At 41.4% G+C, this 59,744-nt stretch overlaps 3 protein-coding genes across 5 annotated transcripts; 2 read left to right on the top strand and 1 right to left on the bottom strand.

Moving 5' to 3' along the window:
* Positions 1–20,159: 20,159 nt before the first annotated feature.
* kdr (kinase insert domain receptor (a type III receptor tyrosine kinase)) lies at positions 20,160–39,339 on the bottom strand. 2 transcript variants are annotated; one of them, XM_040129058.1, is made up of 30 exons: positions 39,004–39,339; positions 37,942–38,035; positions 37,626–37,828; positions 37,162–37,283; positions 36,299–36,467; positions 35,989–36,128; positions 35,423–35,606; positions 33,427–33,544; positions 33,056–33,222; positions 32,797–32,953; positions 31,644–31,764; positions 31,396–31,507; positions 30,941–31,285; positions 30,276–30,422; positions 30,059–30,190; positions 28,275–28,381; positions 27,716–27,851; positions 24,717–24,821; positions 24,525–24,638; positions 24,109–24,197; positions 23,714–23,876; positions 23,514–23,605; positions 23,290–23,412; positions 23,090–23,201; positions 22,896–22,995; positions 22,693–22,798; positions 22,039–22,181; positions 21,868–21,934; positions 21,086–21,171; positions 20,160–20,945 (listed from the first exon to the last, which is right to left on the bottom strand). In XM_040129058.1, the coding sequence occupies exons 1-30, from the start codon at positions 39,068–39,070 to the stop codon at positions 20,729–20,731; spliced, it is 4,038 nt and encodes a 1,345-aa protein (XP_039984992.1). In that variant the 5' UTR covers positions 39,071–39,339; the 3' UTR covers positions 20,160–20,728. The 2 variants fall into 2 exon arrangements, with proteins under 2 accessions (XP_039984992.1, XP_039984993.1); XM_040129059.1 differs by having other exon boundaries at positions 36,299–36,464.
* Positions 39,340–45,944: 6,605 nt separating this feature from the next.
* On the top strand, positions 45,945–49,464 carry srd5a3 (steroid 5 alpha-reductase 3). 2 transcript variants are annotated; one of them, XM_040127760.1, is made up of 6 exons: positions 45,945–46,094; positions 46,334–46,410; positions 46,570–46,721; positions 46,806–46,991; positions 47,072–47,197; positions 48,358–49,464. In XM_040127760.1, exons 1-6 carry the CDS (start codon positions 46,020–46,022, stop codon positions 48,615–48,617), a joined length of 876 nt encoding a protein of 291 aa, XP_039983694.1. In that variant the 5' UTR covers positions 45,945–46,019; the 3' UTR covers positions 48,618–49,464. The 2 variants fall into 2 exon arrangements, with proteins under 2 accessions (XP_039983694.1, XP_039983693.1); XM_040127759.1 differs by lacking the exon at positions 45,945–46,094 and having other exon boundaries at positions 46,106–46,410.
* A 333-nt stretch (positions 49,465–49,797) lies between these two features.
* tmem165 (transmembrane protein 165) lies at positions 49,798–54,935 on the top strand. The gene is made up of 6 exons (XM_040129733.1): positions 49,798–50,135; positions 50,552–50,777; positions 50,876–51,051; positions 51,885–52,067; positions 52,323–52,428; positions 53,167–54,935. The coding sequence occupies exons 1-6, from the start codon at positions 49,986–49,988 to the stop codon at positions 53,241–53,243; spliced, it is 918 nt and encodes a 305-aa protein (XP_039985667.1). The 5' UTR covers positions 49,798–49,985; the 3' UTR covers positions 53,244–54,935.
* Positions 54,936–59,744: the final 4,809 nt, after the last annotated feature.

The following is a 59,744-nucleotide window of genomic DNA, read 5'->3' as shown; positions in this document are numbered from 1 at the left end:
CAAATAACATATTTTACAAGTAAAAAACTTCACAAATGAGCTAACATAAATTCTTTTTTTTTTTCAGTGTACATTTTTAGCAGTTAAACGATGTGCTGGGGCAATAGAAGAAGGAAACATGGGTGCCACATATGGGTTACTTTTTGGGTCACCACCACTTTCCTTGTTTGCCCAAGCGTCTCAGGAAACATAGACCCCCTGTGTGCCCCCTGACAGGGGATGGTTACTGCTGTGGCCTGCCAGCCAGAAGCTCTGAGATACACAAATCGCAGAGGGAGCAGGCGGATGGGTAGTGTGTGTATGTGTGTGTGTGTGTGTGTGTGTGTGTGTGTGTGTGTGTGTGTGTGTGCGTGTGTTTGTGTGTATGTGTGTGTGTAGAAGGCTGGTAAGGGTGTGCATGTTTTGTGGGTGGGGGTGTTGAAGGGCAACATTTTATCTAAGGTACACTGCACACAGCACTTCCTCATGTGTTAAGAGTGATCCTTCTGTTCCCAGTGCTGTGTCAGGTCAGTAACGGGCTACATTCAGTCCAAGGCAGGGCTCAGGACTCCAGCAGATGGCTGCTTACACTCTATTGGAAAAATTAAAACACTGAGCAAACTCGATAGATAAACATCTATTTCATACTTTGTTTGATTTGTAACAGTTTGTAGAGTTTTCCCACAGCATGTAAAGACAACATGGACCTTGTCTTGTTTGGTTAAAATGGCTTAATGTATAAATGTTATGCAAATTCAAGGGAATAGTTAGACATTTTCAGAAATAGAATTACTTGCTTTCTGGTCAAGAGTTAGATAAGAAAATAAATATCATATGGATGTTTTTCACCCTTGGACAGAGCCAAACTAGCTGTTTTCAGTCTTTCTGATTAGCTAACCATCTTGGTTTGCCAGTTTCATATTTAGCATACAGACATGAAATGGATTTCATTTTTGTAATCCAATTCTCAGCAAGAAAATTCAGGTGTATTTTCCAAAATGTCAAAAGTATTCTTTACAGACTGCCAGGTTGAATTAAAACACTGCCAGGTTGAATTGCTTTCCAATATTCCATTAAATTGCAAGAAGGCAATAAAGCCAATAGCATTTTCCACATATAGTGAGCCTGAAAGAGCTGTAAGTAAAAACCACTGTTCACTTATAGTCTTGATCAAATAAAAGTGGAAAACATTTCCACCTGCTTGTGTTTTTGAACTGCTGACATGATGGGATCTGCCTTCACTAGAATCAAGGACATAAATCAGCAAGTTAGACAAAGTTGTTCACATGGCATCATTTAAACAAGACTAAAGGGTGGTTTAGATGTAGCGTCTTTTGTGTGCACAAATTCATTATGTTCAATGGAGACACGCATCAAGCACACCCACAACGACAACAATCCCGATGTGGCGCACATTTGTTGTTTCCGTGGCACACAGAGATGGAAAAAATCTCAACTTCTTCAAATGCAGCTAGCGCACTGCAGGTCATGTGACAAGAATTAACCAATCAGCTCCACAGGACTTACGTCACCCTTTCCATCCAAGGACCTCACAACATCCAGTTTTGGTTGCTTAATAACGGCAGGTGCAACAGTAGCACGACCTGCTGTGGATGAAATGAAAGCGGCACAGCTAGCGTTTTCCCCGCATTTTTAGAAGCTACATCTGAATGGCCACCACCATGTCCTGTGAGGTTGTACTTAGACAGTGGTGTTTTGAGATAAATACTAACATCTGGATACTAACATGTTCAAAGTTACAACCTGCCGATATTTAGCAGGTATAATGTTTGCCATGTTTACCCTATAACAATATTTCAAGTTCCTCAATACTGGAACACCTTGAAATTTTGACCTGATGATGGCACTAGGTGAAAAGTCAGGAAATAAATGTCTGTACCATGTTTCACGATAGTCCATCCAATATTTGTTGCAATGTTTCTCTCAAAACCAAAAACATCAATCTAACAGTGGGGATCACCAAAGTCAGTAGAATTCATCTTCGGGGCACCATGAATGTCTGTACAAGATTACATGGCAATCCATGAAACAATTGTTATTTTATTTTGGACCAGAGTGGTGTACCAACAGACATTGCTATCCACAGTCATGCCAGTAGCATAGCTGAATATATATATATATAGTATATAATGTATAACATGTATAAAAAATAACATAAAAGTTGTATTAATTTCGAAGGCTATTTTGAAACGTTTAACAAGTCTGAAGTTGCAAGAACCTTATGCTTTTAGAAAGGCCTGAGAAAGCCATGTCAGTGTGTCCACCTCTTTTAAAGGTGAATAGAAATGTAAACATCCTTGTTCAATGCAGGTAATCATTATTTTGGCCGTTTCACTGTTCACCTCAGGCTTGAAGTCAAATTATTTGTGTCAACACACATCTGGGCACCATGGCAATGTAGCTGCCTTTTCTTATTTCTTCATATTTCTGGATATTAGTCAGTCATTTCAGAAATGGATTAAAGGATAACTTCAAACCTGCAGTTAATGTCATGTTGACAGCAATAACTAAACTATATAATTATATTCTGAACTTTATTTCAGACAGTTCTCTTGCCCAACATGAGTCACAGAAAGATGATTTGTTCAGTTAGCCTCTGGAATGCCGTCATAATATCCTCCCACCTGAAAGAATTATGTGTTGTATTGTGTAGCTTTAACAATATTATTTCAATGTAAAACTCCTACATAGGTAATGGTTCTTTACTAAGTTTGGAATGACACAGAATAAACTATCTTCTGTGTATTTGGTACAATATCAACCCCACTATCTCCACAAAAGTCTTAGCTGTTCAATAGGGTAATTTTCTTCTGTCAAACATTTTTCCAAGCCTTTCTGTGTGCTGGAACATTCCATTGGGCAAAAGGATATCACCTGTCCACTCATCAAATATTTAAGTGGTGTTGCAAGGCTGACAAAAGCAAGGTATTGAGTTCATTTTAATCTCCAGTTTCTTTGGATCTGACGCATAGATCATGACGTTTACCCAGAGCTAACTGTGCAACTGAGACATTGTGTAGTCTCGTGCATTGTACATCAACACCATTTTATACACTTAATTGCTCATTTTATTGGAAAGTTAGATTGCCTTTCTTTATTACAGAGAGAATTTACATTTCATGATGCTTATTGATAAAGTTCAACTGTCACATCTTCCAAACCAGCTCATATTTCCTCTGACATTTCAATTTTACATTTATGATACACAAATCCAATGATTACTTAACCTTGACTTTCCCTTATTTACGTACCAATTCTTGCAGGGCTGGATTTCATACTTTGCCATTTTGGAATGCACTGAATTGCAAAAAGCTATGAAGATAAAATCTTTTCTTCTCTTCAGAGCTTTTGAGCTGTATTACCAAACATGCTTTTAACTATGAGTGTAGTGCATTTGTTTGTACTTGTTATTGCATGAATGTTGGCTGTCTGACTTTGTATTAGTTTAACTGTTGTCCTTTTTTCCTTTCTGCTCAGTATCTGGAAGTTATTTAAGGACTGTTTCTAAATGATTTTTTAAGTTCTAAGATCTCTCTTGAAAGACATCTTACTCTCAGTTAGACTACCTGATTAAATAAGGGATCTATTAATATACAATTTTAAAAATTGTTCTACGTTTGATTGAAGCACACATTATAACACGTGTATAATGTGTGCATAGTATATGATGCCATATGTCTCTGTAATTTAGGTGATGAGTGCACTGGACTGTGGAATTTCATGCAAGCTGTTTCTCATAATCCCTCAGCCCCTTCACATATGATGTTGATGACAGAGAAAATCTGGGAGAGCATGCATAACTAGAGTCAGACGCCAGGGTGTTAAGGCCTTCGCTTACATGACACTCCTGTGCAACTCCCGGCTTCAAACCCAACTCAATGATAAATTTAAGAAATTATTTATATTATTATAAATAATTATTTATAATATAATAATAAATTATTATAATATTATTATTATATTACTTTGTTGCGGTAGCCCTCTGATCTGTTTTGTTGTCTATTGTTTTCTCTTCTTTTGCAGGTACAAGTGATTGGTGGGTAGTGTTGTCCACTTGGTCTGACTGGAAGCAACTGGGCCAACTGCACTTTGAACAAGTAATGACACTGGTGAAATTCATTAATTTATTCATTTACTGTACATTAATCTGTACATTAAGTCTGAATGCCCGGTTAACAGCCATCCTAGCAGCTTTGTGAGGCTGTACTCTTGCTGTATCTAAATGCTAATGCCTGCATGCTAGCCCTCTGATGTTTAGAAGGCATGATGTTCACCATTTTCATGGTTTAGAATGTTAGCATGTTAACATTTGCTAATTAACACCACACACAAAGTCCAGCTGAGTATGACAGGGATGTCATTACTTTTGCAGATATTTTGGTCATAAACCAAGAAATTAAAGAAATTAAATTCTTACCTGTTAATATCGCTGGACGAAATGTGAAAGGATTACCAACATTACTACAAATCATCCTGAGGCGGAAATGAATGCCTATACAAATTTTAATTAAAATTCATCCAATTTTTGGCTAGACCGCAACAGCGGGGCCAGCCCCATAAATGCGAATGACCATGAGTGAGTGAGTGAGAGAGTAAGTGAGTGATAAAGTCCCTCCACTGGTCAGCTGAATGCTGCGTGACTGAATGCCGAAGTTACACCACTAGTTGGTCACCCAAGTATTGGAGTTTCTCTATTTGCTGTTACTCTTTCAAAATGAATTGGCAGTTTCAAAATGAATTGAATTGATGGCTTCTATAGCATCATCAGGGGTTGTTTATGTGCAGTGTTGCCAACGTATAGATTTACCAACTTTTCTTCACAAAAGCACCTAGAGACAAATCTAACGACCTTCTGGACAAACCTTAGCTACTTTCCATAGCAGAGTCACTAGTATTGCCCTGGGAGCGCGAAGTCAGGCTTTCCCTCCACAGGCATATCTCTCTATGTGTGTCAGGATTTGAGCAGTGCAGAGCAGTAGCTTGGAAATGGCTTGGAAGTGAGTGCTGGTTAGTATATAGTCCCTATGGGCCACGTTTCAGTCACTATTTCATACTTGTTCTTGTTTCATACTTATGTGATGTCTGACAACAGAAACAGAAAAACAAGTATATGAGAAAAACTTTATTTGGAATTCAGCTGTATTAAAAAAAAAAATGTATATGTGAGCACAGACAGTAGAAGAGAAGGGTGGTCAAGCCATATACTAGGTTTTGACTTAGTCTTGTTTAGATATCTGTAAGGGCAGACACAGGGAACAGATCGGGACTAAATGCGAGAGAGCTTGAACACAATGGTAACAAAGACAATCTGGCAACGCATGAGAAATGAGGCGGGGTTTAAATACCCAGAAAACAATACACAGGTGAAAGACATTAAGGTGGAGACAGTAATCAACACAGGCGGGAAAGACCAGGAAGTAAAACAAACAGTAACACAACAGAACCAACTTCAAAATAAAACAGGAAATGAATACAGATCCTGACAGTACCCCCCCCAAGGGACGTCCCCAGACGTCCCAGGAATGCCCGGGTTCAGTCTATGAAAGTCCCGTATCAGTGTTTTATCAAGAATGTCCCGAGCAGGAACCCAGGACCTTTCCTCTGGACCGTACCCCTCCCAATCAACGAGGTACTGACGGCTCCGGCCCCTACGATGAACAGCCAACAGTTTCTTTACCGAATAGACAGGACCACCATCAACGAACCTGGGCGGAGGGGGTGGGTCGGAGGGAGGAACCAAACGACTGGTCTTGATAGGCTTGATTCGGGAAACATGGAAGGTGGGATGGACCCTCATGGTCCGAGGAAGACGAAGGCGGACAGCAGCAGGGTTGAAGATCGCCGAGATCGGGAAAGGGCCCACAAACCTGGGACCCAGCTTATGACACTCCCCCCGAACTGGCAGGTCTCGAGTGGAGAGCCATACTTTCTGGCCCACGTGGTAGCGAGGAGCCGGTGTGCGATGACGATTAGAGGACCTCTCGTATCCAATATTGGTGCGTAGGAGGGCTGGTAGCTGGGAACCTGGTGCTGAGGCCTGGGGGGCTGGTAGCTGGGAACCTGGGGCTGAGGTCTGGGCTGAGGCCTGGGGGGCTGGTAGCTGGGAACCTGGGGCTGAGGCCTGGGGGGCTGGTAGCTGGAACCTGGGGCTGAGGCCTGGGCAGACCAGTAGGGGGGCGTCGGGAGACCTTGCCCAGGATGACAGCTAAGAGGAGAGGAGTGCCCCCATTGCAGGACTCGGGAACGGAGCGGGTCTGGAACAAAGAGCCGACCAGGAGGACAGCCATCAGGTATCATGGCCTCCGAAAGGGCGTGCTGGACCTCCTGCTCAATGTCCCAGGTCACCGCTGCGACCACACAGTCAGGGGGCAAAATGGGAGCTGCATCCTGAGGGCGGTCTCCTGCCTCGAACTGCCTTGAAAGGGCATCTGGTTTGACATTACGAGTTCCAGGGCGATGTGGTGTCAAGGATGTGGCACGAACCTTATTAACCTCCTTCAGGTCTAGGTAGACTTCAGGCACCCTGGACAGGTCTGGAAACTCAGAAGAGGAATCAGCAGGCGGGGAAACCGACAGAGAAGACAAACAGGAAGACTGACAAGTAGGACTCCACTGTAACACTCTCCCAGTAGACCAATCCATGAGAGGGTTGTGTTTACACAGCCAGGGATAACCCAGGATAAGGGGGTATTGAGGAGACTCAATAATGAAAAAATGAAATGGTCTCTTTGTGAGTACCTGACATCAACAGAGACAGAGGAGGGGTCTGGTCTGTGACCCAGTTGAGCAGGTGACCATCGAGAGCGCTGGCCCGGCGTGGCTTGGACAAAGGGTGGAGTTGTAGATTCAGCTGGTGGGCCAGGTTCAGATCCATGAAGTTTTCGTCTGCCCCGGAGTCAATGAAGGCTGTAAGGGCCAGGGAATTCTGGGGAGAAGTGATGAGCTGAACAGGGGTCAAGGAGCGTGCTGGTCTAGAGGCAGTCACGGTGTGGCTCACCAGTAGGCCTCCCGTTACTGGTGAGCCAGGCCCTTTTACCGGGCACTGAGCCAGGAAGTGCCCCCTTTCCCCACAGTAGAGGCACAGTTCTTCACGTTGGCGGCGCTGGCGTTCCTGTTGGCTCAGACGGGTACGACCAAGCTGCATAGGTTCCTCCTGGGGACTAAAAGGCGCAGATCCAGGGCCTGTAGCTCCTCTGAGCTGCTCTCGTTCCTGCATCTGCATCTTGTCAATTTTAATAGCAAGTTCCACAAGACCCTCAAAGCTTGTAGGAAGATCAACCATGGTAAGTCTGTCCTTTATATCTTCAGAGAGACTCAGGAAAAAAAGTGTCTGCAAGTGCTTCGTCGTTACACTGACTCTCCGCAGCCAGAGTGCGAAATCTGATGGCATGATCAAATACACGGCTTCTACCTTGCTTGAGATTACCAAGTGCACGGGCTGCCTCACGGCCCGAGACAGGTTGACCAAAAACCCGACCCAAAGCAGCAGAAAAAGTAGCTACAGAGTCACAGGTAGATGAATGTCTCTGCCACTCAGCCGTGAGATTACTGATCATAAAGGCTACTTGAGAACGCTCAGTGGCAAAGGTAAGAGGCTGCAGTTCAAAAGTTAGCAAGCAAAAGAGTCAAAAATGATCGGCACGTTTCAGGAGTGCCATCATACCTTTCGATGGGGAGTGCTCTGGGTTCTGAAAAATGAACTGGAGGATCCCTGGGTATTGGAGGTGGAGCAGGAACAGCTGGGCCTGTTGTAGCAGAAGACATGGAATCCAGACAAGTAACCACTTGGCAAGTCTGGGCAGCCAGGGCTTGTAGCTGCTCAGACAATGACTGAACTCCCGGTCCAAGGCTGGAAACTGCCCACTCCAAATCAGTGAGACGCTTCCCTAGAGCTCCCAGAGCATGACAAAAATTCTCTCCCTCCGCTGGGTCCGACATGGCCAGATTGTACTGTAAGGGCAGGTAGGCATACATTAAAAAGTGTATTGGATTAGAATCTCTGACTATACCTTTAATTGAGATTCCAAACAATTATCACCATCATCAATGATAGGTGTATAGTCGCCCGACTGTTAATTTTCGCATTTATAAAATGTGACGCATTGCACTGTGTGATTGTTAACAGAAAGTGCATGCCATTGACACAAAGTTTTGTACCAATGTGGGAATTTTTTAGGGCAATCTATAGAATATGCATTTCACACTGAATTCGGACACTAAATAAAATGATAAAGGGTGAAGTATATAGTGATTGCAGCTGTGCACTGCTGGAGAAAACAGAGAACTATGGTTCAAAATAACTCCTCTAGAAACAACACAGCATGTGTTTATGTTTCCCTGGAATATTCCACACATGATGGATGGTTGACTGACACTTGTGCTGTATCACACCCTGTATGACAGCTGGTTTGTATCATGACACTCAGGAAGCAACACTGTGCAGCCACGTGTGATGTTGAGACCTTCAAGCTGTAGAGTTTGTGACAAATTAAGTTTATAGCACAAGTTCAAGGTGGAAGACAACTATTAGCCAGCCATATTTTGTCAGCACACTGATGGTCCACCTCTCTACTATTATCCATGATTTCACCGGGATCCAAGTACCTGCTTTCCTATTATCCACTGATAATCGAGCTGAAGAATATTTAAACCACTTTACCTATGTTTCTCTCTCTGTTCCCATTGGAGTCTATGCCAGTCACAATTTCACCAATTCTGTAACGAATGATTCTGTTTTTCTGCCTGATCTTGCTGATTTTCTGCTTCGACCACCTTCACACTGTCCAATTCCGATGAGGGCCTAGCAGACACTGCTAAACATTTAGCCGATCTACCATTTTATTCATCACCTACTGATGACGAACTCCCTTTTCCAGGCAGAAGCCATCATTTACCAACCCTCATCCCAGATGATCACCTCCAACAATCTAATGAAGCCCAGCTGATCAGCCTTTTAACCAACACAGGAGTAAATCCGGCACTTGGCCTGGATTAGCCATTGCTTTGGATTTTCTTGGGCAGTCACCTCCTATCGAGGACTATGACACTCTTGCACCAACTCAGCCGATCCTCCATCTGACCAGCCGGCTCTCCTGTCATCTATCCACAAGCTCACGAACACCTTATCCAATGTGGATACAGGCCTCTGAGTGCTGTAAAAAGCCTAATCTTCCTTGTCAAATCAGCCCCAAAGATATTTAACGGCAACACATCTTCTAGCTGCCTTGATTGGGCATTCCAGTCAAGCACTTCCCATGCACCTTGCCAGCGCCTTTCCTGCATCCGCCACAGGTAGGCCATACATTTCATCTGCCGTTAATACTGTATATCCTCCAGGCAGAGATCAAAAATCCTACAGGCCAAGGACATTAATCTGGTTGGCCGTATTCTGCCTTTATCAGAAAACAATCAACACATCACATTATCTAACGAAATCATTCAACCCCAGATTATCCAAAGATCTATCAATAAGGGGAATTTCAGGTGGCATTCGAGTCTATTGCGATGTTATTTGTTGCATTTATTCTGAACGCAGTCAAAAATTGGACACTTACATGGCATTAATTGGCAATCTGAATCTGAAAAATGGAAAGAATATATTCTACCAATAGCACAAAAGCCTTTTCTAGCAAAGCTGCAATCTACATCGCTCAATTCAACCTGCAACTCGACTGGTCTGTTCTGGACACAGACATCCTTATTTTAGTTATCTGAGGATGCCCACTCATTACCTGTTCAGAATTTGGTCTTCAAGGACACTCCAGTCCAGTATGCCCCAATTATGCATTCAGAACCCCTCATTTATGCTCAACCTGCATGCACCTGAACCTTCTCCTCTGTTGAAACATTCCCTTTCAACAGAGGAGAAACTCAACCGCCATGGCCGTCAGGTGGTCTACCTTAACAAAGTGGCCATCTGCACGAACTTTAAAGGAAATATTTTGCACTTAGCCTAATTGAGTCTTTCGCCATGTGTGTAGCCTATGAAGGGAAGCGCACCCATGGTTAGTCTGCCGTCGCCGAATACATCCTCAAAATCCCTCCCAGAAGCAAGGAAGAAATGTTTCCAAGAAATTTTGAAACAGCATCCATCAATTCCTCGTTAACATTCAAGCACTTGCTGATGATGCACAGTCCCATCCTGATCAGGCCAAAAAAGATCTAGTAACGATCCCCCCTTTCTCTGCAACAGTCCTGAATTAAACTCAAAACCACTATTGACTGCTTTTCCTAATTCAGCCATGGGCTAGCAACGTCAGCTTTAAAGAACTATGATACAGCCTGCAATCTGTATGTCTCATTCTGCGCCACTATCAGCATGCCAGTGAGACCTGTTCTTATCACTCCAATCTGTGCCTACATTTCATACTGTTTAGATGGTTATCACCTCAAACCGCCTTATATCCACGGTCTAGTGGCAGGAATTCAGTTTTACAAGGAATGTTTTGATCCCATGTTCCCCAGTCTGTTCAGCAATCCAACAATATAGTTATTATTTAAAGGCATAAAAAACGCTTCTCCTAGTTAACAAGACTCTGGTCACCCATATCCCTCTCCATCCTGCATCAGATACAAAGAATCCTAAGAGAAGGTTTATTTTCACCTTTCATTGATTCTTATCTTAAAGCTGTAATTTTCCTAGCTTTTGTGAGTTTTTAAGATGTAGTGAATTTTGTACGTCGTCCAGGCCTTTTATGCTTTCTTGTGATGTCACACTCACACTCACTCATGTCACACTGATTTAATCTTTCATCCTGATTTCTATTGTCTCTTTCTCAAACATACCAAGGTTGGGGGGGACTGTCTAATTGTAAGAAAATTGTAAGTCCATGCTAAAATTTTAAAAACTGAGACCTATCATAACTCCCTCCTCTCCTCTATTTCTTCTACCTTATTTGAAATGATGCAACAAACTTATATCCGGTGAGTAACATGCATCTAACTTCACCATGAATCATTCATTCTTTCCCTCACACCCACTCAGTATTTTCCTGCATTTACTTGTACCATAGTAATATATAGCTTTGCAGTGGCTTTCATCTTCCAATACACATTTTATATATTTACTAAGCTTCATCTACCAATACCTATTCAATCCTCTGGTGCTTTTCATAGCGTACCTTAAGGTTACATGCAATCTTACACTTTTGTGTACACTTTTTCTTACAATCTGTTCATCTTGGTATGGCATCAATTGCTGTCCTACTACCCCATCTTTGTTATATCTGAGTAATGTATTACTCTCTTCTAATTTTTCACCTATAAATAATTAAAGGTGTGCTCATTCAAGAATAATTTCTTTGTTTCATTTTAATTATGCTGAGTAAAATCTTATCATCTTATGATAAATATCAACATCATCAACATTTTTTGGCAATTCAAATACATTATTGTGGTTTTGACCGATTCATTGTGAAGTGAACTATACTGAAACACAAACTTGAACAGCTATTTTTCGGGAATTCTTCTACACATGCAGACACATGTCTGTTGAGACATAATGAGCCCTGGGCTAGTCTGTAGGGGATGTTTCCTTTATGAAATATTTACGTTCAATCAAACTGTGTTTTTGAAGGTTAGTGCTCCAATCATTAAAATGGGATTTAGGGTCAGGCTCAACTAAGTCAGTGCTCAGTTTAGGAAAGCACAGTGTCTGTGAAGACTCCTCCATGCCAGTTCAGACTGAGGAAATGATTATCCAACAGATGTGAGAGGGGGACTGTAGTTCTAGGCTATTTTATCTGGTGGTTTATTTCGTATTTTCAGTATCCATGGTTATACTTTTTTGTTTCCTGGGGATTCTGTCATTAGCACATGATTTTTGGGTAAAAGTGAATGTTTTTTGTTCATCTGAGGTGTTTTATAACTGGCTTGTTGGTATTATTAGGTTTAATGCCCCTGAAGGCAGACTTCCCTAGGGATACTCATTGTTATTTTAGGGATCTGGGTAGGGTTAAAGCTATCTGAAACTCTGGAGGATTTTGGGAGGTCATTGACTAGAAACGGCAACTCCCTACTTAATGTTTTAAATCAGGCTCTGTTTACTTGACTTTACTTTGGTTTAGTTAAATAAAATTAGATTTTGGAATCTATTCTAATTTAATATTCCAAGATTCAATAGTCATCCATTTTCACTTATACGCATATCTTTCTAAGGAGGACTCCCGGGCTGCATAACTTTGGACCTAATCAGTAATTTGGTTATTCTTGTAAAAAGAAGGAAAATCAGAATATAACTTTTGCAGCTTTCACACTGACCATGCTGTACACAATGTCTTTATCTCTTCATCTTGCGCAGTGCGCACCAAACATCCTGTTTCTCCATTCATTATTTTGAGTAAGAATATCAGTCTTCCTTCCCTTCCAATCTGAGAGGTTTACAGCTAAACAAACATCCATACACACACATATGCACACATTCTCTCTCTGTCTTACATCCCTGATCTGTCTACTCTCTCTCTGCAGGTGAATAAATCATCGTCCCATTTAAGTTGACTTAGTACAATCTAAACCATACTCTGCTAGAGAGCAATGCTAATAAAAATGCCATTATTTTATATATAAAATAATAATGATAGAAATAATATAAAATTGCTAATAAAAATTCATGTGGTTGATGTGGTTTATGCTCTTTACAGCTATCGCAACTGCTGCTTTGTCAATTAAAAGACGGGGCTTAGATATGAAGCTTATAAATTGATTTCACAACCAATACAGCTAAAAGAAAAGCTGTCACAATTTCAATTCAGCTTGGCTAATTTCAACTCTGGCTACTGTAACAAGCGTTCCGTTTAGCTACATCATAAGTAGTGTAGGTCCATTTTAGCTAAATATCTACACCGTCTCATGAATTGGTCCCATGTGCTAAAACAAATCCAAAAGCAAATTGTTTGATCATGTCGTGGTTATGACAGTAATATTACCTTAGCATAAGGAAAATGGAACCATAAGGCTCTAACGTTAAGGTTAAGTTGGCGCTTTGCCTAAGGAGCTCTACTTATATTGTAATCGTCGGCAAAATGGTAGCGTTAGTAACATTAAACGAGTAGTCCTAGAGCCCTAACATCAGTAACGTTATACAAGTTGAATTTTAGACTCCATGTAAATAATGCTCACACCTAATGTTGCGTCCAAATTGCTAAATCAAAACAACTCAACTTTATCAGGCTAAGTAACAGTCCAAAGCTTGACACATTGTCATCTAAGCCATTTAAGGTTAAACTGACCCCCCGGAGACGGGACCCTTTTCAGTCTTCACTCTTCTTAGGTGCTGCAATGCACCTGAGCCACAGAAGCCAGGAGCATTTTTTTTTGTTTTTTTTTGTTTTGACATCTCAGAAGGCATGGTTCACATTTCATTCCCTCTGGCTCTCAAGTCACATCAGGTCAATTTTAATGATTTGGTGTCAAATCATAAGTTGTTACCTCAGGGCACTTTTCATATAGATCAAGTCTAAACAATGTGTATAATGATAGGAAAGACCCAACATTACTCCATGAGCAATCACTCAGCCACACTGGCAAGGAAAAACTCCCTTTTAACAGGTAGAAACCTGAACAGAACCTGGCTCATGGTGGGCGGCCGATTGCGTCGACCGGCTGAGTTGAGAGAGAAAGAGGTTCTGGATAAAGATGTACAATAATAAAAAGACTAGTAATAAAACCATGAATGATTATAATAGGGCTAACAATAAGACTAATAATGATAATAATGATGATGATGATGATAAGACTAAATAATTATATAAATATTATAATAATAAAAATATTTGAAGCGGGGGGTGTTGAGCATTATTATGGGGGCAGTAGGTGGTTTGCAGTCAAAGATCCAGACTCTGCAGCTCCGGAGGCAGAAATACCTGCAGAAAGAAACAGGAGGAGAGAGGAGAGAGAGCAGAAAACACAAAACTACTGGAGAGAGAAGTAGCCAAGTTAGTTACATGCAATGCAACCCCCAATTTCAAAAACTCATCAGATCCAGAAAAAATCAGAAATTGGTACCGTGAATAAGTCTGGGCATTCGGGCTACTGACTTAGGTGCTTCAATTTAATACATGCAGTGGATGCAGCAAAATCATTCAACCAATCATGGTATAGGAAGATGCCAGTTGGTAAGTGAGGAAGAAATCCCAAGCCGCCTGATTTTACAGGGTTTGTATTCATTCGCTTCTAAACTTCTGGAGAGAATAAACATTTTCAGCTAATTCTCGGCAGCCAAGTCCTTTCTAAAAGGTGGTCAACCACATTAGTACCTGAGAAGCGCAATGAGTGTCCCTCATTAAGGAGTTAACATGACAGCTATGGCTATGTGGCTTTTGTACAGTATATTTACTTGGAACCTCTTGCCAAAATTATATGTTCTTATGATGTTATTTTTCACTACCAATTACCATTTAACCAATTTACCGATTAGACCTAATGAAAGATACCAATTTGCAACACTAATGGCATGTTTACTTACAGTCCATAATGGTTGTCATTGAATTTTATTAGCACTAAATGCTCTCAAAAGGTAAGTGTTGGCCCAAAGACACAAACTTTTGCTCTTTTTTGTAATGAAGACTTCACTCTACTGATACAATAGGACTAACGGTAACAATGTAATTTCATATTTTAGCTGACTTGGTTTTATATCTTTCTTTTGGCTTAAGTTTTAGCTTGTTTTGAGGAATCAGTCAATCAGTGTTGTGTCCCTGTCACTACTGTACAGAAGTTTCCCTGCCATGTTTTCCCGCCGAGGGCAGAGAAAACACACATCTGCACTGGAGCTGGGGAATGACGTGATTGTCCAGTGAGAGCGGTGATAACCTGAGAGGGTCTCTTTCCTGTACAGCTGTGCTTGACCGGCACACCAACACTTGTGAATTAATTATTCATCAAAGACACGTGTGCACACACACACACACACACACACACACACACAAACAAAGAGGTACTGGTGACATAGATACTTCTCTTTTCCTTGGTATGAAGTGTAGCCGCTGCAGTTGGACATTCCGTTTTTCGAAGGAAGGAACCAGCAGTGTTATCATGACAGAGAGAAAAACATCCTGAGGTTTAATACTTTCTTGCCCCCCACCCCCTCCCCACCAGCACTACCGCAGCCACCCCGCTGGCTTTTAATATACAACAGATGAGTGACCTCATGAGAAATTTGTGAATGGACAGTCCGGCCGGTACTCTTATCTGGCTCTGCAGATTTCAGCCCCTTGAAGGAGCAGGAGACACAATACCAGTGAGGCAGCACATCCTGCTTCACTCAATGCATAATGGGTAATTGTGCAATCAACTGTGGTGAATATACAGTGCAGTTGCGCAGGAATCATTTAGTTCATGCCCTGATACCAGCTGCAGATAGTTGTGTTCCACCAACAATGTTTGGCTGGAGCTGGGGCTGTTATTCATGTCCCCTTGCGCCAGGCTCACTTTTCTAAATTTTGTGTTCTGTGTGATTAAATAAAATTCTATTTAATAATCTCCTTACAGTTTTTGGTCACGGTTGTTCTAATGTATAATTTACTGTGATTCATCTGTGAGCATCTTATTATTTATTATCTCTGAAAAATAAGCTCATCATAAATTCAAGGCATCTCACTTAAAATGTAATTTCATTACATCCGTGTTTTTCATTCCTACAGAAGAAAACACAATTTTAAAATCTGCTTTAATATTATTCTGTTAAATTTATGAGCAATATCGCTCTGCCATGTATCTCCAAAAGCCTCTGTAATGTAATTGATCACACATGTTTTTTCATATTGCAGTCTATAATTTTCATTAGATCCAATTCAAATTCCAGCATGTCAATATTTTTTTCCAATTCATTTATTTCCTCTTTTCCTTTTCGAAAAATGGAGAGCATCTTGATATATTCCACCTCCTATTGTTGTGTGACTGTTTCCTGCAAATTACAAAATATGCGTGAACTACAGGCGTGTAAATGCAATTATCGTGCAAAGCATTATCAGTATGGTTCTTCTTAACGCTCATTGAAATTGAACACAGTGTGCATTGTTCAGAGTTTAGTCGAGTGTTTACATGAATAAAACGTGTTTACAACATGCTGGTTTCGGAGCCACATAGCAGTAGTTAAGATACACCCATCAGTATTAAATCCAGTTACTGGCGTAATGTTGTGGCTAATGGATGTAGTTTGCATTTCTAATGGCTGGTGGATTTGGATCTCTGTCGGTCCTGGGTTAAATTATAACTTTATTTCAAGCGTGCTTTGGCAGATGTTTCAAAAATTACTGTCAGGTTTGTTTTCTATTGCACACCTGGACTTAATTGTTCCTGAGAGGAAAAAATTCAGATGGTTTGGAATTACAAGCACGTCGCTCACCAGTCCTTTCCCTCCCTGAGACAAGCCTTTCGGAGGTATTTCTGGCTCCTTTAACTGTGAGATGGACTGCGGAGGTTGACAGTGTCTGTCACCTACCTGATAAACACAAGACACTGACTGATGGGCAGGCAGTGCGGAACACTTTCTGTCTCAGGCTGCAAGATGGATCACTGATTTCTTTATCTGGTTTCAGTGATGAAATAATGACAACAGAGATGTTACTGCATACTGGAGATAAGGTGTTTGATAACAATTCAAAGCTTCCATGCGAACTTTGCCAAAATAGAGATCAGATGGAGGTGATGTAGGATCCACGTGTGCCTATAACAGTCACTAGCTGAGGTGTGCAATGCCCCCTGTGGATGAATCTGAGATCAGATAATGGGGGTCAAGTATTGTGTCTAGGTCCAGAACGTTGTTTATAACTAAACCAACACTTAGAACCCATTGTCACACCCTGTGGACACACTGGTCAAAGGCAACTAGCCTTAAGCCGGAGGCACCAATCATTCACTTGTGAGTGTTTACTGTTGAAACATGATAATGACAAGGACTTATCTTTAAGTAAGGGATAAAGAGTTACAATAGTTAGCTAAAGTAATGAATAAATGGCGAAATAAATGGCAGTTTGATTTAAGAAATGCTTACCAGGCCTGTAACAACCACTGAGGACCTCTGGGTCATGTCCTTTGATTTGTACATCTTTTCTCAATTATAAACCTAATCCAGTAGAATATTGTCCCGTAAATTCAATTAAATTACAACAATGAATGTAGAAAAACGCATTATACTGTACACCAACCATATTAATGTGGCTCTTACAGGCCATCATTTATAACAGAGGATGTGAAATGCAGTTTCAGAGTTTCTCTCCAGTTAACCAAATGATAATTACCCACATCGAATTATCCACATACTGCCAAGCTCACAAACTGTAGATGTAACCTAACTAAGAATCTCCAATCTTCAGAGCATGTATGAACAGCTTTACTGCCAGGCTGCACACAGTCACACACAGATCACGCTTGTGTGTTGGAGGAAGAGCTTCCACGCCACCCAGCAGCGTATCCTGCAGGCGGCTGGCTGGTCAGACTGACTTAATAGGAGCCTTGTTTATTGTCTGCCCTTATTGTCACCCCCTGCTCCTGCCAGACCTCAGCTCCCCTTCCAGACACTACCCACAGTGGAAAAAAATCAAACGCACAGTCAGCCTCTAGCCTCAGGTGACTGCAATAAATCATCCACTTTACTCCACCCTGCACACCATATCGTTATCACTGTTTGTTTATTGTGGTTCCGTTAATACTCTAAGTATTAGGTTTTCTTGGCATGAAATCATTTCAGGTTCTTTTTCCATTTTACTGCTTTTGTCTGAGAATATTTCAGAAGCACATTCGCTGCCAGGCTACTTCTTCCGTCGCCTTCCTCCAAATGCCACAGGAGTTCATTTGCCACTAAATTGTTGTCGTGTATCACAGAAGTCAATCTTGACTGCCAGCAAGTGAGTGACAGGCGTGTATAAGCAGCCTTTAAAAGTCCGGGGCATATGACAAGAATGTGAGATAAAGCTGCTACGGGCCTGTCAGTGAAATAAGTATATCTAGTAAATCAATAGTGTGTGTCTGTGTGTCTGTGTGTTGTGTGGTAGTCTAGTAGAAATTCGGCTCAGCCCTGCGTTGACTGGTAGTAGTTAACTTTCTCTCTCTTTTTTCAGCCAGGTTGGGTAGTCATTTGTGAACTGACAGTCCAATGAGAGAACCTGGTTATAGGAAGTCCCAGTTTGTTATCTCTGAGTGACACCCTGATCTAAATTTGACAGTTTCACAGGTCTATCTCTCAACTCCATACTTGTGTGTGCATGTGTGTGCTTTGGTCTGTAAATGTGTCTTGGATTGCAACTAATCCGTTCTGACGTGATTAGACAGATGTTTGGGAAGAGCAAGGTAGATTTCATGTGCACATGATCCTGCAAGGCACTCGTACCATGTCTCATTCCCGTTCACATAACAAATGTCACATACTATCAGCATTGTTGCTTGTACATTTTAGGGAGTGCCATCACGAGACGTAAGAGATCCTGCTTGCAGTTCTGCCTCTTTGTTAGCTCAGATTTTAGCAGAGCTTGGGGAACTGATGTTAGAGCGTTACTACCACTTAGTGGTGGGGGTTGTTGTTTGAATAAAACAAACGCCAAATGATCCTTCTGCCCCATCCCTGTGTGAGATCATGTGGCGATATTTAAAGTGAAGCTGTACTTTGTGAGAATTTGTGTCGGTTTTAAAGTTTATTCAGTGATCACATCTGTATACTTACCTACACCGCTGTGTTTCCCAGACATCCTCCAAATGTCTTCATTTGATTTCGTTTGAAACCAGATGTTATTTAACACAGCTGTTAGAGTCATGCACCGGCTACCAGATGCATATGTGTTTGTGGGGAGAGTCTGTCTGCCTATTTATCTGTCTTGTGGGTTTGGTGGGCTGACAGCCTGGATGGCTCAGTGTGTACTATTACACTGAAACTGGTGACGTGTGTTTGTGAGTGCCAACTTTTTTCCTGCCGGGGCAGAGATATGCCTCTGGCCTGTTTGTTCATTTCTGAGGAAATTAGACTGAGCTCCTGCAGTGGAAGATTTGTCATTCCTTTGTCCCTGATACAAGTCCTGTGTCTGTGTCTGCCTTCTAAACACACCAGCAAGAAAATGTGACATGAGGCAAGTCTCATATAAGTAACGCTTTCATATTTACCTGACGGCTTCACCTTTTTTTTTTAAAGATATCATCCACTGATCAATTGCCTGACCTGCTGAATTGCGGGAAAGAGGGAAAATGACATCTTTCACACAGCAGAGGTCACTGTTGCTCAGTTATTCCATGATCCATGGGAAAGGAGGAGATATGATCAATACTGAAATCTTTTGATGTGATCTTAATTTTTTAGCAATATTACCCCAGTGATTTTAAAGCTTAACGACCTATTGTCTTAAAATTTACAGGTTGTTTCTCAAGAAAAGTTCCTTCTGTCTGCTATTTATGCTTTTGCTCAAGCTGCAAGTTTTAGTACAAGGCTGCATTAGAAACATTAGTTTTCAAAATCCCCTGTCCTTGTCTTGAATACACCCACAGAGACATTAAGCTGCCCCTCTGGCCTCCTGCAGCGGTAATGGGGTGGGGGGGGGCTTCTAAATTTAACCCCCAGTGTTACGTGTGGAAGTGTGGAAACAATTCCTCAGACGCTGCGAGCTATTTTCTCTCATATGCTATAATTAGCCGAGTTTGTTGTCCTTTGTTTGTAGACAAAATACGCTTTTAGGCCAAGCCTCGGTGGTTGCAGTGACACCCCTTAAACATCTACTGTTTCATAGAACAAGTGAACTTATAACACTACCGCTCTCAAGTGGTAGAGTGGGTGTCAAGCAAGTCATGGAAGTGTTGGAAAAGAGCCTCCAGAATCATATTTGGATGAGTTGTTTTCCTCACACCTGTTTTTTGAAATGTGCCCTTTGCTTTGTTATCATACTGGCCCACACTGGCCTTGGCAGGGCTATTATGGGCACTATGAGTTGAATACAGATAAGAAAATACCCATGGGTGGAAGGGGCATTGTTCCTATAGGACACACACACACACACACACAAAAAGCGAATGACCAAGGCTGCGAAAGTATTGTCTTCTTCGCGTAAGACACAGAGAAAGGAAATGAGAGATGTATGATACAAAGGAACAGACAGAGGATCGTGTTTGTGATGAACATATAGTGATGAGTACGACAGATTTTCCATGTCAAACAAAAAAAACATCACACAAGAACTGCCTTAATCTGTGAGTGTTTTTCTTCTATAAAACTAGTTACATTTATTGCAGGTTTAGTAATACACTTTCAATAAAATACTGTAAGTTATATGAATAAAGGAACTGTACAAATGTGACTCTGGAAACATTGCTCTGATTGAGCTGAGGGAACTGCCTCCTTACCAGCCAACTAAAGAGAGCGTAAAAAGAAAAACGAAAACATTTGCTGATTCAATCATCTAAAAATTCCAGATGCCATTTCCTGCATTAGAGGAAGTGGGTGGATTTTGCCACAGGAAGTAGGCGTGTCCCCGTGTCTCGGCTGCCCCAGACCTTTTACTCGCTGTGTAAACATGATAGCATTCCTCCGGCTGTACGAGGAGAGCTGTGCTTACAAACGTATCATACAACCTTCATTTTTGTCTGAGGACTTATTAAGTTATCTCTTGTAAAAACATCTCAACACCACAGTGAACGGAGCTGTATTGCGTGTGTTGTCATTGTTCTTAAAGTGTAATACCAGCGGAACGTAAACAAATACTGTACAGTGAAAAGACTGAGGGACATTGGGTTTACTGGGGAGGGATATTTGCGGTCAGACAGGTGGCGTGCTGTAGCGGATCTCCGCGTTGAACTTGTCAGGCGTCTTGAGCAGCGGAGGCTTTTTCAGCATGTTGTGCTTCATGATCACCTCCTCGTTAGCATAGATTGGGGTGTCTGTGTCGTCAGAGTGGTACCCTGACTGGTATCCGCTCGTCTGATTGGATGATTCCGAGGCCAGAGACTCTTTACTCTTACAGCGCAGCAGCTGGCTAAAGAGCGAAACCAGGGAGAGGACATTTTCAATGACAAACACTGAAAATTAGATTTACACCAACAAAATCAAGGAATTTTTGGCTCCCAAATATGAGGGATAGTGAGTACAATGTAATGTGGGTTATTAAGACCTCACCTGAAGTTGGGTGTGGTTTGCAGCTGTTGATTCAAACCCTTCACCTCCTCTGGTGAGAAGCCCATACCGCTGTCTGTGTGACCCCCCTGCAGAAGTGCAGATGTTACAGTTGAAATGAACACCGGGGGTTGGGCCTCATTCACATTCTTCACTTTCCACCTTTGTTTGTTTGCAAATTAGAGCTGCAACGATTATTTTCATCATCAATCTAATCTCTTTTTTTGTGTAAAATGTCAGAAAATTATGAAAAAAATGCCCATCACAGTTTGTGCAAAGTGCAAAACCCAAAGAAATTTAGATTCCAATCACATAAGGCTGAAAAAGTAGAAAATCCTCACAACTGTGAGGCTAGAACTAGGAAATACTTGATATTTTTGGCTTGAAAAATGACTGAAAAGATTAATTATCAAAATTTTTGCTGCTTAATTTTCTTTTCTCAGCTAATCAATTACTTATCCGTTACAAAGACTGACTTATTTTACATCATACATCATCTAATATCAAGCAAATCATGTTTCGTTCTTAGTTCAATGAGGCTGTCTTTTCCACTAAGCTACATGACAAACTTCCTTTAAAAAATCATGAAAATAATAGAAGTATTAACTCTATGAGTTAATTTCCAAACTTTCAGCAGGGAATCTTCGGCGGATTAAAAAAATGTAAAAAAGAAAAGAACATTTCAGACAATTTTGCTGAATCGCACAAAAGTAAGATCAAATCTATGTGCATCTGTTTTATGAATGAGGTGTATGCACTGGCTGTCCTGATTCAAGGACGCTCACCACAGGGATGTCCTCAAACGTCTTCACGCTGAGGGGCCGACTGCACCTCTCAGTCTGCTGGGACAGTCTGCACACAGAAGAAGTCAATGAATGACGATTCACCACTGAGCTCTTTGACATTTAGAAAGGTTAGCAAAAGTGCAGAGTGACAGGTGAGATCATCATGCTGACCCAATGGATCGCGGGTTGTCATAGTGGAGCTGAGCCTCCAGGATTTCCCCACTTTTAGGTCTGCTGTAGGGGCTCCTGGGGTCAGGGGCCACAGGAGATCCCTCTGCCTCGCCTGCTGTCAGGGGGATGTAGTCCTTCCCATCCTGCAGACCAAAAAATGATCAATCAGTCATATCAAATATATTCCATTAATTACTTTTCCTTTTGCTCATTATACCAGCTTTTCCTGGTATAATGAGTTTGCATCAGTTTGTTCTAGTTCAGCTTCAGACAATGACTTCCTAAAGTTCCAAGAACAACTTGGCAACACTCAGTAAAGGGGTGTGAACTTGCTGGAATCAGCTGTGCATTATGCGAGTGGATAGGGAACACTGACAGCCTTAACAAAAGCATAATGAAAGATAGGGAGTGAGAGATATTGGCAAGGGAACTGGTGTGCCTTTATTCAAAATTGCATTATGGACCATACGGGCTGCTCGGTGCAGAAACTGGTACATTTGCCATAGTCTGTACGGCAGATGTACCAGATGTGTCTTCTGTATTTATTTTTTATATTCATTTTTTTTGGAGAGCTTAAATGTTTTCTGCTGTTGAACTATAGCTGTGATGAAGATACCTGAAATGTGAATGTTATATATGGACCCCCACACACACCTGTTGAGCACTGGCCTGTAGCAGATTGCCCAGATGTTCAACCAGTTCTGCAAACGTCGGCCTGTCTGTTGGACGATCCAGCCAGCAGTCCAACATGGTCTGGTATCTACGAACACACACGATAAATTGGATTATAATAAGACAGTAGTTTGAGTCATATTTCTGTCATAAGTTTAACTGCATCATGGTGACTTTCCACTCACATCTCAGTGGTGGCGTATTCTGGGGGTCTCATCCTGGTGCCTTCCTTAAGCCTTCTGCAGAAAGACTCGTCGATGCAAACACCCGGATAGGGAGAGGCCCCTGTAATAGATATGACATACAGTAGGTTATATAACAGGTATACAGTGGTCATTATGTGTCTAGTGTTGTGTATACAAGTGACTACTAGGTTTACCTAAAGAGAAGATCTCCCAGAGCAGGACCCCAAAGGACCAAACATCGCTTTGTGTGGTGTACACCCTGTCAAATATAGTCTCAGGAGCCATCCACTTCAGAGGCAGACGGGCCTGGAGCAAGATGAAGATGTACATTTCACTGCTTCACATGCCCTTAACAGTGTGACTGACAGTCTATACATCAGTTTAGGGGACTCACATCTCCTTTGCGGACATAGTCAGGGTCTTTGTAGACATCTCTAGCGAGGCCAAAGTCGCAGATCTTCACCACATTGTTCTCTGAGAGCAGGATATTTCTGGCTGCTAGATCTCTGTGGATACACTAGAGAGAAAACAGAAATAGGAGAATTTACATTCTCGTGGATTTCAGAGTGATTATTATTATCTTTCTAAAGCCAGATCTGCAATTAACTGTAGTTTCACCTTGCGGGAGGACAGAAACTCCATGCCTTTGGCCACCTGGAAGCTGTAGCTTATGAGATCCTCCATGGTCAGATGGTCTTCATCTGAGCTCTCTGTGGTCACATGATGCATTTTACAATCAGAAATGTGTGCCAAGTGTGCACAAGCATTGAAGTGGGTGAAAAAATGAAAAGCATGTCATTCAGAGTTGTCTTCAGCACCTTCTTGAGTGTCCATGTTGCTGCCTGAAGCCTTGTCTCCAGCTGTGGAGCAGACAGCCATTCCCGTGCAGATGTCCAGCCGGGCAATCTTCCCCAGACCCAGATCCCCTTCGGTCACATCCTCCTCAGTAGACACCCACTTCTGGCTATCCACCCGCTTCCTCTGTTGACAACAGGAAAACACAGATATCATTTAAGAAAATTAGGAAAAAGATCATAAAAATATATTCAGGATGCATGTATTGTTTTGCCCATGTTAGATACAATCTGGTGGTCAGCACTGGAGCACATTGCTGTGTAATGGTCTGTGGTCAATGATGTGACTATGTGCAGTATAACCACATCAGAGGGCTGGCTGCGTTTTATGGGCTGCATGCGCGTTACACATCATTTACCTTGTATGGACTGTACTCTCCGCGCTTGCTCTTCAGGTAGCTGGAGAGATTTCCATGTTTACAGTACTCTACAATCACCATCAGCGGCCCTGCGGAGAGAGGGAAGAGGAAGTCAAGGATCAAAGCAAGATCAACAACTCACAACTACACACTACAGGACCACAGAGGACATCTAGAGGCTGATTTAATGAGAAGTTTAAGGCATATTAGAGAGAAAGGAAAATAAATATAAGCCCCACCAAATGAACACAGATAACTGATTGAAGGCGAACTGTAATTAGGTCAGGGAACATATTTAGAGTTCCATCCCTAGCTTTCATAAAGAAGAAAATTAGTCCGGAGCGCTGCATGCTTGGAACACAAAAAGGGAAAAGGTAATGAAGTACAGTACAGACGCGTTTTGTATGATGACTCACCCCCAGGCTTTGTACAGGCTCCCAGCAGGTTGACAACATTGAGATGATGTCCAATATGAATGAGAATTTTCAGCTCTGACATCAAGGCGCGGTACTCACTAGATGTGGCTCCCTCTGTAACACAGAGAGATAAGTTTAAGTTATGTGTTTTTGGAGGTTTTCATTGTCTGTACTGGAGGACAAAATACTCACCCTTAAGCATCTTGACTGCAACAGTGGTGCACGTGGTAGCTTTCTCGATGCCAAAGGCGGCTGCTTCTACCACCTGGCCAAACGCTCCTCGTCCCAGCGGTTCACCTTTAATGCAAAGCATTTGTCATGAAGACACTTGCAAGCAACATCATCAGTGCAGATATTGTTGTCTATTTTTGTCCAATATTTATATCAAAGTGATCCGCCCACCACTTTGGTCTAGACTGGAATATCTCAACAACCACAGGATAGATTGCCATTACATTTTCACATCCATTGTCAACAGATGACACATCCTACTGACTTTGTGATCACCTGACTTTTCCTCTAGCGCAAACAAGAGGTTAAAATTTTTAGTGAGAAGTGTCAACAACTGTTGGATGGATTGCAATGAAGTTTGGTACAGACTTAGTGTTACCCTCACGATGAATTGTAATGATGAACTGTGGCAATACCCTGACTTCTCATCCAGCACCATCATCAGGTCAAAATGTTCATTGTCCAATTCTTTGTGATATTCCCAACAGCCTCAGCTGTCGCATAATTAGTAAACGTTAGCTTGCTAACATGCCAAACTAAGAGGTTGAACATGGCTAACATTATACCTGTCAAAGATCAGCATGTTAGCAGTGTCACTGTGAGCATCTTAGCTTGCTGATGTTAGCATTTAACTGCACCCAAGTAGCATCACAGAGCCGATAGCATGGCTGTAGAGTCTTAGACTATGTCTGAAATCAAGTACTGTAGAAGTACTGTACATGCCGTGAACATTACTTTTTTCGACCCCTTGTGGAATTTTTGCGGTCAATATATATTGTAGATACAGTTACACACTCAGAATTCAGACACTCAAATAAAATAGCGGGCAGTAAATGTAGTACTCATACACTCACTGAGCACTTTATTAGGAACAACATACTAATACTGGGTAAGGCCTCCCTTTGTTCTCAAAACAGCCTCAGTTCAAGATGTTGGAAACGTTCCTTTGAGATTCTGCTCCATGTTGACATTACTGCATCACATAATTTCTGCAGATTTGTCGGCTGCACCTTCACACTGCCAATCTCCCGCTCTTCCACATCCCAAAGGTGTTCTACTGGATTCAGATCTGGTGACTGGGGAGACCACTGAAATCACTGTCATGTTCATGAGACCAGTTTGAGATGACTTTTGCTTTGTGACATGGAGCATTATAATGCTGGAAGCAGCCATTGGAAGATGAGTCAATTGTGGCCATAAAGGGATGCACATGGTCAGCAACAATACTCAGATAGGCTGTGGCATTCAAATTATGATTGATTGGTATTAAGGGGCCCAGGATGTGTTAAGAAAATATTGCCCACACCATTACACCACCACCACCACCCTGGACCGTTGACACGAGGCAGGTTGGGTCCATGGATTCATGCCGTTGACACCAAATTCTGACCCTTCGATCTGCATGCCTCATCAGACCAGGCTACATTCCTCCAGTCGTCAATTGTCCAGTAATGGTGACCCTGTGCCCACTGCAGCCTCGGGTTTCTGTTCTTGGCTAACTGGAGCAGAACCCGACGTGGCCTTCTGCTGTTGTAGCCCATTCACCTCAAGCTTTCGACGTGTTGTGCATTCCGAGATGCCTTTCTGATCAACGCAGTTGTAAAGAGTGGTTATTTGAGTTACTGCAGCCTTTCTGTCAGCTCCAACCAGTCTGGCCTCCTCTGACCTCTCTTATCAACAAGGCGTTTCTGCCTACAGAACTGCTGCTCATTGGAATTTTTTTTTTTGTTTTTGGCACCATTCTGAGTAAAACTCTAGCAACTGTTGTGTGTGAAAATCCCAGGAGATCAGCAGTTTCAGAAATACTCAAACCAGCCTGTCTGGCACCAACAATCAAAGTCAAAGTCACTGAGCTCTCATCTTTTTCCTAATTCTGATGTTTGATGTGAACAGTAACTGACCCTCCTGACCTGTATCTGCAGGATTTGATGCTTTGCACTGCTGCCACATGATTGGCCGACTGGGTAATTGTATCGATAAGCAGGTGTACAACTGTTCCTAATAAAGTGCTTGGTGAGTGTATAAGGTAAGTAGGAAGTGATTTCGGACATAGCCTTAGTTTTGTTCTCACAGAGGACAAAATGATCCTAGAACTGTAGCTGTGGTCAAGTTTTGTTACTGCTTGGAGTGGCAGAAGTTTGATATTTAAACCATTTATCCATCTCTTTTAGCTTTCTATTTCATCTTATCTGCTCATTTGCTAGATAGTTTTTACTCCCCCTCAAGTTTGTGGTGAATGTTACAACTGGCTAATTTTAGTGGGTTCCTATCGAATATTTATATCTTTTTTCTTACTTAATCATAATCTCTAATTTTTCAAATTTACCAAGCTACTCTTTCTACACAACCTCTGGTAACTGCAGAAGTAAGTTACCCACTTGGGTAAAAGATATACTATTTTTGAATCACTGCAGTAATCCTATTGTACGTGAATTTCTGTCTGTTGTTACTTATTTCTTTATTTTCAAGACTACACAGCTATGCTAGCAGCTCTGTGAGTCTGAACTTTAGCTTTGTGCTACCTGCTAATGTCAGCATACTCAAATTCACACAGTGACAATGTTAAAATGCTGATGTTTATCTCATGTTTACTATCTTCACCATCTTAGTTTAGGGTGTTGTTGAGAGTTGTTGAGATATTTCAGTCTGGACCAAAGTGGTAGAGCAACCAGCCATCAGACCGACATTGCCATCCCTAGGACTGATCCACTTGGTTGGCTAAAAATAATTTAAAAAACAGGCATATCACTAAAAGAAAATAACGAAAATAGAAATAAAGAAAAAACTGAAAAATAGAACTATCATTCAGCATATTGTGATGTGATCATTTATAACCTCTTCAGGGATGTGTAGGGATTCAGTGTCTTGCTAAAGGACACTTCAGCAGTGCAGATGCTTGTTGTCACAAGTACAAAAACTGCATACAGTACTTCCTGGATTGAATCAGATTTATGTCTCACCTAGCTTCAGCCTGTCCCGAGGAAACTCCCATTTGTTAGCATCATACGTGAGCCTTTCACACTGCTCGTCCATGGGCATGTCCTCTGAGTCCAGGATCATTGATAGGTAGCCCGTCTTCAGATCCCCACCATTTGGCTGAAACAGTGATAGAGCGATAAAAAATTAGACATAGGCAGAGATGTAATGTGTGAATTAATGAGCTGCTTTTTGTCACGGTTTTCCCCTTTCACTAAATTAAAGACTGTATAGCAGTTTTCCAGTAACTCTGTTGCCCCTCAAGTAAAGGGGCCCCAACCAGTGCTGCGGGTTTACGTGACTTATGGGAGCAGAAAGTGGTCCTGTTGTTTTCTGGATACAAAGGAGAGCAGCCACTGAGAGCCAGACCAGTCGCTTCTAATCAGTCGTACAAACCCACAGTGTGTGTGCTCGTGTATGTGTGTGTCTTCGCTGCAATTTTTCTAGTCATTATCGGGTCCCCTGTGTGTAACTGGAGGGAAAATCCGAGGAAGGAAAAGTGTGACAGAGGGAGGATGAGGATGAGGACTAGGAAGTTCTTACTCTCTTTCTTCCACGGATGACGAAGACGATCAGTAACCAGAAAAACATGGCGATGACCACTGACCCGATAGGAACAATCAGTTCCACATTAGTCTTTTCCTCTGCACCTAGAATAAACACAACAATGTGATTTGCAGAAGTATTCACAAACAACCTTATAATAAAAAGAGTCAAACGAACAGATCATACAATTAATTTGACACATTTTTTGGCTCATTCTTCTTCTTCAAAAAAAAAAATGGGACAGTCACATGGGAAAATCAAGTATAATTTTAATGACATGCCTTGGCAGTGTTGCGTAAAGTTCAGACAGGTTTGTCCTTGTCTTTGGCATGTACAAGTGTATGTATATGTCTGTGTTTTGGTTGGAGGAAGGAGACTGTTGGAATCTGGACTGTAAGCAAACTGATATTTTATCTAGTCATAACAAATGGTCAGTAGTCAGCACCAACGACTACTGCCAAAGACAACTTGGAAAAGTTAAACACACCTATCAGAGCCATAGTAATGTGAAACTACATGCTGCAATGAACAATTCAGTTTAGGGACAAAAAATTATTAGGGGGAAAGAGAGGGTCAGACGAGGAGAGGGTGATGTATTTTTTTCTTCTTTTCTCAAAGGTGGGTAGTCTGAATTTTAGGGGAGAAAATGAGGGGCTCTTTAACTTTTTCTAATCACAGATGCATTCTTCCCTCGTAAAATTTATTGTAAAAAAATGTTTTTAAAAAATCAAGTCGTAATGTCACAAAGATGGCTTTCATTTGCCATGCCCGGCCTTGTGCCTCTGGCAGCATGTAAATGATTTGACGGACAGTCAGGCATCTGATCTCATAAATATCAGACTATAACTTCATCTGAGCTAATTCATACATCTTTTTGTTAAGTCCAAAAGAAGCCACAGAGCTACTGCCTGTGCTTGTTTCACTCAAAACTCCTTCACATACAGAGATTTACTTGTCAGTTCACCCAACTCGTTAGCAGAGCAGGGAGCTACTGTAACTGGGTCTGCATTCTCCTGGCGGGGCCCAGGTCACGTAGGCCCTGGTTCTAGTTAGCAAATTTGTTTGTTTGTCACTGTGTCCCTGTTTTCAGGACAGAAAAGGGGGGATAGGAGAGCAGAGGCTGGAGCTGGGGCAGGGCTGGCCTCTCCCTTTGTCCTGAAGCCTCCTCATTGTTTTAGATTTAGAAACTCCCAGGAGGATGTGCGCTAACTGGAACAACTTCCTGTCATGCGGAAGCAAAGTTATTCTTACTCTACATCTTTGATATCAAAAATGTTGTATGTGTGATGTAAAACCTTGAGGCCAGATATAAATATAAGGTCTTTGTGCATATTGTGGGTTTTGCAATGAGGTTAAGACTAAACTCACTTGCATGAACTATGAACTATTCTTTATAGTCAGTCATACTGAACGGACCTATCGGGCACAGGCCCAAAGGCCCAAAGGGTCAGGAGGCCCCCGTGCCAGAGTCACGGTTTAAAGCGGCTGTTAACATTTCTTGTTGGAAAGTCAATCAAATGACTACAAAGTGGAACATAAAGAGAGAGAGACAGAGAGACACAAAAGTACAAACTATGACTACAAAGGATTCGGCCCATACTTTCTTTCGTTTTGGGCGTCTTGCCCTTATGTAAGAGGGTTGGGGGGCCTTTTACATCTCTGTGCCCATTCTTTCATAATCTATCCGTACTATCAGCAAACAGGAAATGTTCCTTCATTAAACATTGCTTTATTTCACTTATAAGTAGCATGATTTGGATCCAGATCAAGCAGGGACTGACCTTCAGTCGTCAAAAAGGCCTGTAAGGTGTCACAGCCAAGGCTGTTACAGGCACTGCAGGTGTATAGACCATTGTCCTCCTTCTTCACACGCTGAATGGTCAAGATGTGGTTGTGCTGGCTCAGAATCACGCCTGAAAGCAACGCACAGTGTTTTTAACAGCGGGGTCAACTCGTGAAAGTGAGTCAGTTTTCTTCGAAAAGCCACGCATGTCTCACCTGAGCCCTCCACCACAGTGTGGTTGTTTTTGGTCCACACCACCACTGGGTTTGGTGTCCCAGCAGCATCACAGCGGAGAGTAATCGTTGCACTTACATTAACTTTTTGGTCGGTTAAATTATTAAGAATCCTTGCCGCCTCAAGACCTAAAATCAGAATCAAACAAGATTCATTTTCATCACACTGAAAAATATTAATGTCATTTTTTTTTAACTTTTTTAAACGTGCTCATTTTAAACATCTGATAGAATCAGTTGATGTTGTTAGACACTGAAATGATCATGTTTTATCATCCACTCTTAATACCTGCAGAATAATACATTACTCATACTTTCTCTTTCTATTATTGCATATTCTTCATGATCTTAATATTCATAGAGTGCATTCTGCCTTTTTTTAAAGATAGTGAAACTTGTCTTTTTACAGCTTCTTAAATGTGAAAACAGTGCAAGTAAAATAATCTCACTCTTCAGGCAATAAACTCCACTTCTGAGATTGAAAATATGACCAAAAAAAGTGTTTTTTTGTTTTTGCAGTGCACAACTCTGTGAGAGATGTGTCCTATACAATTGAATTATGGTTTTTCTATGTGAATAATTGATTTGTAGGTCCTGAATAGCACAATATTTTCAAACACAAAAAGGGAATTGTAAATTTTTGTTACCTCTGAGAGAGAGCCGGCGTAGCAGGCAGGTTCTCTCCCCAGTCTTGATGTTTTCCACCTGACAGGCATACAGACCCTCATCCCGACGGGACGCGTTGGGCAGCGGCAGCTCCAGGGTTACGTTGGTGCCCTGCAGGCTGGACAGCACTGCCTGCGAAAGGGGCCTCCGCTGCAACGGCAGGGAGCGACAGGGCTGCACCGACGGCACCTGCTCTGACTCGGAGATGTTGGCCACACGGAACCAGGTGAGGTTTCTGTAGATGAGCCTGTCTGCCTTACACCTCAAAACTACATGGTCCTCCTCTAAGGGCTCGTTGGATGGTGACACACTTACCTCAAGGCCACCTAACAGAGATGGACACACAAGCAAGAATGAGAACAGACATGAAGAACACTGAAATGATTACGGAAAGAGCCCACATGAAACAAGAAGAAAGAAAAAGCACAGTGCTCACGTGTCACATGGAAAAAGATGATGCGTGAATCCTCTCCTACTTTGTTGGCAGCCATGCATCTGTAGAGGGCATGGGCCTCAGCTTTCTGCATCTTCAAAGAGCTCACAGTTTTCTATGGAAACACACTCTTTGCACGTTAAATACAGATACAATAAACAGATGCAATGCAACATCCACATTTATCTGATAGGATTCTTATGGTGGCTGGCTGCGGGGTAAATGGCATGTAATCAAGAGGAATTATTTACCTTCTGGGCATGATCAGTGTCTGTCGTAATTCGGTCTACAGGGTTGTGACCAGTGCTGTTGCTGATATCTCTCCAACCTGTACACTCCTTCAGCTGTATCTCAGACTTGATCAGCCCTGACCTGTTGGACAAAAATGAACAAAAACCAGCTAAAATATGTCAAACTAAAATATGTCACTATGATACTTTCGAAAAGATTTCCTCACCAACTGTGCAAATTGCTGTATAGGTACCAGAAGTTTCTTTTTCATTCTAATACACCAAATACTTATCACCCCTGACAAATGACAAATAAAGACATTTATTTACTTATTATAGCTATGTACTTGTTTTTCATGCTTCGATTTGCAAAAATAGGTGAGCTTCGTTATTCTTTTTACTACATTTTGCAATTTTTTTTTAGTGGAGACACACAGCAAACTGCTGTCAGTCAAAATCACAGGAAAATATACAGGAAAACTGCGTATTTGGTCGAATAAGACTGCGAAGCTGTGTACGTGATAATGAGGGGAAGAAAGTGTGATTGAAGAGACGTAGTTCCTGCAGGAAGAAGCTCTTTTTTGACAGAGAGCAAGATGAGAACAACAGGAAACGTAGTGCAGGACTGAGGAAGTGCTCTGATGTGAAGGCAGAAGATAAGGGACCTGCTGATGGTGAACGCGGCCATGTACACCGCCTCCTTTCTATCAACACTCGTCAAATCACCGCATACCTGTTGCGTAACCGCTGAGACCTCCTGTCTGTCCTGTACAGTATATTGCACTGACAGAGCTGCTATCTTAAACAACTGATCCAGAGAGGACATGGATTGGAGTACAAATGTCTGATTCTACAATATTAGTAAACACGTTCTGAGTCTGAATAATTGGTTTCCTTCTAAAAATGGACATTGTGAAGACCGTGAATCACATCCGCTGATCTGCATCAGGTCTGAGAGCACCCTCATTGTCTCTTCTCTTGTTTTTGATCAACATCACGAAAGCAGCTATTCCTCTCTAAATCAACAACCTGTTGACAATGCGTGACTGAGAGGCATGTGAACACTGCGTGCATACACAAAAGGAAGTCCCCCCTTTTTCTCTGTCTTTTTCTCTCTCCGTCGCCCACACTCACACACACACACACACACACACACTGAAGAAAGTCGACTTACACAAAGACCTCTGGACAGTCCTCTTTGGACATCCACTGCCACTGGATGTGTGCAGGTGTGGGAAATCCACGAGCGGTGCACCTTAGAATGGGGCTACTGCCAAACGGGTACACATCAGTGTCCACTGCCACTTCCTTCTCAATGATATGAGGAGGCACTGTAGAAGAAGACATCAACAGTTATCGCCACTGTCTCTTGACCAATAGCGTCAGGCAGCTCAAGAAAGAAAAAGAGAAGAGAAAGAAAAGGGAAAACATGCCATTGACCAGCAGCTGGAAGGAGCGTCTGTGTTCCTCTTTAGTAATCCTGTTGGTCAGGACCATTGTGTAATTCCCTGCATCCATTTCTGTGACTCCACGGATGACGAGGGCATCATTTCTCTGTTTTATTCTGTAGTCATCCTTCAGTGGTTGGCCATTCTTTAACCTGGGCAGACAGAGGAAAGTATTTTCACAAAGCAATCCGTAACAGTATCTGGAACGACATGAATGTAAGAAGATCAAGATGGAAAGTTAATTCTGTCTTCAGCATGTGGACTAGAACTTTCTCACATGTCACCAGAGCTATACAGTACGCTGATTAACTGTATGACAAACTGGTACTAGTATTAGTGTTCTACTGTGAACATACCATCTAAAGCTGGGGTCTGGGTAGGCTGAGTACTTGACAGGGATCAGGGTAGTTTGATCTCCCACATTTACCTCCCAAACCTTCATCCATGGCTCTTTCATATCAATGAAGGGCTTTTCTGGAAAAATAAAGTCACAAAACGCTGTTAGGGACACAAATCAACAATATTTCAGTATAAAGTACAGTCAACATGGCTGAAAGGAATTTGCTTTGGCAAGCTCACATAGAAAAAAAACCAACAGAAACCTCAGGACATCACCTAGTAACTACACTGAGACATAAAGCGGTAAGAAAAAATAAATAAATATATGTAAATATATATACATCTCACATAGTGAAAGGAGTATCTATGTATCTAACTCTACAACCAAGTTCCTGTGGATTTTCTGTTGGTTTAATTCATATCCACGTTTTTTTTTAGCTAAGTGAACTGTATTCTTTTAAGGAAGGTAAGGTGATGATATCTTACGTAGCAAACAGGTACCCCAGCATGAGCATTTATGCCATGTTAACGTCATATCATTTGAACTACAGGCAGACGAACGGGAGAAACAGTTCACATCAGCCTCAGAAATTTCTGACACTCACAGTATCTCCCACTTGGTGAAAAGTGCAACAGACAGGTCCACCAACTGTTGGCAAAATGGACATGCACCACCGCTGACAGCTATTTAAAAACAAAATCTAATCTTCACACATATACAATAGAGACAGTTCAGTCAGAACTGTAGGAGCTAGTTTATTTGTATGTGGTTTCACCAGTTCCACTAACAAACTTCTACAAATCAAAAACAAACAAGTCAAAAATATAACTGAAAACATCAATAGATGAGTTATATAAAAAAAATGTATTGTAAAAAAAACTATACTACACTAAACTATACAGCTTTATACATTTCCTTTAACCTCTGATCAGTTGGTTTTTATTCTTTCCTTTACGACCAATCAGTTTACAGAATTAATTAAAAATTTGATTTGTTTGACTTCTCTGTTTATCTCTCTTGCTTATTTTAGCTTTAACTTGGTAGCTAGCGACCTAGCTACGCAGCTAGCCACCAGTGTTTTTACAGTGTTTTCAGCAAAAACACAAGCATAAGGAAAAAGGGAAATTTTGCTTGGGGGAAAATAGGGAATGAATAAATGATCAAATGTGTGCCAAGAACCAAACAAATCGTGGATTTGAAAAATGAAAACTGAGCCAGGGAAAAATAAACAAAAGAATGAAACCAATTTGAATTTAGGAAAGAGAAAAAAATAAGGAGAATGTAAAAAGCTTTTCGCTTTTTTATCAACTGACTGGAGGTTAAATTAAAAGAATAAACCTTGATATTCCTTTTTACAAATGTTTTTTTATTATTCGACTAATAATTATTATATATTGATTGAATCATTTATATTTTGACCTGTCTGATAACCTTCGATTAATCAGTCTCAGGGCTCCATTGGAAACATCCAGGAGGAAAAAAAGTGAGGGGAAAAACTATTTGGAAAAAAAGTTCCAACCACACAGGCGGTCTCTTCATCCACAGTAATTCATGGAAAAATAGCAAATGGTATCATTGCAGCATCGCAACTTACCGGCCAAACAGCAGTTGTCAAACTTTCATAACTTTATATCACGTTCTCGACAATAGCACAGTGTCCGAATACAGTGTAGAACATTCAGTATGTCAGGCTGAATCACAGGGAAAGAATTTATATTTGATATAAAGGTGCAATAGCCATAAAAATTCAGAATGACTGTAGAATGAGTGCAACTTTTCTTGGATCCAGTTAACACATCACAACCCCTAGCTGTCTTTAAAGGGGAAAACCCTATTCCTCGGATTTCTGATGAAGTTTTCATTAGTTATTGCTTTTATAGCATGGAAAAGTTCCTGGATGGGGGGATGTAATTTATCAAAATGTCTTAAGAATGTTATTCACCAACACAACTGTACTCTGAGCACGGACACGGCCGTCTACAACAGCAGCACTGTGTCTTGAGTGCACCTACCATACACTTTAAGAACCGCTGAGGCACTCTTCTCCATCTGCCCACTGGACGCAGTGCAGGTGTATTCTCCACTGTGATCGACCGTCACATTCTCCACTATGAGGGTGTTGGACAGCTCCAGAGAGCTCCACAGCTTCTTCTTGTGGGGCGTCGCGTGGGTCGGCCTCGAACCATTCACTGAGGTCTGGCATTAGGGAGAGACATCAGAAATGAAAGGTGACACAGAGCACATGTGGACACTTCAAAATAACTGTGAAAATGGAGTGTGGAAATTTTTTCTTAGAGACAGAAGTAACCAAATATTGGTGTTAGATCTCCACGCCAATTTTTCTTATGTAAGAAGTCAGCAGATCAAAAACACATCTGCTCATCTTTGCACATTGACCTGGTAGAGAGACAAACTGAAGGATCCCTAAAAGCAGGAAGTGAGGAATATGTGCAAGGTCAACTGGAAGTGGGAAACAGAACTTCTTGCTTCTCTCTGAATCCTTTCACGACTTCTTTAAAGGTATACGAGGACGTTAATCCTCACAGAGGAAGAGCAGAAAGCACCACTGGGCACTGACCAGGGCCTGACCAGAGTGCGTCCAGTTGAATTCGATGCCCACATTGAGCTCGGTGTGGGCAGTGCAGCTGAGCACCAGCCGCTCCCCCACAGACAGCCTCACTTGCGCCGGGGTCAGGGTGAGGTCATATATCTTGTATCCTGCGGAAAAGGGAGGGAAGACACGGCAGTCAGTCGGCGGTGTATTGTTCTCCTGAGACTACAGACTCTCTCTCTCTCTGCACCACCTAGTGTCTCACTCTCTCTCAGACACACACACACAAGCAGAATTACAACTGATATTTTGCTGTGTGAATCTTTTTCCATCTTACCGACAACAGCCACAATGTAGAGAGGGGACTTAAATGTCTCATTTCCAATACGAGTCTGGCAGGACACGACGCCAGCATAGCTTATCAGGTAACTGGGAACAGTGAAACCCGTCTTAGCGTCCCACAGATAATCCTTCCCATCTGGTTGCAGCTCCTTGTTTGGATACTTCTGACAGACACAGAAATGTACTGATTTTGAACAAAGAATTGGAAAAAACACCAATTTTTTCACACGAGCAAGCTTATCTGATTACGTAAATACGAAATCATTACTTTTTCAAACGTCGCATTAGATAAAAGAGTTAGAGTATGTAAACTGGTGTGAGATAATCAGCAGCTGTTACAGATTACAGCGGAACTGATATCACTCCTGAGAATGTTTTTCAGTATGCTAGCTTGAAACTTCATTTTGTCTCACCTCTCACTTCCATGTTTTTAAAGGGGCATTCCACCAGTTACTAAAAATGTACCAAAAATGTAGAACAGAAAGCATGGGCATTGAGTTTGACCAGGCATCAAGGGTCAACTGAAATGATGCTGTTGGTTGCATTTTGGGAAATGCAGGATCCAGTGTTTAGGGAGCTTGATCCGGAGCAGGGACAAAAAAAATCAAAATATCTTGTCGTTTTTCGCTTTGATTTTGGCCATTCCTTTTTAAATCGGACTCTTCTGAGTCCCCTAACTTTATAGAAATGCAACACTATTGCCATAATTGAGGTATAATATTAATTTATATTAATGTGCCCCAAACGTAGGGCCCATTAATATAAAACAATGAAACCTTTTATGATTTAAAACCAAATGGTTTAATGACTGCTACGCCTTGGCAGAAGATGAAGGGAACAGAAGAAACTCTTCCTTACAGTGTGGAGTGTAACGTTGAGATTCTCCACCGAGCCTCGGCACGGTATCACCACCCGCTCTCCTTCACGGATGAACACCACCTCATATTCTTTCTCAGATGGCACAAATGGCACCTTGTAATCTAAGATCAAAACACATACACAAACATCAGATCTGTGTGTAAATTAAATCAGGACAGGGACATAGCAGGGAGGTGGACAGGTTGGAGCTAATTGACCTTTAAATTAGGTCTCTGACTTGAGAGTAGTCTTGTGAACCATAGTGTATTATTTAAGAAAAATAAATATATATATATATATATATATATATATATATATATATATATATATATATATATATATATTTATATCACGTTTATATCATAACCCAGCATCACAACAAAACACAGCACCATATTGTCACCGCTATCACTTCAGCCACTGTATATTTGCCACCCCCAAAATAAGGTTGAAATGAGTTATACCATGGACAAACACATAAGCCGCAGCTGAAGTCTTGCCATCTTCGACTTTCAGGTCTCTGTAGGAACACCGATACTGTCCAGTTTCATTGACAGTTGCGTTGGAGATCCTCAGGGATGTGCAGAAGAGTCCCGATCCGCTGCAGTCACTGATGGAGAAGCGAGTGCTTGTAGGAGGAGTCGACCACCTCAAGTACTGGCGACCTCTGCCAGAAGAGTCGGACAATTATAAATGATCTGTTGATACACTGTGCATGTATGTGCATGTATGGATGGGTCAGTGGATGGAGGGAATGCAGTAAGGTACATTTACACATACCTGCATGTTAGTTCTAGGTTGTCTGATTTGTTCATCCTGTGAATGCCATAGATGTTAAGCGTTGGTGGATCAGGCATAAACCGCAGTTCAATGGCTGCAGGGATCAATAACACAATGACACAAGTCAATCACAGCAGAGACTGATGACAAGCACAATCAGGAGTGATGACGTCAGTCTTATTTGTCCCTAACAAGTAATAACTACATAAAGGGGGGCAGATGTCACATCACTATTGTTTCCGCACACAGTGTGGTTCTGGAAAAAAAATGTAATGGAAAATTTCATGGAAATGAAATCAGATCAAAAGCACAGGGTAAAAACTTAAAGTACAATAAAGAAAAAAAAAAAAAAGTCTCCAGTATGGGATGTGTTTCGTAACTTGCTCTGTGGCTACTACTTTTTCCACTGTTGCAGAAAATGTTGGAGCTGTGTAAAAACAGGAAGCAGGGGAAGATGGGCTGGGTCAAGCTCAATAGCGCTGCACAGTGTGGCGTAGGTGGGGTTCCTGTTTCTGAGGATACAGGCTGTCCACCTCCTCCCTGTGAGGCCCTAAAGCACATATTGTATTGTATGAAAAAAAAAAAAAGCTGACCAAGTGGGCATTATAGGAAATCTGTCTTAATTTAACCTAACGACCCCTAAATAAAATGCCAAACCTTATTCTTCAACTAATACAAACTGGGATTATGACTGGTTGTAACTAATTATTTTTTTGGTCAAAGAGTTCCCTCCTTTTTCTCCACATATCCCTTTGTCCTTGTATGAGAACAGAGATTAGCTGACACTACAGTACTTCTTCATATTCTTCACATTTCAGATTTATTTCAGTGAAGACTCAACTGTTCATAAACCCCAAAAATATCGTGAAAGACCACGAGTCTGTCCCCATGCTCACAACTGAGGACCACATTAAACTGACAGAAAAGTCAAAACTGGCTGGGAGCATGTCCTTTGGCTACGAACTTCTATATGACGAAGCTACTTAATTCTGCCATTCAATTTAGTCAATAGTTAAGGTGAAAGACTTAGATAAGCATTTTTTTTTTTTTTTTTTATCTTACCAGCAACACAACCGATTTTAAGAATAATGCCAAGTATTGGAATGACGGAGACTGCCTGAGCCATCATCCGACCGAAGACATGGACAGAGTCCTCATCAAAGTCCACTGTCAAAAAAGCCTCCCTGCAGAAAGAGTAATCCTAAACGCTCAGTACTAATCCACCGAGCCCTGGTGTTTTCTCCTCCACTCCAGAGAGAGTCTGTCCCGCCGAAGAGTCATGAAAACAAGCAGCGTCGGACGTGGATCAGCAGCGAGTCAAGTGCGGCTCTGTCCGTGAGAGTGTGTGTGTGTGTGTGTGTGTGTGTCCATGGAGCTGGAGCTGCTGCTGAGGATGGAGAGACGCGCTTCGGCCGGGCAGCCTGCAGGGGAGGAGCGTCTCTCTCTCTTACTCTGACCCTGGAGGCACTCGTGGACGCGCTGGAGGGACAAAGACTGAACGTTGACCCGAGTGCTCGAGGGAAGCTTCTGTAGCCCTGCGGTTTTGAATGTTCAGTGTCAGTGGGCAGCGTTGGAGCTGACCTCCCTGCTATGGAGTTGTAAAGGTGCGGAGCTGACACCTTAGCCCTGACTTCTACTGCTCAACTGTAACGTTCAAAATGTATTTGGTGTGGGTCTGCTAGCATCTGAAAAAAGAAACAACTCAACAAGTCAATCTTTTTTTTTTTTTAATAAACCAAGTGATTGTCGAGGTTGTGCATTTTAATTCCATTTTCTTTTAAACCTACAATAACTGTTTTTTTCTGGCCATTTTGGGGCAGTAAAACAAGCGATGAAAACAATGAAATAACCTGCCACTGGTTTAGCATTTAAACTGAAATGGCAAACAAACAGCTGCTTGCCTCCAGCAATACGGAGCAACATTTACGATTCATCTGGAGTAGTATTTTTGCCCACCTGATGAATCCCCATTATGAAGTCCAATACACTCCTTTATGGGAGTGGCATCACGGGAGTTTTACCCCAGCAGCCTTTACCTATAGCAGCATCACCAAGGGATGGTTCAGGGCTCACCTGAGCCAGCCCTAACTAGAAGCTTTATCAAAGAGGAAAGTGTTAGGTCTAATCTTAAACGTAGAGAGGGCGTCTGCCTCCCGAACCCAAACTTGGATCTGGTTCCAAGGGAAAGGAGCCTGATAGCGGAAGGCTCTGCCCCCCATTCTACTCTTGGCAACTTGAGGAACCACAAGCAAGCCTGCATTTTGAGAGCGAAGTGTTCTATTGGGATAATAGGATACTATGAGATCTTTAAAACACGGTGGAGCTTGGTCATTGTAGGGCTTTGTAGGCGAGGAGGAGGATTTTAATTTCAATTCTGGAAACACAGGAGAAATATGATCGCTTTTTTCTAGTTCCCGTCAGTACTCGCACGGCTGCATTTTCCTTACAGTAGAACTGGAGGCCAAGGCAGTGCCATCCAAAATCAGCTATATGCTTAGATAATGTTATTCTGAGTTGTTTAGGGCCCAAGTACAATAACTTCAGTCTTGTCTGAATTTGAACTTTATATCTGTCCAGAGCGTCTGCTGTCCGAGGGTAAGTTAGTTTCAATAAGGGGAAGCAATTTTTATCGTATTATGAAAATACAGGTGGCATATGCTTTCTGTAGTACTGTAGAAAGAGTGACAATAAGCCCGTCAGTGTTTAAATAGGTGTTGAAGCCAAATACTTGTGTGAGCCAAAATCTAAGCCGAGAAGGAGGTTACCCTTTGTATCGGTAACATTAGCGCTAGTAACTTCATCAGTAACAGTAACCTGTACTCTACCGTCAGTGAGACATGGAGAAACGTTGTTTATTTTGAATTTCTGAAAGAAAAAGGAAGATATATCCCATGTTATTTAAATTTTTTTCTTACTATGGTGTAATTCCACAGAAGTGCACATAGGTAACGTTATACAGGTGAATATGTGTAATTCCGGTGGAAATAACTTGAGGTCTGCCGTTGCAAGTGAAGTATTTTTACACCAAGTTGGCAAGGTAATATCTCTGGTGTTATTTAGGTTTCATTACCATCATGGTTTATCTCCGTTCGTCGTGGGCGAGGACGTGGAAGAGGGAGAGTAGCCGACAGCAGACGTCAGAGTGCAACTGGTTCCGGCAGCCTGACCTGTCCCCAAGCAGGAACGCCTCCTGTTGCTGATTACCTGAAAATAGCGTTTGTGGCTCGGTCCGAGCCACTTTATTGGTTTCCTATATACAGAGCCAGGGCTGTGTAGGAACACCGGATTTTTTTTTCAGCGCACACACAGAATGGACAGCTAGCAGACTGTGAGAAGATATTAGCTGAATATGACAAAAAGTGTATTGGATTAGAATCTCTTACTCTACCTTTAATTCATACAGCAAGCAAAGTTTTTTCATGATGTTTAAGGGTGAAAACAACTTATTTCAGTCTACATTTTGGTCTACACTGAACAGCCTGAATGATAGAAAAACTTGATTTCATCTTCATAGTCAACATCTGAATGCAAACGCAGACATATACCCTTGTTATACTATTTACATAAATGTTTAGTAAAGGCCCAAGACACACATACAATATACATATAAACAGTTAGTTGTTATTGTTAGTTGTTAGTTATCCACAAAAAAAAAACCCATAATCCTAGCTTAAAAATTCAGGAGCTAACGATAGCCACTGTTGGAGTAACTACCTTTAAAACAAAAAATAGCCTTAATGTGTGTAACATTTGGTAATTTGCGTGATTTAGATTTACACATATTGATAGTGGTAGCTATTTTGACAGCTAACTTACGGAAGACCCATGCATTCAGACTTTTTTCAGTGGTTTGGATAATTCAAATCAGTCACCTAGAGTTGTCACGGGGCAACTAGAGTGTAGCCAAAACAACCAAAAATGCTTTACGCCTCTTCCTTTGGGGGATGTAACAAAAATACATTTGTCATTTCCTGTCACGACAGTGGAGCTTATTTTTATTATTTTAATTTAATTTAATTTAAAACAATTCAGTACATTGCTTGTACTGAATATTGAATATTGATTGGACAGTGTAGCTGACTTTAGGAGCCTGCGCTGGAAGTGACTCCACACAGGAGCCCTGCAGGCAGACTCTTCTCTTTTTCACAGGAAATTTTACATTTCATGTAAAATGCTCAATGCAGCATTTCACCTGATGAGGTGGAAGAAGTTTGCGTTTTGGAGCTGGCTTGGATTTAGGAGGGTTTGGCAAGATGATGAGGTTGCATGTTATGCGCTACATCCACATGTTTCCTGTCCTGATCACTCCTCCTAACGAACACTTCCTGGAGGGCACTCCACACAAAATGTACGTCTGGAAAGCTGGACACAGAAAAAATTTGCCATTTTAATATCAGCCTTCGTTTTCAAAAATTATGAGATAATTGCTTTGAACACTGGCCCGTTCAAAGACAAAGAGAAATATAAAAGATGATTGTAAAAGTATTTTGGGCTAGGCGCAGGAAAGGGGGAATTTGTCTTACATTTCCAATTACTGATAAAACAAAACATAGTCACAAAGCATAGAGAAAAAGCCGTTAAAAAACTTTACTACTAAATTGTTTTATGGGGCGGTTGTGGCTCAGGAGGTAGAGCAGGTCATCCAATAACCAGAAGGTTGGTTGTTCGATCACCAGCTCCTCCGGACCGCATGTTGAAATGCGCTTTGGCAAGATACCGAACCCCAAACTGCCCCCAATGTATCATCGGTGTGTGAGAGTGTGTGTGTGTTTGTGTGTGTAGAAAGCGCAGTATGTATAGAAAAGAGCACTTTATGAATGTGTGTGGTCGATTAGACTAGAAAAGCGCTGTATAAGTGCAGTCCATTTGTTTTAGCTTTTAATTCTATATCAACTCATAAACCGTGTTTGCATTGAAATCATGTCTGATCATGACTCCTATTCACAAGTCTTCAAAAATAAAAAGCTGTAAATTGTCTTGGCACTGATGTGTTTATGTTCTGAGAGCACAGGAGGGATTTCAAAGGTCAGTGTCCCACAATTCAAAACAGAGGGAGAGAGAGAGGGAGGGGGTTAGTGTTTGTGTGTTCACTCTGCATTGTTGTGATTAACACAGTACAGATGGTATCAGTGGAGAGAAGAACTACATGCAACTCAGCTGAAACAAGAGGAAAATAATGCAGCACTTACAGGACTAATGTTTAAATCAGTACATTAGATTAGATAACTTTATGATCCCCCACAGGGAAACTGGTCTTGTCACTCATGCACATTGAACAAACTATACAGTCAAGTCAGACAGGCCAGAACATACAACATATGACAAGCATGCTGCCGCGACAGTAGCAATGCCGGAAAATATAAACGTCACAAACACAACCTATATCTCAGGAAACAGTATTTGACTGAACAAAGGTTCAAATGACCAAACAGCTGCTTGATAGTATAGTTAGTACAACTTCATAACTGTGACAAATGGGTTGCTTTTCTTTGTATCTTTTTTTCAAACAATTAGACACTTAGATACTCCACTGAACACAAGGCGTTTGAGGGATTAAATTCCACAGTTCATCTACAGCACTTTGCTGAGTGGAAGAAAACAGAAAAAAAGAAAGGAGAGGACACATAAAATTGAAATGAGAAAAAGATGTTAATAACAATACACAGAGAGATCACAAGCACCTACAAGCAGACCGAAAAAGAATTCTTGGCTGTAGAAAAAAAATACAGAAGAAGGGTTAGTTTTGATGCAGTTAAATTTTGGGAAGAGGACATATTTGCTTTCTTGCCAAGACTTAGATGAGAGTAATGATACCCCTAAAATTGGACTATTTCTTGGCTGGAAGTCATTGCACCCGGCCAAGAAAAGGAAAGTCTGGCGCATGAATCACGGTCAAACTACAACTTGTTGTGTTTACTCTTCGGTTTTTGTAAGGAACAAACAAACAAGTTGGAATAAGTAAATGAGCCTTCATTTGGATGAGCTAGTAGGCATTTTTTTTTTACCTTTGAAGACAGCCAGGCTAATTGTTTCTCACTGCTTCAAGTCTTTATGCTAAGCTAAGCTAAGAGTCCCGTCTTCATATTTAAGGGTCAGACATAAAATTGGTATCAGGCTTCTCGGCTAATTCCAATCAGTAAGAGTGTGTTTTTATTTGACTCTAAAAGCATCAACAGAGTGAGAAAAACATACAGATTACAAAGTTTTAGGGATGAACATGAACCTTTGGTCAGAGGATATCAGGTCTTGAACGGTGTGGTATAGCGACAGGAATTGCGAAATATAAGTGGGACAGAGCCATTTAATGTTTTGTTGGACAAATGAGATTTGAAAATCATATTGTCACAGTTTTTATTGTAATTTCTTCCATTCTGCAGCAGTATCTCTGAGTTTTGTTAGTATTAGCACTAAAACATGTAGGTTTTGCCAGTTTACGCACAAGCTTCTGGATATATGCTATACTCCAGCGTGTAAGAAACAAAGGGGAGAGAGTATAGAGTCAACAGTCTCTTTTTTCTATGTTTCTCATTCTTTTGTGCTATATCAAAACTTTCTCTCTGATATTTTTGATTCTTTTTCCTCTGACTGTGTCTGAATCTGGACATACTGATTTGTATTTTCAATTCAGATCTTATTTTTATGGTCCAGTGCCCACAAAGCACCATCTTGTTTGGAAGGCAAGAGGTTTCTGCAATGTTTGGGGGGTCTGCAGAGGGTCCAGGTCTTGGCACAGTAAAAAAAAAAAAAAAGAAGAGGACACTGAGGACAGGGAAGGGAGGGAAGCAGGAAACAGTCCACACTTCCTCAGACAGGATACTGTGTTCCTCTAAGAGGCATCCTGGAATCTAGTGCCTCAAAGGCCTAACCAAGTCTTTCACACAAACACACGTATTTTCCTTTGACACATTACTGCTTTGTAGACAGGAGGAACACACAGAAGACTTGTCAACATCTGCGCAGAAAGCTCAGCAGAAAGTGAGCAGGAGTGAAGCATGGAGGCCATGAGGTCAGTTCAACAAATTGTTTGCCAACACTGGCATTAAGATCAAAGTAGGATGAAGTGATGCAGATTTTGAATCCAGAGAAATGCTCTGAACAATCACACACATCCCAGCAGCAACACAAACACAACTTTCTTTCTACTTCTACTCCACTTCAACTCAGAGGGAAATATTCTTCTTTTTCCTCCACATTTATCTGTTGTTGTAGTTAACAAGTGACTTTGCAGATAAAGGTTTAACATACAAAAAATATGATAAAATCACAAAATTACAATACATTGCTATACATTGTACTGCTTTCATGTTAATTAATCAGTAATAATAATCCAGTAATTGTAAGTCTGTAGTAATATAAACTCTTAATCAGGTCATTTTTTGTAATTAGTGCTTTTACTTGTGACACTTTAAGTTTTGGTACTGTTACTTTTTCTTAAGCAAAGAATCTCAAATACAGCTCATTAGTTGAGTAACTGATTAGTCAATCAACTGAAAATTAACTTTTTAAACTTTTGAAATAATCGATTAATTGTTTAAGTCATTTTTTGAGCACTGTTTCCGGCTTCTGCAAATAGTTACTTGGTTTCTTGTACTTCTATGATATTAGACTAAAGATATTTGTGTTACAGACTCACGGTTCAACAAAACAAACGAAGATTTTGATTTTTTTTTTTTTTTTACCAATCAGAGTTTTTTTCTTAGATTTTATTGACCAAAGATTAAGTAGATAATGATAATAATCAGTAGTTGCAGACCTACTTCTTCCACTACTGTATTTAACTTTTTGTGCTCAGAGCCAAACCGATGCAAGTTTAAAAAGACATGGGTCATGACTGGTGGGATGTATGCCGCACATGGACATAAAGCTTTCGTTAAAAGAGCGTCTACTAAGGTATGACATAAAACATCCGTTTTTTCATTGATCCCTCTCGGTTTCAAGAGTAAACAGTCTGAATATTTAAGAGTGGTCCATGCTTTCCTGTCGGCTCCGCGTTTCATGTGCTGAGCTGGAGGTGCTGCCACCTGCTGTACCAGTTTCCCAGATTGTTAGGTGTTAATGCGAAACCCAAAGCTCCTCTCATGGACCCCGCGTACAACGTATTTCACACAAGTACCTGGCAATTTATCAGATTATTAGGAATGACTTATTCCTTGGTAATCCCATTTACATTTCATCCGGAACTGTTACGACCGTTTTCCGACGGTCTCTTTTCTGTGTTGCAAAAAGACCAAATGTCCGCGACCGGCAGAACTGAGAAATGAGTTGGAGCTCAGTCGGCTTGAGCGCTATTGATATTTTCTGGTCTTTTCTGGCTTTGTGCTTCCTTGTGGCATTTTGTGCTCACAAAATCTCGAGGAGATATGAAACACGTCGCCTTTACATGTTATTCCAGGATCTTATTCGGTACGGAAAAACCAAACAAAACCTCAAACGAGACGACTGGCTGCGTGTGTTTGACGTCCCTAAAAGGTAACTGTCAATTAGGACACAATCTCGCCCAAAAAAAAAGATTTGTCACTTCTGTGTATAATGTATAGATTTCTAGGTGGTAATTTAATGGTTCACATCTTAAAAAGCTAAACGTGTGGATGCTAATTTAGTTGAACATAGACGTTTTTTCCCCTTCAGGTGGTTCTGGCACTTTTATGCCACCTCTGTCTGCTGGAATGGTCTCCTTCCGGCCTTGTACCTGAACTTCATATTTCAGCGTCAGTCACTACCCTCATGGCTCACCGGGATAATAGACATCTTGACAGGTGTACCAAGCACTGATGGTCAGGGTAGGCTTACACCCCTCTGCTCTGCTAAAGCTTGTGTTCTCCTGTTTTATTCATACTGGTGTCTGATGTTAGTCCTGCTTGCAGTCCCACAGCTGTCTACTCTCCTGGTTCAGCTGCTACTCTGGGTCCACTCCCTCAGGAGGCTGCTGGAGTGCCTGTTTGTCAGTGTTTTCTCTGATGGAACCATGCATTTGGTGCAGTATGTCTTCGGTCTGGGGTATTACATCGCAATTGGCTTGACGGTGCTCTGCTCAGATCGTGTGAAAAAAGGTTAGTCTGAAATTAGTCCTCTTTACATCTACTATTCACTGGTTCTACTATGTGGGGTATTGATGTGCTTTTCTGTTTAGGGACTGGCACCCTCCTCTCTCAGCTGGACTGGTTTCACGTGGCTGGATTCACACTTTTCATTGCGGCCTCACTGCTGCAGCACCAATCCATGCTCCTGCTGGCCAGGCTTCGCACCGGAAAGTCAGGTAAGCTTGTGCAGTTGTCTTCCAGTGTTCCTACGTGTTTCGAGTCATTTAGTACAAGCGATGTAAACTTCATTACTGCTGACCATTTCCCAAAGTACCATAGTTATTAGACTCTTTTTGCTAGCTTCAAGACCACAACGGTTTCAGGACCGGCATTCTGGTTTTCAGAAGGGTGGGCTACACACAACAGCTTGCAGAGACTTGAAATGTTGTTATGATGGGAAATCCACCGCAGTGAACATCATATTTGCTTTTGTTGTTGTCAAAGGTATTGCAAATATTATTGAAGGGTCATTTTTTTAAAACAGCACACAAACTAATTTGAAAAATCAGTGAGCATTATACAGTAAATGCAATGTAGTGATGTTCAGAGTGCCATGAAAAGATATCTGCATGGTCCGTTAAAGCTGCATTAATTTTTTTGTTTGTTTTTGGCCATTTGGGGGCAGTAGGAAAAACTGAAAACACAACACTGACATATTATCACTATATAAAGTTGTCATGGGGAGATTGTTAGAAGACAGTAGTGATTTACACACCCAACAGACATGGACAATACAACAGTAGTATTCATTCGGTGGCTATTTTTGTCTCACCTAACTCCTGAGAAAAAATGTTCCGGTTTCAAATACATAGGCCAGACATGGCCATCGAACAGGCCGGGGGGGTCTGGCCCCGTTTAGTTCCTGAGGCACCTCCTGTTTTTGCATTCTTCATATGGGATGGAAATATAGTAACGTTGGTTCAGCACGTTGATCAAAGGTCTGTAGGTGTAAAGCAGAAAGCCCTCCACAATAAGGATGTGAGTCTCCTCCTCCTCCTACTTATGGTCAGACTTTGGGACAATCTCAGTATCCAGGGTGTTATTAACGCCATGCGACTTCTCAAACTCCACTGGGTTCTCCAACCATGCGTAGATCGTGCTCATCATGGCGTCCATGTCCAGAGCAGTAATGACATCGTACTGCTTAGAGCCATCTTCACGAACTTCAATCTGATCTTGGGGCTTGAAGAAGTCATCCTGATGTACCACACAGCAGTTGGGCACGTTCTTGATCAGTCTGTTGGTGCTAAAGACCCTGGGTCTTCCTGCTAGATGCTCTAGTCTGTTCACCTGCTTCACCTGTTCACTGATGTATTTCCTGTTTGTTGTCTTGCAGGAACTGTGGAGACACTGACTCATAAAGTGCCAAATGGAGGCTGGTTCGAGCTGGTTTCATGCCCACATTACTTTGCTGAGCTGCTGATCTACATCTCACTGACCTTGGTTTTCGGAGGCCTGTCTCTAACCTGGTGGCTTGTTGTCCTTTATGTGCTGTTCAACCAGTCACTGGCAGCACAACTCTGTCATGACCTTTACATCAGCAAATATGAGTCATACCCGAGACATAGAAAAGCATTCATACCTTTTGTGTTTTGAATAATTGTCAATGGTGCGTCTTGTTATGCTTTTGGGAGCAGTAAGCTGCCAGACAAATGTCAGACACAACTGAGGTTTTGAACAGGCAGGAGCAAAACTCACCTCTCTTCTCAGCGTTGTTTGACAAGGTGCTCCCAACCAAGTGGCGCTTGCTCAGTAGCCAACAGGACAACATTAGTTGTAGTTGGCAGCTCCCGAGTATGAATGTGAGGCGCATAGCAGTGCTGCTTCTTCCGTGGCAGAAGTCTCTCCAGGTGAAAGCTGAGCTGTTTCTTAGAAACTGGTGAGAAGAAATGAGAATCTTTACTACAGAAGAATGGCTCATTAAAGCTAAACCTGTTTTTGTTATAACAAAGTACTTTCTCGTTAATAACGTTTTATCTATTACATCATACAGATATATGTTATAACATTTAAGATAAGTTATGTTGTGAAAATAAGCAACTTTTAAATGTTTGTTTTGATAAAAAAGATCCCTTCAAAACGTAAGGAAGAATTGGGGAAATTGAGGCTTTGGCTGAATATTTTTCTTGTTAAAGCAACATATAAAATAAATTTGCCAGCTTATCTTGTATAAATAGAGGTTTTTTGTTAAACCAAAATAAGTGGTAACAATATTGTATGTTGTGACACAAGTTGTTTTGTTTTAACAAGAACATTTTCTCAGTTTTTTTGAGAAACTTAGTATTGTCTTGGCAGCAATATGCTGCTGTAGTACAGACATTTGGACTTTGTTTTTTAATACATTTAATCCTGAACTACAATATAAAATCATGTAGTTCGTTTAATTACAAGATGCATGTAATTAAATACTACCCTCAATAAAAAGAAAACTGAGTAAAGGTTGTAATGTCTTTCATGTTTGATTATTATTTGTACACGTATTTATTTTGATTATTGTGTACATAACACAGGTATACACTAGTGTTTGAAGAATCCACTAGATGGCAACGTAACTGATTGTCAACCTTTGGCTGAGAAACTGATTAAAATGACTTACCTGTGATGATTTTTTTTTTTTTTTAAATAGAGCCTTGAGCTGACTTAGATACGTCTGTATGGCCCTGTTACTGACGGTGAGACCGTCCAACCACTGGACTCTGCGGCGCGTACGTCAGCCTACGAGCTCGCGTCATTCCTCTGACGGTCCAATCAGCGCTCTGGTTTTTGTCCTCGATGCGGCAGCAAGCTTCTAACTTGGCCCCAGAGTTGGCTCGGTCTTTCTGATCGTGACGTGTATCACGGAGGAGTCCCTCGTATTGTACGGGTTGCTAATATGAAGTTAGCCAGTCTTGTTTCCGGTGATATCAAGTGAATCGCAGAAGAGAAATTAACAAGCTGCCTTTGTCCAGTGCTTCGGAAGCAATAATGCCTCTCATGGTCGGCGGGGGACATGGGCGGGCTGATAGACATGTAAAATTCGTCCTTTTTCCGATAGCCGCCGTGTTGTTGTTGTCGGTCGGAGTTGCCTCTATTCAAGAGGAGCAGAAACCAGTCCAAGAGCAGCCCCCACAAGAGGTGAAAAGCTTTAACTTCATTATTACCGGTTAAACCTTCTATCGCCGTGTGTAGGCGACAGTTTTTAACGCCGGCGTTTGCCGCTGCCTCCTAGCAACTCCGAGCTAGCCTGCATGCTAACAGATATATGTCACATTGTGTTCCGTTATTTAGCTCAAGTGGGTAAAGTTAGTCTTTCACGCCTAAATGTGACTGGTCAAGCAAATTCGTAAGGGAAAGTGAAGATGAGATAAAGGATGTTCGGGTGTTAGCGTGAGAGTCGCGCTGATAAAATGTCACCCCCAGTTTTGTTTACATGTTCCGCGATGTTCAGTGTCGGGACAGCCGGGATAGACCGACAAGTTTGACGTTTATTACAAACTATGTGTAACTTATCTAACTGTGACTGTGTATCACCGTTTTGATTTTCTTTGCAGAAAGCCACAAGTCCCCATCCAGTGGGCCCAGTAGTGTCTGAAGATGATTCCACCAAGGGGAACCTGGGTTTCCTTCATGCCTTCGTTGCCTCTATCTCTGTCATCATCGTCTCAGAGTTGGGAGATAAGACATTTTTTATTGCAGCCATTATGGCCATGCGTTACAACCGTCTCACCGTGCTGGCGGGCGCTATGCTGGCCTTGGGACTCATGACTTGTCTTTCTGGTTAGTAGAAGTGTATATGTGGTACTGTATTTTAAAATAATTACTTCTTCTCTGAGTTATAATGAAGTAATCATGCCTCCCCCCACCCCACTCCGCAGTGCTGTTTGGCTACGCTACCACCATCATCCCTAGAATCTACACATACTATGTGTCTACTGCTTTGTTTGCCATCTTTGGTGTGCGCATGCTGAGAGAGGGGCTGAAAATGAGTCCAGATGAAGGCCAGGAGGAGCTGGAGGAGGTGCAGGCAGAGATCAAGAAGAAGGACGAAGAGGTAAGTCAAGTTTTTACTTTAAAGCCCAGCAAGACACGAGCATCCCCAGCACATAAAGTCCTACAACTCTGGAGTGACTATAAGTCATTACAAGGAAATATAAATAATATAAATAGTTTATGCAAGTAGGCACATGTAAGCCCACAGTGGTGGCTGATGTTGCTGACTGGTAGCACTGTCTATCTTAGTCACTGACTCACGGGTGGCTCACACTTATCACAAGGAAAGCTCTGCCACAGAGTTGCTTCTCAGGAGAAGATAATGTGGTACTTGCACACACAAGGAGGGGATACAGAAAAGATTGATTTCATCGGTCAGTCTGAAGATTTCAATGTGGAATTATATGAATCTAAAGTTAATGCATTAACTCCTATTTACTACACTTATCCAAGGCATTTACAGAAAGGTTGGAAGCCGTTTTATCCCCATACTACATGGGAGTATGGTGTTTTATTATTTCAAATGCAGCTGTTATTTGTTAAAGTTAAGTCAGTTCTCTTGGGAATCCTACCTGCACACATTGCTTTACTTTCTACTTGTCTGAAATGGCACTATTACATGGTATTTACAGAAATGCAAATGTTGAAGCACGTACATACTGTACCGTAGACTGAACGAAAAATATCCCAAATGACCAATCAGACCTCACATCAAATCTAAAACAGTTTCTTATAAAGTAATTGAACACTGACATTGTTCTCTGTGGCTTGTGGCAGGTACTGTATGTAGGAAAGAGAAACACAATACAGTTAAAAAAATACTCTCCTGTTTCAATAGGTAAATAGAGAATTAGCGTGTCGGTAAAATTATTTTGTCTTCTGCTGTCTGCTCAGCTTCAGCGGTCCAAGCTGGCCAATGGGACTCCAGATGTGGAGGCTGGATCAGGGACTACCCTGCCTCAGGGAAAGTGGCACAGCTTCATCTCACCCATCTTCATCCAAGCCCTCACCCTCACCTTCCTCGCAGAGTGGGGGGACCGCTCGCAGCTGACCACAATTATTCTGGCTGCACGGGAGGTTTGTTACATTTATTCAAAGACACATGTCTGTTTGCTTTAAAGTAAAATATGTTGCCACATGTCAGGTGTCTATGTGTTCACCTTGGGTGGCCCCCAGTGGGAAACAAATCCTTGATTTGCCTTTTTGAGCCACACCCAAACCGCACTGATGTGTTAATACACTGTTAATCAGTTATTTAGGAAAGGCAATGTATAATTTTCTTTCACATCAACATGAAATGCACTTTTTTTTTTTTTGTTTGAAAATTCCCAGGATCCATTTGGTGTTGCAGTGGGTGGTACACTTGGACACTGTTTGTGTACAGGTCTGGCTGTGATAGGTGGGAGAATGATCGCCCAGAAAATATCCGTCAGAACAGGTGAGTTTTGTCGTTGCTGTTGTTTTTTTGAATACACCTGCTTTGTATCTTTTCATCATTACAGCCTTAAGCTTTACAGTACTCCTAATTATATTTGTTTAAGAAGCAAACTCCTTTGACACACAATGGGTGTCCTTCTTGAAATGGAAACAGTTGGGATTTAATTTGTGTGCACATGCAGAATAAGAACTTCTGTCGGGTATTTAATTATTTCCAAAATGTGAGTAGGCAAGAGCAGAATTTATGAGTGGTCAGGACCACTACAAGTAAGTATAAAATACCTAAAGTGTAATTGTTATGATTTTCAAACCATTTATACTAGTTTAAACAATAAAGACTCAATGAGTTGACTGATATCACAGTGTTCGGAAGAGTTGAGGAACATGCTTTCCAGCACAGTGTCTCGGCCATGTCACTCTCCTGCTTCCACCTGAAATGATTATCCGTCCATTCATTTTCGAATCACTTAACAAGGTCCGTGTTGTCGTAGCAACAGGGCGACCAAAGCAGCCCAAACCATTTCATGATGGACTGTCTGGAAAACACATCCAGTTTAAGAGAGAGGAACAGATTTAGAGGAAAGTATGTTAGAAAACATTTAGGAATGAGTGTCTGAAAATCCTCTGACACACTTAATCTTCCAGTTGATCGTTGATAATAAAGTACATATACGTTGGTTGTTTGTCTTATTGGAAGACACCCTATAATTGAATTTGGTTTCTTGTTTTCTTTCCATAGTTACAATCATCGGCGGGATTGTTTTTCTGGCGTTTGCCTTCTCTGCCCTGTTCATCAAGCCAGAATCTGGATTTTAATTGGATGAAAGACTTTCAGGTTCACTCTGTACATATGTGTAAAATTTGGTTCAGTTGCTGTAGTGAGACTTTAGTTTTGACTCTGTATGTGTCCAACAGAACGTGTGAAAAGTTAAACGGAGAGCCAAAGTCCCGTCCACCTTCCCTAGAAAGCCTCTGTTCCACTGCAGTCGGCAGCTCGAAGGGGTTTCTCATAGAGGTTGAAATTAGCATTAAAAAACATTTCCGAGAGTCTTAACCTGAGGCACACACTAAAACCTCATGGGAGGTGTAGTTATGGAATGCTAACAAAATATTCAGAGTTGTATCTTTATAAAACACAGAGATTAACTCCACATTTAGCTTAGGACAGAAAGCGCTGGGAACCTTTCAGAAAGTCTGAGGTAAAACCCTCAGATGTTAGTGGAACGGAGGCAGGCTGGGAGAGAAGGCAGTACTGTGGCTTTCTATAAGCGCTGTATTCTCATCACAAGGTGTTTGAGAGAAGACTGGAATGTTACTGATCGCTGCCCTCCGACCCATCTTTTAGAGGTTCTGTGGCTCGGAAACAGAACCTGCCATGCAGTACTTTCCTCACACTCAGCCATCTCAGAGTCCATTTCCAAATCTTTCCCTTGCCTTTTTATTTTTAAATGTTGAATGATTGATTTTTTTTTTTTTTTTTTTTGGGGTCTATTATATTATATTATATTATATTATGACATGAGCCCAGGCTGCTCAGTTGTTTATTCTGCCTTCCTCACTAATAATGTTGCTTTCCCTACCGTGAGGGAAAACTAAAAACAGAAACCAACAGCACATACTTACGAAACTGCTTTTGCGATCTGATTGAAGTTGAGATTTTATTTGAGATAGATGCCTAAATAAAATATTTCCCTTAGTTATTCCCCCATTTGATTGCAGATACATGGGAGCAGTTTTTCTTTTAAAGAGACGGAGACGGGAACCACTAGAATACCTCTGCGTCCAGGTGTCGCCATACCTGACATACCTGCATTAGGTACAGTGCCCAGAGAGCTACACCGCAGCTTATCCATAGCTTATGTGCACCTCTGGAAAATGCTAATCACATATTGGAGATATCAATCAGGGCTCTTCATATTGACTCCTACCGGTTTCAGGTGCTGACAGTTAACAAACCATGGATCAGGTTGAGAACAGGCCAGTAGTCAGCTTCACAGGTCAACTCTTCCTCTGTGATTAAAGCCATTTCCAGTATGAACCTTGCAGCCTCCTTTGTTACTGCCCCGAAATCACAAAGTCAGTGTGACAGAATGTAATCATGACTACATCAGGTACGGAATAAGTGACAGTTGACACCATGTTATCTCCTACAAAAAAATGATGGGATAAGTCACCTCCATTGCCATAAGCAGCTGTTTTGTAGCTATAGTGACACCTCAACCGGCAATGCAATTTAAGCCTACATTTATCCCTTTATTTAAAATGGTGTGTATTTATTTAGCTTCATTTTCCTTCCTTTTTAGCATATGTGCTGTAGACACAGGAAAGGGTTGGGGAGAGGTCACTAGAAACGAGGAATGGAACTATTTTTTTAAGAGAACAGGCTAAAGCTGCGTTGTCAATATTTGACAGGCTGTGCCCAGCTGTGAAATACTTCTGTTTGTGATACAGGTTGGTTGAAATGACTATAAATCTGAATTGCTCAATCAAAATGTTTCTTGTGTTGTTGTTTTTTTTTTTTAAACCAGCCATTAGTACTGTATTTGAGCTGAGTGGTAACTATAGACACATCTTGAAGAGCAAGGAAATATGAACTGGATGAAACAGAGACATTTAATGCGGATTTATTTTCAGATTGAAGGGGAGCAAACGACTGATACATTTGCCTTAAAGGGTTAGGTTATGTTTTCATTTCTGAATGGTTTGGCTCAAGAAATGAACGCAAGGCAGCACACGTTTTTAGGCATGAAGCTGTGCAATCACTTACAGTGCAGCAAGGGGTAGTTTATTGCGAAATCGCAGCGCACACACACACACACACACACACACACACACACACACACACACACACACACACACACACACACACACAAGTGGACCTATTTCACATTATTCCTTAAAAAGTAATGTTTGATTTCTGTGATTGAGACCAGAGTTGAATTCTGGTGAGAGAGTTCAAAAGCCCTGAACCTAAAAATGTGTAACCTGAAACAGACCTGCAGGTGGCAGTGTTGGATGTGATGAGAGCAGCGCGACACCCCCTGCGCACCTCATGGCAGAGGAATACAAACTGAACATCTTTACATGTCAGAGGTGCATCTGCAGTGGAAAATGGAGAAACATAAAATGTTGGAAACTCAGTTATTGTATTTGCAACAATATAAAAAGTGATCCAGTTTTTATTTATAAGCAGTATACAAACAATACATTATGTATATTTTTATTTTAAGTGTTTATTAATGTATAGTATTCACTAACAACTATGCCTTCTCCTATGAAGACATATTTAGTGTTTTACTCTTTTGTCGCTCATCTGTTTCTACGCCAACCTCCACTTAGAGGTGCCCACAGGAGGAGTTATAGTTGCAGACGACATACCTTAATCAACACGTATACCTGCTTACAACCACATAAGTGTGTTTCAGTTTAAACTATGGATGAAATGATCATGTACTGTGTAGAAGTGCTAAATAAGGAACTTCAAGTGTTACCAAGACTTTGTTACCACTTTTTCTCATAAGGCATCCATTACAAAGGAGTTATAAAGCAAGTTGTGACTAATGGCTTTACTAAAGCTTTATAGAGTAGAGCTGAAGTGATGAATCAATTAACCGATCAACAGAAAATTAATGCGCAACTACTGTGATTATTGATTAATCGTAAATGTTAATCTCAGATTCCACACGCAATCATAGTGTGAAACAAACACCACTGCTAGGGTACAGAGTCCCTCTCTCTTTTTCTCTCTATCTATATCAAAACTCAGGAATGTCGCCCTGTATGGCAGTCTTGGTTATTTATTTTTTTTATTTTATTTAATTTGTTGCTTGATCATGTTTAGATACATGGTGCGGTATTTTAGTTATTTGTTTGCATATTTTGTTCCAGTTGCACAATTTTGTTACTGCTGTATAGTTGTATATATGTTTCTATTAAGTTTTCCTTCTTTCCCGGAAGTCAGCACAGCTGGAGACTGTCAGGGAAAAACATTTCACTGCACCTGCACTATGTTGCGTGTTTCATGTGACATGAAGGTTCGCTGTAAACTGAATATTTTGGGGTTTCGGACTTATGGTCAGATAAAACAAGACACATGAATAAAGCCATTAGTTACAACTTAAAATCTCTTATTAGAAAGTGGCACAAAAACTTTGGAACAATCCCCGGCCGTGTTATCTGGGCTGAGACCTTGAAGTATCTCGCGCTGCTGGCCACACCTGAATCAGTGATGTCACGGCAGGTGTTCACGATCGCCCATCAAACCACACCACCTGCTCTGTCATCACTGGTTAGGCTGTGACAAAAATCTACAGGATTTAGTGCGGATTAACCCTTTCCTTTCATAGCATCAGCCTTTTTTGTCGTCGTGTGGACTGCAGCAGTACATTTCCTGAGCCAAAACAGAAATGCCACACAAATATGAAGTGAGAGCGGAGAGAAAACACTGATAAGACATTCAGAGTTTCTGGTGTGTACATCAGAACTACACAACATTTAACATAATGCAGTGCGTCCTTTCATTGAGGGCTCACCTTCTGGAGTTTCCCTCTCTTTGGATAAAAAAAAATTTTCCTCGGGCTTTTGTGACGTGGAAATGACTGTCTAATAAATTTAAAAGCCAAAGTTATCCTTGAAGATTGTGTATTTTGTATTTTTAACAAAATTGAACATCGCACTGTCTCTTGAAATGTGTCAGTTTCAACCATTTCCCGCATGAAGGAAAACAACTTGACTGGTAGGTAAAGATTCAATATGAACACTGAATCAAAGCTCCTGAAAAAAGAAAACCACCCTTAAATCTGGCCCCAAAGTCTTTGCATAACCATAAACTCAAGAGTACCCAGCTCTTTCTGGGGGGGATCAATAGTCTTTGTGTGTATGTCAGTTAGTTTAGATCCTTCATGTGTTGACAAACCCTTGATTTGGAAATTTATATCTATCTTTGATTTTACGTTTGCACATTTCAAAGCTGTGCTACCGTGTTTGATGTCATGTATGTTCACTCCTTGAGGCTTATTCCAGCAGCCGAAAAATAATTTAGTTTTCTTACTCTTTGTCCTCTCATACATTGTTCAAAGTCTCCCACAGCCACACACCACCTCATGCAATATACTCATGTCAATGACATTTAATTACATTCCTGTAGGTTTATTGCACCACTTATATCACACTCAAGAGTGCTGCTTGTATGCCGCACAAGACCAGGTCCAATCTACAGGTTTGTCAAACATGGTAAGTGTTTAGCAGGGAGCTGTTGTGTGTCTTATTTAAATACCGATATGTGTTGCAGCACTACAACTGATGACAAGGGAGGGATAGAGGAGCGCTGACTAGATGCATCTTTATGTATCAAGGAAACAGCACAGTGGAGAAACAAGGTATTAGGGACTGTATGAAAGAAAGAAACAGTCACAGTAGATATGGATTATTATAGTTAGTAGGGACTGATTATCAATCCAAAGAACATTTTTTCTCTAGCCAACAGTCAGCTTCAAATCATTACAATATAGCTTGTGGTAAAGTTGAATGCATCATACATATAAGTTTAGCACGAGGCAAACTTTGCTACTAATGGGTGAAGCTGCTATGTGGCAGAGCTGCAGCCTGTGCCCTGTTCACTCAGTCAGTGACAGTGGTGATAACCGTTCATTTAGTAGCTCTTGGTTCACAAACAGAGCAGCTGGAATGCTCTGTAGACAGGACGCGCCATTTGTTATGTTTACATTCATTTCAGTAATTTCTCCCTCCACTCCTAAAGTGCGTCTTGGGCGATGAAAAAAAAAAAAAGATTGCTTCATGAATATTTTCAGATTGAAATCAGGGTAGTGTTGAGAAATCAGGGAGGACGCTGGTGCAATTTCTTTCTCAGTCAAGGGCAGGGTCCAAATCAATAATTAATAACCCTGGGGAAGGTTAATAAGGTTAAGCCCCCACTTTAATACTTTTCATAAAGTCCCTTAGATTTCTTAAATGCAATTAGAAAAATGAACGAGTCCAGTGTCCATGCTCAAATATAACACAGACACTGGTTGTAGTGTGTGGCCAACTATAATGTAGGTTGACAGCAGCTCCAGAGGGAACTACACACTCCACATGGTTGTTTATCATAAAATAACCAGATAGATATGGAATGACAACTTCAGCCAACAAAGACAACATAACAGCCACTTAAAGAAAGACCAATTACATAAATATGATGCAAGCAACATGTACTCAGATGTGAGAATTCATGAATTTAATTCATACATTTTGGGAGCAATCTCCAGATAAAGTCACTTACTAAACGTTTGAGACAGACCATGAAAAATTTGGAGTTAAACTTATGCCAAGGTAGTAATTAAGGGTAGAAGCTATTATCAAAACCAAATTTCTTCATGTTCAAACACTCAAACTGAGCTGGGCTTCAGGACATCTCACAGTCGAAACAGCAGCTGTTACATGTGATTTTTAATTTTTCCCCAGACACACCATTTCTTCCCTGATAAACCCAAACTGGGCCACTTTAACCCGTTACAAAGCCTATCTGTGTGTGCCAACTCCTGGGTCCAATACTGGATCCCGAAGCAGTGAGGCACAAATGAGGGTTATTATTAGCCTTTTTCCATTGCCACTCAAGGCTAGGCTTAAACCAAACATGACTTCTATGGCGCATTGCTCTCAGTGTGCACAGTGGGTGAATAATGTTTTACTCATTTAGAGCTTCAAAGTGAGGATGTGAAATGAGATTAATTTGCAATTGAATACAAACCACTGTCTGTAACAAGACAAGATCTCTCTATAAGAGACAATTCAATGTGACAAGGAGGAAAAAGCAGACATAAATAAACTAATGTTATTATGGACTTTTGTGCTAGACGGGGATTGGCCATTATGAGCACAATATTCAAACATTAGGAGATGCATACTCTAAATGCACATGGTATCACGAGACACCTCGGGCCAAAGTTCAAAAATGGACCAGACCTGTGGCAATGTATCACTTCACACAAATGAGCTGTCAGCTTGATACCATCTGGTGGTGAGTAAGATCGGATTGTGAGGAGGCTGCTAGGCAAGCCCGCTAAACCAGAACATGGAGGTCTCTGTCTGCAATGAGAAACCTCTTCCTTTATTTTTTAAAGTGGCTTTAATCAATATTTTTATAATAAAGATGGATCACATAACTACTTGTGTGCGAAACGGGTCGCTGACAGTGATGAACTGACTGAGAATTATCACTCGACGGCAGTTCCCCTCAGCTCTACAGAGCATTAAGCAATTTTCGGCTAGTTGTTTTGGTTTTCCCACACTTCCCATTTTCCTCATGGGCAATGAAAA

The sequence above is a fragment of the Xiphias gladius genome, chromosome 6 (assembly GCF_016859285.1).
Source record: "Xiphias gladius isolate SHS-SW01 ecotype Sanya breed wild chromosome 6, ASM1685928v1, whole genome shotgun sequence".
Classification (NCBI taxonomy): Eukaryota; Metazoa; Chordata; class Actinopteri; order Istiophoriformes; family Xiphiidae; genus Xiphias; species Xiphias gladius.
The sequence above is the reverse complement of the archived record's forward strand: the minus strand, read 5'-3'. Positions and strand labels throughout refer to the sequence as shown.

Excerpts from the sequence above, each read along its gene's own strand:
- srd5a3 (XM_040127759.1), top strand. The coding sequence starts at position 46,199 with ATGAGTTGGAGCTCAGTCGGCTTGAGCGCTATTGATATTTTCTGGTCT. Across the intron at positions 46,722-46,805 it reads ACCAAGCACTGATGGTCAGG|TCCCACAGCTGTCTACTCTC; the intron begins GTAGGCTTACAC and ends TCCTGCTTGCAG. Across the intron at positions 47,198-48,357 it reads GCTTCGCACCGGAAAGTCAG|GAACTGTGGAGACACTGACT; the intron begins GTAAGCTTGTGC and ends GTTGTCTTGCAG.
- kdr (XM_040129058.1), bottom strand. The coding sequence starts at position 39,070 with ATGATGGCTCAGGCAGTCTCCGTCATTCCAATACTTGGCATTATTCTT. Across the intron at positions 37,829-37,941 it reads AACCTAGAACTAACATGCAG|AGGTCGCCAGTACTTGAGGT; the intron begins GTATGTGTAAAT and ends CTCTTCTGGCAG. Across the intron at positions 30,191-30,275 it reads CACTGTGGTGGAGGGCTCAG|GCGTGATTCTGAGCCAGCAC; the intron begins GTGAGACATGCG and ends CGTTGCTTTCAG.
- tmem165 (XM_040129733.1), top strand. The coding sequence starts at position 49,986 with ATGCCTCTCATGGTCGGCGGGGGACATGGGCGGGCTGATAGACATGTA. Across the intron at positions 51,052-51,884 it reads TCAAGAAGAAGGACGAAGAG|CTTCAGCGGTCCAAGCTGGC; the intron begins GTAAGTCAAGTT and ends CTGTCTGCTCAG. Across the intron at positions 52,429-53,166 it reads GAAAATATCCGTCAGAACAG|TTACAATCATCGGCGGGATT; the intron begins GTGAGTTTTGTC and ends TTCTTTCCATAG.